This window comes from Pan paniscus, chromosome 10, assembly GCF_029289425.2.
Source record: "Pan paniscus chromosome 10, NHGRI_mPanPan1-v2.0_pri, whole genome shotgun sequence".
In the NCBI taxonomy this organism is placed as follows: Eukaryota; Metazoa; Chordata; class Mammalia; order Primates; family Hominidae; genus Pan; species Pan paniscus.
In genome coordinates, this window is record NC_073259.2 from 141366883 (window position 1) to 141438020 (window position 71138).

At 48.6% G+C, this 71138-nt stretch overlaps 1 protein-coding gene, 1 long non-coding RNA gene and 3 pseudogenes across 2 annotated transcripts; 3 read left to right on the forward strand and 2 right to left on the reverse strand.

Annotated features, from left to right (window-relative positions):
* Positions 1–4915: 4915 nt before the first annotated feature.
* Positions 4916–9419, forward strand: LOC117978125 (putative uncharacterized protein FLJ46235; annotated as a pseudogene).
* On the forward strand, positions 9251–10580 carry LOC117978452 (putative uncharacterized protein FLJ44672). Its single transcript, XM_034951241.3, has one exon. The coding sequence runs from the start codon at positions 9452–9454 to the stop codon at positions 10301–10303; it is 852 nt and encodes a 283-aa protein (XP_034807132.2). The 5' UTR covers positions 9251–9451; the 3' UTR covers positions 10304–10580.
* Positions 10581–10720: 140 nt separating this feature from the next.
* On the reverse strand, positions 10721–14635 carry LOC117978126 (protein capicua homolog; annotated as a pseudogene).
* A 2306-nt stretch (positions 14636–16941) lies between these two features.
* On the forward strand, positions 16942–26782 carry LOC117978451 (uncharacterized; annotated as a pseudogene).
* Positions 26783–30352: 3570 nt separating this feature from the next.
* On the reverse strand, positions 30353–32380 carry LOC117977870 (uncharacterized). The gene is made up of 3 exons (XR_008620567.2): positions 32262–32380; positions 31423–31469; positions 30353–30698 (listed from the first exon to the last, which is right to left on the reverse strand). It is a non-coding gene; the product is annotated as an uncharacterized LOC117977870 (long non-coding RNA).
* Positions 32381–71138: the final 38758 nt, after the last annotated feature.

Consider the following 71138-nt stretch of genomic DNA (forward strand, 5'->3'; position numbering starts at 1 on the left):
TACGTGGATTCCAGAGGGGTGACAGCGAACCGTGAGTAAGCATGGATTTTGGTATATGCAGAGATGGGGTGCTGGAACTAATTCTGTATACGGAGGGACGACGACTGTATATGTTTTTACAATTACGCTGTAGGATATATTCTGTTGCATAGCCTTGAAAATAATAATTTTTAATTGAGTGGAATAATAATAATAATATTGCTAAAAGTAGCAGCTGGCCAGGTGTGGTGGGTCACACTGGTAATCACAACACTTTGGGAGGCTGAGGCAGGAGGATGGCTTGAGGCCAAGAGTTTGCGATAGGCCTTGGAAACGCAGGGGGAGTCACCATCCGTACAGAAAAACACATGAATTAGCCTAGTGTGGTGGCATGTTCCTGTAGTCCCAGCTACTTGGGAGGCTGAGGTGGGAGGATCACTTGAGCCCAGGGAGGCTGAGACTGCAGTGAGTCATGATCAGGCCTCTGCACTCCAGCCTGGGTGACCGAGTGAGACCCTGTCTCAAAACAACAAAAAAGTAGCCACTAACATTAACTGAACTTTTATACCAGGTGCCTATTGATACCATAGTTTAATTTCTTAGAACTGTTTCTTATTTCACTTACCAACTCTGTCTTCAGTTACTCCCAGATTTTTACTGTGTGTGTCCAGATGACCTTTTGTTTAGATTGAATTGTCTCCCCAGAAGTAAGATTACTGTGAGTCATGGTGAATGGACATTCTCATTACCCTTGATGTAAGTTGACAGGGTTTTGAGTGCCTCCCAGCTATAATCTTAGCACTTTGGGAGGCCAAGAGAGGAGGATTGCTTGAGGCCAAGAGTTGGAGGAGGCAGTATGGCAGTATGGTGAGACCCTGTCTCCACTATTTTAAAAAATTGACAGGCTTTACCCTGGAAGGCTTATACACAATTTAAACACCCCTCATAGTATAAGAAAGTGCCCATTTCACTGCACCTTTGCCAGCACAGGGTATTATAATTTAGTAAGTCATTTTTTGTTGGATTATTTTAAAAGACCTCATGTTACTTTACTTGTCACATTTCAACATCTTTCCTTAGCTTATTAGCTCTATCTCTTTTCTGTCTGTAAATGGTTGTTGTTGTTGTTTTGTTCTTTGAGACAGGGTCTTGCTCTGTCACCAGGCTGGACTGTAGCGGCATAATCATGCCTCGCTGCAGCCTTGACCTCCCAGGCTCAAACTTCAGCATTCCGAGTAGCTGGGACTACAAGTGTGCACCACCACTCCCAGCTAACTTTTTTCTTTTTTTTTTGGATAGAGACAGGGTCTCACTGTGTTGTCCAGACCGGTCTCTAGCTCCTGGCCTTAAGCAATCTTCCTGCATTAGGTTCTCAAATGGCTGGAATTTCAGGCACGAGCTACCATGCCTGGCCTGGGCTAGTCCCATATTCTCTAGAGTTCTCTTTACTTTGTGCTAGCCAATCTCTCATTGTGCTGTTCACCTGTTATAATGAATAATTCTCTGTATTAAATTTTGCCACTTTAAACTTTTGAGTGGTTTATGCTTCCTGATTGGACTCTGACTAATATGTTAGGAAGGGTCCCAGGAGGTAAACCCACACAGATGGGATTTGGGCATAGGTTTGGTTTCCCAGGGGGCAGTGCTGAGCTCTTTGCCAGTGGGAAATGGGATGCTGGTGATTTCCTGTAGGTGACCTCACAGTGACTCAAGCTACCACTTACTGTTGATTGTGACGAAATGCCAGCTGAGGCACATGCCTTGGGAGCTAAGTGGTTGCTGCCCTTGACCACTGTGAAGACTGTTTTGGGAAGGGTCGCTTTGGATGCACTTGAGCAGGGGTCCCCAACCCCTGAGCCATGGAGCCGTAGGGAGCCACACAGCAGGAGGTGAGTGGTGTCGAGTGAGGGAGTGAGGGAAGCTTCGTCTGTATTTACAGCCACTCCCCTTTGCTCACATTCCCGCCTGAGCTCCGCCTTCTCAGATGAGCAGCAGCATTAGATTCTCATAGGAGAACGCACCCTGTTGTGAACTGTGCATGTGAGGGATCTAGGTTGCGCTGTCCTTATGAGAATCTAATACCTATTGATCTGTCACTTTCTCCCATCACGCTCAGGTGGGACCATCCAGTTTCAGGAAAACAAGCTTAACACGCCCACTGATTTGACATTATGGTGAGTTCTATAATTATTTTATTATATATTACAGTGTAATAATGGAAATAAAGTGCCTAATAAATGTAAATGTGCTTACATCTTTTGGCCCAGCTCCTACCTCCCAGCAGCCTCTCCAGGCCCAGAACTTTCTCCAGTCAGTCTCTACAGACCAAGCTCATGACTCACAATGGCCTATTTAGGCCCATACCCTACATCAGGGCAGTCTCCGCAGATGAGGCTACTGCCTCACAACAGCCTCCACAGGCACAGCTCCATCGTTACAATGGCCTCTTTAGACCCAGCTCCTGCCTCCCAGCCTTCTCTCCAGGCCCTGAACTTTCTCCGTAAGTTGAGGTAGCTGGGACTGTAGGTATACATGACGATACTTGGGTAATTTTTAAATTGTTTTGTAGACATGGGGTCTCACTTTGTTGGCCAGGCTGGTTTCAAACTAATGGCCTCAAGTGACCCTTCCACCCCTGCCTCCCATCCTCGAGGTATTTGCCACCACAGGGAGCACTTGTTCAATTTTCTAAAAAAGAAATATCTAAAGTAAGGCTGTGGGATGATGGCAAGAAGATAAAAGAAAAACAGAAGAATAAGTTAAAATGACTTATTCACACATATTCTTTTGACAGCAAGAAGAACTTTTAGTATATACATTCCTTACAAACAAACAAAAGGCAGGTAAACAATGTTGTATAGGAACTTCAACACACACTGTACAGTATTCCCACTTTGCTGACATAAGTTATGGAAATTTCGTAGTTTACTTGAGTGTCGCTACCAGTATTTTGCTTCTCTGATGATTTTTATCAACTTCCTCATCTGTTAACTTCTCTCCAAGGTATGTCATGTCACGACATACTGCCGCTGCACGAACATGGCCAGTGTCTTCCTATTCAACATGTAGAATGCTTTCCTAATTTCTCTTTTTACTCTCTGTCTTTGTGTTCTGCATTTTCCTTAATTTTATTGTCAGAAACTCCAGAAAGTCAATCGTACTAATTTATCACGATTTGCTTTATTAATTTATACTTTGCTTATATGGAATTTTGCCCAGCAGACCTCATTACAGTTTCTAACCTGTTTTATTTATTTATTTTTTTTCTGAGACAGGGTCTCCCTCTGTTGTCCAAGGCTGGAGTGTAGTAGCGCTATCGCAGCTGACTGCAGCCTCAACCTTCCAGGCTGAAGCGATCCTCCTACCTCAACCTCCCACGTGGCTGAGACTACAGGTGCTTGCCACTATGCCCAACTAATATTTGGAATTTTCGTATACGTGGATTCCAGAGGGGTGACAGCGAAACGTGAGTAAGCATGGATTTTGGTATATGCAGAGATGGGGGGCTGGAACTGATTCTGTATACTGAGGGACGACGACTGTATATGTTTTTACAATTACGCTGTAGGATACATACTGTTGCATAGCCTTGAAAATAATTTTTAATTGAGTGGAATAATAATAATATTGCTAAAAGTAGCAGCTGGCCAGGTGTGGCTCACACTGGTAATCGCAACACTTTGGGAGGCTGAGGCAGGAGGATGGCTTGAGGCCAAGAGTTTGCGATAGGCCTTGGAAACGCAGGGGGAGTCACCATCCCTACAGAAAAACACATGAATTAGCCTAGTGTGGTGGCATGTTCCTGTAGTCCCAGCTACTTGGGAGGCTGAGGTGGGAGGATCGCTTGAGCCCAGGGAGGCTGAGACTGCAGTGAGTCATGATCAGGCCTCTGCACTCCAGCCTGGGTGACAGAGTGAGACCCTGTCTCAAAACAACAGAAAAGTAGCAGCTAACATCAACTGACCTTTTACCAGGTGCCTACTGATACCATAGTTTAATTTCTTAGAACTGTTTCTTATTTCACTTACCAACTCTGTCTTCAGTTACTCCCAGATTTTTACTGTGTGTGTACAGATGATCTTTTGTTTGGATTGAATTGTCTCCCCAGAAGTAAGATTACTGTGAGTCATGGTGAATGGACATTCTTATTACCCTTGATGTAAGTCGACAGGGTTTTGGGTGCCTCCCAGCTATAATCTTAGCACTTTGGGAGGCTAAGAGAGGAGGATTGCTTGAGGCCAAGAGTTGGAGGAGGCAGTATGGCAGTATGGTGAGACCCTGTCTCCATTATTTTAAAAAATTGACAGGCTTTACCCTGGAAGGCTTATACACAATTTAAACACCCCTCATAGTATAAGAAAGTGCCCATTTCACTGCACCTTTGCCAGCACAGGGTATTATAATTTAGTAAGTCATTTTTTGTTTGATTATTTTAAATAGACAAAAGACCTCATGTTACTCTACTTGTCACATTTCAACATCTTTCCTCAGCTTATTAGCTCTATTTCTTTTCTGTCTGTAAATGGTTGTTGTTGTTTTGTTCTTTGAGACAGGGTCTTGCTCTGTCACCAGGCTGGACTGTAGTGGCATAATCATGCCTCACTGCAGCCTTGACCTCCCAGGCTCAAACTTCAGCATTCCGAGTAGCTGGGACTACAAGTGTGCACCACCACTCCCAGCTAACTTTTCTTTTTTTTTTGGATAGAGACAGGGTCTCACTGTGTTGTCCAGACCGGTCTGTAGCTCCTGGCCTTAAGCAATCTTCCTGCATTAGCTTCTCAAATTGCTGGAATTTCAGGCATGAGCCACCATGCCTGGCCTGGGCTAGTCCCATATTCTCTAGAGTTCTCTTTACTTTGTGCTAGCCAATCTCTCATTGTGCTGTTCACCAGTTATAATGAATAATTCTCTGTATTAAATTTTGCCACTTTAAACTTTTGAGTGGTTTATGCTTCCTGATTGGACTCTGACTAATATGTTAGGAAGGGTCCCAGGAGGTAAACCCACACAGATGGGATTTGGGCATAGGTTTGGTTTCCCAGGGGGCAGTGCTGAGCTCTTTGCCAGTGGGAAATGGGATGCTGGTGATTTCCAGTAGGTGACCTCACAGTGACTCAAGCTACCTCTTACTGTTGATTGTGATGAAATGCCAGCTGAGGCACATGCCTTGGGAGCTAAGTGGTTGCTGCCCTTGACCACTGTGAAGACTGTTTTGGGAAGGGTCGCTTTGGATGCACTTGAGCAGGGGTCCCCAACCCCTGAGCCATGGAGCCGTAGGGAGCCACACAGCAGGAGGTGAGTGGTGTCGAGTGAGGGAGTGAGGGAAGCTTCGTCTGTATTTACAGCCACTCCCCTTTGCTCACATTCCCGCCTGAGCTCCGCCTTCTCAGATGAGCAGCAGCATTAGATTCTCATAGGAGAACGCACCCTGTTGTGAACTGTGCATGTGAGGGATCTAGGTTGCGCTGTCCTTATGAGAATCTAATACCTATTGATCTGTCACTTTCTCCCATCACGCTCAGGTGGGACCATCCAGTTTCAGGAAAACAAGCTTAACACGCCCACTGATTTGACATTATGGTGAGTTCTATAATTATTTTGTTATATATTGGATATATAATAAATATATATATTTATTATATATATTAACATGTTAAATATATTAATATATTAAATATATTATTATATATTGTAATAATGGAAATAAAGTCCCTAATAAATGTAAATGTGCTAAAATATTTTGGCCCAGCTCCTACCTCCCAGCAGCCTCTCCAGGCCCAGAACTTTCTCCAGTCAGCCTCTACAGACCAAGATCATGACTCACAATGGCCTATTTAGGCCCATACCCTACGTCACGGCAGTCTCCGCAGATGAGGCTACTGCCTCACAACAGCCTCCACAGGCACAGCTCCATCGGATATTGGATATATCCAATATCCACAGCCCACAGCTTCCTCAAGCCAAGCTCCCCAGGCCCAGGTCAGGCCTCACGGTGGCCTCTCCAGGATGAGCTCCTGCCCTCCGATGGCACCTGCAGGCCCCAAATGGTCTCCGGTCCGTGGGCTCCTCCACACCAAGCTTGGGCCTCCCGGCGACCTCTGCAGGCCCAAGTTGTCCTGAAGTTGGCATCTCCTGGCCGCGCCTCCCAGCAAGTAAGCAAGCTCTTTTGGCTCAACTCCTGCCCAGCTCCCAACCGCCTTTGTGGGCCCCGAACTTTCTCCAGCCAAGTTCTTCGGGCCTAATTCCTGCCGCCCGGTGGCCTGTACGGGCCCAGCAATGGTTGGAGAACAGCCTATGCAGGTCCCCGCTCTTGCCTCCCAGGGGCCTCTCCAGGCCCAGCTCTTGACCCCACGGCGGCCTCTCAGGGCCAAGTCCCTGCCTGCCTCCCAGCAGCCCGCGTGCGGCCCAGCTCCTCCCTCACGGTGGCCTGTTGATGCCCATGCCTCTGGCACCCTGCCCAGAGGCATGATCCCCTGCCTCACACCGGCCCCTCCCACGCTGAGAGAGGTCAGCGTGAGCCCTTGCCTCACACCGGCCCCTCCCACACTGAGAGAGGTCAGAGTGAGCCCCATGCCTCACACCGGCCCCTCCCACGCTGAGAGAAGTCAGAGTGAGCCCTTGCCTCACACCGGCCCCTCCCACGCTGAGAGAGGTCAGCATGAGCCCTTGCCTCACACTGGCCCCTCCCACGCTGAGAGAGGTCAGAGTGAGCCCCATGCCTCACACCGGCCCCTCCCACGCTGAGAGAGGTCAGAGTGAGCCCTTGCCTCACACCGGCCCCTCCCACGCTGAGAGAGGTCAGCGTGAGCCCCTTGCCTCACACCGGCCCCTCCCATGCTGAGAGAGGTCGTGAGCCCTTGCCTCACACCGGCCCCTCCCATGCTGAGAGAGGTCAGAGTGAGCCCCTTGCCTCACACCGGCCCCTCCCACGCTGAGAGAGGTCAGCGTGAGCCCTTGCCTCACACCGGCCCCTCTCACGCTGAGAGAGGTCAGAGTGAGCCCCATGCCTCACACCGGCCCCTCCCACGCTGAGAGAGGTCAGCGTGAGCCCCTTGCCTCACACCGGCCCCTCCCACGCTGAGAGAGGTCAGCGTGAGCCCCTTGCCTCACACCGGCCCCTCCCACGCTGAGAGAGGTCAGCGTGAGCCCTTGCCTCACACCGGCCCCTCTCACGCTGAGAGAGGTCAGAGTGAGCCCCATGCCTCACACCGGCCCCTCCCACGCTGAGAGAGGTCAGCGTGAGCCCTTGCCTCACACCGGCCCCTCCCACGCTGAGAGAGGTCAGAGTGAGCCCCATGCCTCACACCGGCCCCTCCCACGCTGAGAGAGGTCAGCGTGAGCCCTTGCCTCACACCGGCCCCTCCCTCGCTGACAGAGGTCAGCCTGAGCCCCTTGCCTCACACCGGCCCCTCCCACGCTGAGAGAGGTCAGCGTGAGCCCTTGCCTCACACCGGCCCCTCCCACGCTGAGAGAGGTCAGCGTGAGCCCCTTGCCTCACACCGGCCCCTCCCACGCTGAGAGAGGTCAGCGTGAGCCCTTGCCTCACACCGGCCCCTCCCACGCTGAGAGAGGTCAGAGTGAGCCCTTGCCTCACACCGGCCCCTCCCACGCTGAGAGAGGTCAGCGTGAGCCCTTGCCTCACACCGGCCCCTCCCACGCTGAGAGAGGTCAGAGTGAGCCCCATGCCTCACACCGGCCCCTCCCACGCTGAGAGAGGTCAGCGTGAGCCCTTGCCTCACACCGGCCCCTCCCATGCTGAGAGAGGTCAGCGTGAGCCCTTGCCTCACACCGGCCCCTCCCACGCTGAGAGAGGTCAGCGTGAGCCCCTTGCCTCACACCGGCCCCTCCCACGCTGAGAGAGGTCAGCGTGAGCCCCTTGTCTCACACCGGCCCCTCCCACGCTGAGAGAGGTCAGCGTGAGCCCTTGCCTCACACCGGCCCCTCCCACGCTGAGAGAGGTCAGCGTGAGCCCTTGCCTCACACCGGCCCCTCCCACGCTGAGAGAGGTCAGAGTGAGCCCCATGCCTCACACCGGCCCCTCCCACGCTGAGAGAGGTCAGAGTGAGCCCCATGCCTCACACCGCCCCCTCCCACGGTGAGAGAGTTCAGCGTGAGCCCTTGCCTCACACCGGCCCCTCCCACGCTGAGAGAGGTCAGAGTGAGCCCCATGCCTCACACCAGCCCCTCCCACGCTGAGAGAGGTCAGTGTGAGCCCTTGCCTCACACCGGCCCCTCCCACGCTGAGAGAGGTCAGCATGAGCCCTTGCCTCACACTGGCCCCTCCCACACTGACAGAGGTCAGCCTGAGCCCCTTGCCTCACACCGGCCCCTCCCTCGCTGACAGAGGTCAGCCTGAGCCCCTTGCGTCACACCGGCCCCTCCCACGCTGAGAGAGGTCAGTGTGAGCCCTTGCCTCACACCGGCCCCTCCCACGCTGAGAGAGGTCAGCTTGAGCCCCATGCCTCACACCGGCCCCTCCCACGCTGAGAAAGGTCAGCTTGAGCCCCTTGCCTCACACCGGCCCCTCCCACGCTGAGAGAGGTCAGCGTGAGCCCTTGCCTCACACCGGCCCCTCCCACCCTGAGAGAGGTCAGCGTGAGTCCCTTGCCTCACACCGGCCCCTCCCACGCTGAGAGAGGTCAACGTGAGCCCTTGCCTCACACCGGCCCCTCCCACGCTGAGAGAGGTCAGCGTGAGCCCCTTGCCTCACACCGGCCCCTCCCACGCTGAGAGAGGTCAGCGTGAGCCCCTTGCCTCACACCGGCCCCTCCCATGCTGAGAGAGGTCAGCGTGAGCCCTTGCCTCACACCGGCCCCTCCCACCCTGAGAGAGGTCAGCGTGAGTCCCTTGCCTCACACCGGCCCCTCCCACGCTGAGAGAGGTCAACGTGAGCCCTTGCCTCACACCGGCCCCTCCCACGCTGAGAGAGGTCAGCGTGAGCCCCTTGCCTCACACCGGCCCCTCCCACGCTGAGAGAGGTCAGCGTGAGCCCCTTGCCTCACACCGGCCCCTCCCATGCTGAGAGAGGTCAGCGTGAGCCCTTGCCTCACACCGGCCCCTCCCACGCTGAGAGAGGTCAGCGTGAGCCCCTTGCCTCACACCGGCCCCTCCCACGCTGAGAGAGGTCAGTGTGAGCCCTTGCCTCACACCGGCCCCTCCCACGCTGAGAGAGGTCAGCGTGAGCCCCTGCCTCAACAGGCCACCGTGAGGGAGGAGCAGGGTCGCACGTGGGCTGCTGGGAGGCAGGCAGGGACTTGGTCCTGGGAGGTCGCGGTGGGGCGAGAGCTGGGCCTGGAAACACCCCTCTGAGGCAACAGTGGGGCCTACAGACTCTGTTCTCCAGCCGGAGCTGGGACTGTTCAGGTACTGGGAGGCGGGATGTGGGTCTGAAGAGCTTGGTTGCCGAAACTTCGGTGTCTACAAACGCAGGTGGGAGCTGAGCCAAAAAAGCTTGTTTCCTGGGAGGCGGGAGATGCAGCCAAGAGAAACAGCTGTGCCTGCAGAGGCCGCCATGTGGGAGGCTGAGGCCGGGCCTCCTCAAATCGGCCTCTCCAGATGCACTTGCAGCCTCCCGGCGTCCTCTCCGGGCCCAGCTCTTCCTCCCGGCTGTGTCTCCAGGCCTGACTCTGGCCTCCCAACAACGTCTTTGGACTCAGCTCCTGCCCAGCTCCCAGCGGCCCTGGTAGGCCCACCACTTCCCGAAGCCAACCTCCCCAGGCCCAGCTCAGGCCTCACGGTGGCCTCTCCAGGCTCAGCTCCTGCCCTCCGATGGCAAGGTCGGTGGGCTCCTCTAGGCCCAGCTTGGGCCTCCCGGCGGCCTCTGCAGGCCCAAATCGTCCTGAAGTCGGCCTCTCCAGGCCCAGCTCCGGCCTCCCGGCGGCCTCTGCAGGCCCAAGTCGTCGTCAGGTCGGCCTGGAATTGGGCCTGGAAGAGCAGCAAGTCGGCCTTCCCGGGCCCAGCTCCGTCCTCTCGGCGGCCTCTCCAGGTGCAAAACTTCCTCGAGTCAGCCTCTCCAGGCCCAGCTCCTCCTGCCTCCCAGTGGCCTCTTTCAGCCCAGACCAGCTCATGGCTCTTGGCGGCCTTCCCAGGCCCCGCTTTTGACTTTTGGTGGCCTCTTCAGGCCCAGAACTTGACCTCCAGTGGGCCTTTGCAGGCCCGGCCTCCTGCCTCTCGAAGGCCTGCATGGGCCTGGACTCACAGCGGACTCACAGCGGACTCTCCATGCCCAGCTAGCCCTTGCGTCATTGCGGCCTCCCGAGTCCAAAGCTCCTGCCTCTCGGCCGCTTCGGCAGGCCCAGCTCCCGCCTGCCAGCGGCCTCTTTAGGCCCAGCTCATTCCTCACAACGGCCTTCCCAGGCCCCGTTTTTCCCTTCCGGCAGCCTCTTGGCCTCTAATTTGTTTATCTTTTGTGTATAAATCCCAAAATATTGAATTTTGGAATATTTCCACCATTATGTAAATATTTTGGTAGGTGATTTATTTGGGGTGAGTTTCTGCACCAAGCCCGAATTTTTTATTTTATTTTACTGATTATTTGGTGTTAAACAGGTTTAATGACGGTCATGGCAACTTTTTGGCACAATGAAAAATATCGCCCATGATCAACGTGTTCTGTTCTGGGGAAGGGGGCAAAGGCAGGGTGAATCACTTTCTTAAAAAGTATAGCTCAAGTTGGGAGTGCAGAGGGAATGGGGAGAAAACCCTCCCGCTGCCTGTGTCGAAGTGCAGGAGCCCCCACCCCCATACTCACCTGAGTCCAGCCCCCCTCTGCCCCCCGGGTGGCTCAGCCCAGCTCCTGCCTAGGAAAGCCTTAGTGTTGGGAGGGACCCTGATGACTGAGGAGCCTGGTAGCTCCAGGTCGCCCACACTTTCAGGTCTCTTGCCCCAGAAGGTGGCAGGATCCATTGGGAGGAAACAGGTCGCCTTGGAAGGCGTCCGTGGGTCCCCATCCCCAGGGGTAGGGGCCATAGGGGGCCCGCTCTGCTGCCTTGACCATACTCCTGGGCTTTGAAGGATCCTGGGCCCAGTAAGAAGGAGGTGGGTGCCAAGGTTGAGGAGGAAGCATCCGAGTATGTGTAGGGGGAGGACAGGGTGGGACCATAGACTTTGCCAAAAGCTGCAGGTGGATCGGGGGACCCTGGGGGCTCAGGATCCAGCAAGGGGCGGCAGGAGTAAAGGAGGAAGGAATGACAGGTGCAAGTACCTTCCCACCAAAGCCCTTGTTGCCCTCTGGCTCCTCCCCAGAGTTGTCCCCACTCTCAAGTCAGTCACCCACTCCTTGAACTTGAGATCAGTGTCAGTGGTGCTAAAGCCATCATCAGCAATGACATCATCACCCCTCCTCCTCATGGATGACCGTGTGCTCCTCGTCACTCGCTATGTCCTCACTGGCCATGTGCTGGGAATGAGCATCTCAAGTGGGCAGCAGCAGGGCTGCCCACTGGTCACCTCCCTCACCAGGGGCTGCAAAGTGGCCTGGAGCTTCATACTGAGTAGAAGGCTTTGGGCCAGAGTATGATGCAGTGCCAGACACCACCTGTGTCAGTTCCCGTAGTGCCTGACGGTCTATTTCCCTGCCGTCCAGGCTGTGTACCCCCCTGTGGGAGAAGGCTTGGGCCAGGCTGAGCCAGGTTCCCTGACTGTGTGCAGCTGTTCTGCCCCACAGAAGCTGCTCCTTGGTATCCGAGCTCTGGAGTGTTTAGGCTGCAACTGACAGGAGTTCAGAGGACACCCCAGGGGCAGTGGCAGTGCCCGTCTCTGATATGCTCCGCTCCCACGAGCCCTTGTTATACTCCTGCTAGCCCCTGGCTTGTGGGCTTGGCCTCTGAGCTGGACTTCTTTCGGTCCTTGTTGCAAGTGGGCCACCTTCACCTGGAAGGCCAGGTTGTGGTATTTCTGCATCTCATTGGGCCCCAGGGTGTACCACTGCTCGCTCAGCATCTGGCTGACGGTCCGGATATCCTGGTTGGAGTGACCCTGGTGCGCCCTGCCAGGGCCTGGTGCCGCTTGCTGAAGATCATGACCGCCACTCATGGGCCACCGGATGTGGTCCTTGTCCCATTTGTTGGGGCTGCGTCCATCCTTCTCAGAAGATGAGTCCTGTTCCTTGCGCAGGGCACTGAGGGACTGGGCCTGACATCATCTGAGTGGTAGAGGCAACTGGGTGTCAGGAGACATGATGGAGAGGAAAGCATCATCATGGTCATTCTCTGTCTCACTGTCCAGCAGGGACTCCCCTGAGGGGCCCAGGGCTCCTCCTCCATGGTGGGAGGTGAGCTTTTACCAGGTTCCACCACCCCCAAAGTGTGTGGGGTTGCGGGCCCTGGGCTTTCAGGGCAGGTGGCTCCAGGGGGCCGCCCAGGGTCAACACTCCCTGTCCCACCTGGTGGATACTCATGAGCAACAGCTGCCAACTTGGCAGGTTGTTTTCTCTGGTTGGAGGCCACTGAGTGACTGGCAGGTTGCTGGGCCTCGTGTGGCTGCAGGGAGGGGTGAGGAAGGGGATGGAGTACCAGGGGAACATGGCCACAGAGTGACCTTCCACATTCCTCCACACGAACATGCTGACGCCACGGGAGGCCTCACTGAACGCAGGCCTGGGGGCCGAGTACTTGGTCCGGGTGGGGGGTTCCTGGCAGGGGCTCACACCTCGCCCCCTCCTCAGCCAAGGTGGCTTGGGCCCAGAGAAGGGGGGGTTGGAGAGGAGCAGAAGGCCAGGCCTCAAGTTTTGTTTTTTTTGTTTGTTTTTTTGTTTTTGAAATGTAGTCTGACTCTTGTCACCCAGGCTGGAGTGCAGTGGCACGATCTCAGTGGCCTTCATACCTGGCTAATTTTTTGTATTTTTACTGGAGGTGGGGTTTTGCCATGTTGGCCAGGCTGGTCTTGACCTCCCGACCTCAGGTGATCCACCCACCTCAGCCTCCCAAAATGGGATTACAGGCATGAGCCACTGCTCCCAACTTCATTCATGTTTACTTGAAAAACTCCGTTAAGCATTTTTTTAAGGTAGACCTAGTGGTCCTGAATGCCCTCAGCTTTGTTTGTCGAGGAAGCACGTTATTTCTTTTTTCTTTCTGAAGGACAGCTTTGTCAGACATAGTATTAGTTGCTGGCAGTTTTTTTCTTTCAGCACTTTGAATGTATTACTCGATTCTGTCCTGACCTGCAAAGTTTCTTTAACTTTTGACTATTTGATTGTATTGTGACTTGGTGAGTATCTATTTGGTTTGAACCTCTTTAGGAATCTTTAAGCTTCATGGATTTAGATGTCTAAATCTTTCCCATGATTTAGGCAGTTTTCAGTCATTCTTTAAATAAGCTTTCTTCTCCTTTCTCTACTTTCCTTCCCAAACTCCCATAACCTGACAATGGTTTGCCTAATGGTGTCTTGTTGGCTTTCTTTTCTCTGTCTTTTTTTCTTTTTCTTTTTTCTTTTTTTTTTTGAGACAGAGTCATGCTCTGTCACCCAGGCTGGAGTGCAATGTGTGGTCTCGGCTCACATTGCACTCCAACCTCCACCTCCTGGGTTCAAGCGATTCTCCTGCCTGAGCCTCCCAAGTAGCTGGGACTACAGGTGTGTGCCACCACACCCAGCTAATTTTTGTATTTTTAGTAGAGATGGGGCTTTGTCATGTTGGACAGGCTGGTCTTGAACTCCTGACCTCTTAATCTGCCTGCCTCGGCCTCCCAAAGTGTTGGGATTACAGGCTTGAGCCACCACACCCAGCCTTCTTTTCTCTTTTTTATTCTTTTTTCTTTGTCCTCTGACTGGATAATTTCAGAAGATCTATTTTCAAGTTTACAGATTCTCTCTCCTGTTGAAGTTTACTATTGTGTTATATCACCCAGTCTGGTCTTGAACTCCTGGGCTCAAGAGATCCTCCCACCTTGGCCTCCCAAAGTGCTGAGTTTACAAGCATGAACCACTGTATCCAGTCAGTCCCAGCACTTTGGGAAGCTGAGGTGGGAGGATCACTTGAGCTCAGGAGTTAGAGACCAGCCTGGGCAACGTACTGAGAACTTGTCTCTATATAAAAAAAAAAAAAAGTCCTTGGGAGGCCAAAGCAGGAGGATCACCTGAGGTCAGGAGTTCAAGACCAGCCTGGCCAACATGGCAAAACCCCATCTCTACTAAAAATACAAAAATTAGCCAGGTGTGGTGGCACACGCCTGTAGTGGTGGTGCATGCCTGTAGTCCCAGCTACTCAAGAGGCTGAGGCAGGAGAATTACTTGAACTGGGAGATGGAGGTTGCAGTGAGCTGAGATCGCACCAGTGCACTCCAGCCTGGGCAACAGAGTGAGACTCCATCTTATAAAAGGAAAAAAGAAAGAAAAGGAAAATTCCATATCTGAGTGTTTACTCCTGAGTTTTTGAGATTGTTATTAAGATCGTGCTGTACTGTGATGATTTGGGTTTGTTTGATAATCAGAAAAAAGCATATTCTTTTAGGTGTTCAGCCACACTGCTTTGGTGTCACAACTGCACATTGGTTTCACAGCTGCAGGACAAGTTCGAGCATCTTGAAATGATTCAACAGGAGGAGATAAGGAAGCTTGAGGAAGAGAAAAAACAACTGGAAGGAGAAATCATAGATTTTTATAAAATGAAAGCTGCCTCTGAGGCACTGCAGACTCAGCTGAGCACTGATACAAAGAAAGACAAATATCGTAAGAAGCAATAGTTTCTCCTACTATTCTGAGAGCCTTATCATTCTACATCCCATCTTCCTGTGAGTTTGTCTTTGTAGCACTTAACTCTAATTGCGGTTCTCATTTTAAAAACTGGCTTGCTTATTGTATATTTTCCCCAACTAAAGCGTGAACTCCTAGCAGGGCATGGTGGCTCATGCCTGTAATCTCAGCACTGTGGGAGGCCGAGGTGGGTCGACTACCTGAGGTTAGGAGTTCGAGACCAGCTTGACCAACATGATGAAACGCTGTCTCTACTAAAAATACAAAAATTAGCTAGGCGTGGTGGCTGGGACCTGTAATCCCAGCTACTTCGGAGGCTGAGGCAGGAGAATCACTTGAACCCTGGAGGTGGAGGTTGCAGTGAGCACAGATCTCACCATTACACTCCAGCCTGGGTTAGGGTTAGGGTGAGGGTGAGGGTTAGGGTTAGGGTGAGGGTGAGGGTGAGGGTTAGGGTTAGGGTGAGGGTGAGGGTGAGGGTGACGGTGAGGGTTAGGGTGAGGGTTAGGGTGAGGGGGTGAGGGTTAGGGTGAGGGTGAGGGTTAGGGTTAGGGTTAGGGGTTAGGGTTAGGGTACTGTAAATAATTTCACATTATTAGTAATAATAAATTATTATTTGTATTACACTATTACATAATGTAAAGGCTATTAAGACATGTTTGTCTTCAAAGAATGGCCTTGGTTTCTGTGGGCAGTGCCTCCTCATGGAAGGGTAATGCATTCCTGCTAAATCATGGACAAAACGGGCTTCCAGGAGCTACAGGCTGCAGCAGCAGCTTCTCCTCTACGTCCTTCACTGCCTCAAACTGTTGTTGACTTTGAAAGCTTCTTTCAGTCTAGTTTTATCAACAGAGCTAGTATTTCATGAGGTTCTACTACATACCAGGTTCCAGAAAGCTAAATGCCTTTTGTTTGCTATTATTCACTAAATACAAATCACAACTCTCTCCTCATTACTCACACAACAAAATTTAGCTGAGGGAGATTGAGTGACTTTCCCAGGGTCACATAGCTACTAAGAGCAGAGTCATGTTTAGATTCATGTGGGAATATTGAACACAGAAATGAACCAGTGGAAACATCCTATGTTCCAAAAGCCTACTCAAGCCATTTGTTCTTATTTTAAGGAAAATCTTTATGTTAATTTTAAACTCCAAATACTTATGAATGGCAGAGATCTACAGATTTGATTCTGATGTAAGAAATGATGGTCACCAGCTGGTTACTGCTACCACCCCACAACCCCGAGCATACTGGACGAATGTATAAGCCTTGTGGTTAGTGGGGACAATGCTGGTGGAGTCTGAAGTTGTCATGCAGTGACTCATGCAAGCTTAGGCAGATTTGGTGATATATGACACAGAGATGCAAAGAAATGTTGTAGCTGACACACACAGGCTGGCTCTGGGAGATGCAGAAGGAGCACGTCACCCAAAATAGAGCCAGAGAGACATCCTTAAGGAAGGAGCAAAGGGGCTGCATCTTAAAGAATGTAGAAAGGATTTGTCATGAGAGATGGGGCAGGAAGTTCTTGAGAGGCAGAGGGAGAGCATGAGAATGTTGGGAAGGGAGGAGAGATTCTCGCACATCTGGGAAGCTGACAATCCATCAGCATGGCCAGAAGGAAAATAAGGAGGAGGAGCAGAAATAGATGAGGCTGGATATAGAAGCAGGGCTGAAGCTGTGTCGATTGTGGTAAAGAGTTGTGATTCTATCCAGAACGCAATAGGTAGCATTCTAAACAGAGATCTTTTAAAACAAGAGTCAGCAAGTATTTTCTGCAGGGGGCTAAATGTTAAATATTTTAAGTTTTCCAAGCCATATGGTCTCTCTCTCAATGACTCAGCTCTTCCATTATACCATGAAAGTAGCCAGAGACATTATGTAACACATGTACTGGCTGTGTCCCATTACAACTTTACTTACAAACGCAGACTGTGTCAGACATGGTCCATGCATGGTAGTTTGCCACACCCTGTTTTAGAAAGCTCAGGTTTATGATGTGATGGAGAATGCCTACAAGAGCTCTTGTTTTAAATGGTAGAGTGAACATACACTGGAATTCTATCCTGCTTGACCCAAGCTCTTGATAGCGAAAGGTAGAAAAGATAGATGGTAAATAGATAGATAGATAGATAGATGGTAAATAGATAGATAGATAGATAGATAGATGGTAAATAGATAGATAGATAGATGGTAAATAGATGATAGATAAAGAAAATACATAGCTGTTCCAGAAAACAGAAATGGATAACTTCATGAATCAAAAGCAGAGTAATATACTTTAGAAAGGAAGCAGGCCGGAAAACCCACAGTTGCAAAACAAATAGAATTTCCAACTGCCTCTTGTAGCCCCTTCCTGGAAGTAGTCACAGCCCAGGGTGTTCGACTTCTTCCTCTATTTTTTGTTTGTTTGTTGTTTGCTTTTCTGTGGGGTTTTTGTTGTTGTTGTTGTTTGCTTTTTTAAAAAAAAATTCCCTTTCCCTGCTTTTTGGTCACAGCAGCCTTTGTCACTTCAAACACCGCAAGTGTTCTTTAAAAAAAATTATATCAACCTTTCAATTAAAATGCAACATGTCTGAAACTTGGTATCTGGAGAGGTGAGTTGGACAAAGGAGCCCTTGTTACTGCACGTTTTCATTCTTCAAATTTCACCTTGCACGCAGTAACAGACAGTGCACAAAGCCACTTCCTTATGGACGGAAATTCTGAAATCCTTTTATGCCTGGCCTTTCCATCCTTCAACTTCCCCTCTCCCATGCTGTGAATGATTGTATTGGACATTTTTGTTTTAATGTCAGTGACAGGGGAACACAGGTAGCTCTAATATAGCTGTGACCCAGATGCTTCTGTTTCTAGCATGTATTTATTTTGCAGCAAACATTTACATCCATGATGTTTCACTGTCTTTTGAAAATAATTAGGCAATATCTCATCTGAGGTAGGATGTTTCTAGGGGTTGTGTTCTGAGGGAGGAAAACTAATCTGTTCTCTTTCCACTGCATTCTAGGAACAGTAAGAGGACCTTGTGCATGAATAATTTGTTTCCACACTACAGAGTGGGTAATAAGCAGATTAGTAAAAACAATTCTGCTTCACTTCAATAACAGCCTCCTCCAACTCATTTTTTCTCAACAAACTTATTTTTCCAGCAGAAGAATCCCAGACTTCTTAGAGAGCCCAGTGACTTTTTGCACCTTAAATCTGTGAAATCCTCATGTTTTCTTCTGCCGTATCCATAGTTCAAACAAAGATGAGGCAAAGCTAGACGCATTCCTGAAGGAACCCAAGAAATTCCTCTCTTTCTTTCTCTGGAATGAAATGAATTCTCTAGACCACCAGTTCTAACCTTCAAAAACCAAACCTGTTTGTGAGATCTCCTTCAAATACTACTGTAGACCCCAGTGTTTATTCATTAAATTTTTTAAATATTTGTTTTATTTGGAATCCATGTATTTGTAATTTTAGTGTTTGCATTAATATCAGGGAGAAATGTTTAAATCTGTCTATGCCATATGTGCCTCTGGCTTATTGCCCAATTAATTGTAGTCTCAGGCTAAACTTTGGTTTCTGTCTTTAATTTTTGTCAGAAGAAATATAACTGATCTCAAAACATCTGCTTTTATTGTAGGGGCTCGTGCTGCCATCTCCATTCCTCTCTCTTTTCTTGCAATCTGGGTGGAAGTTCTTTAATATGAACATTTCAACCACCTTCATTCTACCATGTCCACTATCAGCACATTCAAACTGATCCAGCCAAGGCTGTCATCTTAGGCCAGGGATTTTTTAGGAATCTATTTTGCTGTGATGCGGCTGGCACCCCTTTGACTCACTGTATCACCCCAGGGTTCTTTCCATTTCAGAAGCCCAAGAGGGCAGAAAAAGAAGTAGGTGAGCAATTAAACACTCTGAGTCAGGAGCGTCTCCCCTTGCGTTAAGCAATGTTGTAGAACATCGATGTTCTACATCGATGTTGGCGACCTTGGTACCATTTTGTCCACTTGATTGGAAAAGCCAGTCAATAATTTCAGGTCACTGTTGGCCTTAGAAGAAGAGCCCAAAGGCAACAAGCAAAGGCGCTGGTGTCCAGTCGCCTTCTAGAAGCATTTTCACTTTCCCTTAAGGTTTCCCTTGATAAACATAGAAGTACTGTATGTAGAATTGACCCAGTGCTGCCCTGGCAACTTTGTATATTAGGCCAAATTTACATTTCTTACCTTTATGAGAGGCACCCTGGTAGGCTAGTGGAGTTACACACAAAGTCTGATCTCAGCTGTACTGTCCAGAAATGCAACACGGTGCAATCAAATAACATTCTCTGAGCCTGTTTCTTTAGCTGTGAAAGAAGAATACCATACCCATCTAAAAAGGCAGCTTATTGTATTTGATTGGTCTTTTATTTTCTATGAAACTGTGTTTAACACAGTAATTATTTTCATTTGTGTACTACATTTGTGTTGTGTTTTTGGTTTTAGTTTTGTTTTTGAAATGGAGTCTTTTTTTTAGTGGTTTTTTGTTTTGTTTTGTTTTGTTTTTGAGATGGAGTCTTTCTATTGTCACCCAGGCTAGAGTGCAGTGGCGTGATCTCCACTCACTGCAACCTCCACCTCCCAGGTTCAAGTGGTTCTCCTGCCTCAGCCTCCTGAGAAGCTGGGATTACAGGTGCCCACCACCATGCCCAGCTAATTTTTTAAATATATTTTTAGTAGAGATGGGGTTACAACATGTTGCCCAGGCTGGTCTCAAACTACTGACATCAAATGATCCACCCGCCTTGGCTTCCCAAAGTGCTGGGATTATAGGCATGAGCCACCGCGCCTGGCTTGTTTTAAAATAAGGGTTTCTTGGCTAGGCATGGTGGCTCACACCTGTAATCCCAGCACTTTGGGAGGCCAAGGTCAGTGGATCACCTGAGGTCAGGAGTTCGAGACCAGCCTGACCAATATGGAGAAACCCTGTCTCAACTGAAAATACAAAATTAGCCAGGTGTGGTGGTGCATTCCTGTAATCCCAGCTACTCAGGAGGCTGAGGAAGGAGAATTGCTTGAACCCAGGGGGCAGAGATTGCAGTGAGCTGAGATAGCACCATTGCACTCCAGCATGGGCAACGAGCAAAACTCTGTCTCAAAATAAAAAAAAGATTTCTTAAAATGATATTTTCAGTATTTTATAGATGATGTGTAAGCAGCAATCTTAATAGGATGTTACCCGACACTTTGCGAGACTGGCAGCTGATTTGATCCAGATGTCTCTAATTCTTTTTTCTTTTTCTTTTTCTGTTTTTTTTTTGTTTTTTTTTTTTTTTTTTTTTTTTGTTTTTTGACAGAGCCTTGCTCTGTCCCCCATGCTGGAGTGCAGTGGCACGATCTCGGCTCACTGCAACCTCCACCTCCCGGGTTCAAGCGATTCTCCTGCCTCAGGCTCCCGAGTACCTGGGATTACAGGTGCGCGCCACCATGCCCAGCTAATTTTTTGTATTTTTGGTAGAGACAGCATTTCACCATGTTGGCCAGGCTGGTCTCGAACTCCTGACCTTAGGTGATCTGCCTGCCTCGGCTTCCCAAAGTGTTAGGATTACAGGCGTCAGCCACTGTGCCTGGCCCAGATGTCTCTAATTCTAACATGAGATGTATTGCAGGATCATAGCAGAGTGAGTTGCTGATGTATCCAGAAGGAAACGAGCATGGAACTCTCACGACAGCTGTCCTGAGAAGTGTGTGTGTGCTGTGCTTGAATATCTCACTGCTCATTCATACACAGGCTTTCTGCTGACTGAGTTAACAGTATCTGTTTCATAAATAATGTAGCCCTCTTTCTTTCTTTCTCCCTCTCTCTCTTATTTTTATTTTTATTTTTTTTTTGAGACAGGGTCTTGCTCTGCTACCCAGGCTGGAGTGCAATGGTGCAGTCTCAGCTCACCGCAACTTCAGCCTCCTGGGTTCAAGCGATTCTCCTGCCTCAGCCTCCCGAGTAGCTGGGATTACAGGCATGTGCCACCACGCCTGGCTAATTTTTTCTTTCTTTTTTTTTTTTTTGAGACAGTTTCGCTGTTTTTGCCCAGGCTGGAGTGCAATGGCACAATCTCGGCTCACCACAATCTTTGCCTTTTGGGTTCAAGGGATTCTCCTGCCTCAGCCTCCCGAGTAGCTGGGATTATAGGCATGTGCCACCACACCCAGCTAATGTTGTAGTTTTAGTAGAGATGGGGTTTCCCTATGTTGGTTAGGCTGGTCTCAAACTCCTGACCTCAGGTGATCTACCCGCCTCGGCCTCTCAAAGTGCTGGGATCACAGGCATGAGCCATCACTCCTGGCCTAATTTTTGTATTTTTAGTAGAGAGAGGGTTTCACTCTGTTGGCCAGGCTGGTCTCGAATTCCTGACCTCAAGTTATCTGCCTGCCTCGGCCTCCCAAACTGTTGGAATTACAGGCGTGAACCACCATGCCTGGCCAGCTCTATTTCTTTAAGCCTACATGTTTTGCACTTGTTAAAAGTATTTGAACATACAATTACTCAGCTTCCCTTGTTTACGCATGAATTTTGTATAATCTTAAATATTTTTTCCAATCTAAGCTTTATTTTATCCCGTTTCTTCTATATTTGTATAACTTTAGGAGGCTATCTTCATTGAAAGTTTTTTCTCAAAAGCCTTAAGATAGAACATAGTTCTTGGCAGCAATTTGAAAGTTATTTGAGGAGAAGGGGAGACTTACAATGATGATTCAAATGAAGGAAACTAAAAAGTAATGAAGCAAGGCAGAGGAAAAAGCAGTACTCACTTGAGCACATCCCAAAAGAATAACATTTCAAATGTAACTAGAAAAAAGTATGCTGAAGTTCGCAATACAGAAATAATTATTAATAAGATAGCTTTAAAGCCCTGCTCAGCTTTTGAATGTTGGGAATTGACCCAGAGGTGGCTGTAACCTAAGATGGTTCCTTCAGTAATGACCATTTTTTCTTTTTCAAGATGATGATTATTCCCCACCTTCTAAGAGACAAAGACCAACGAGCCACCACAGCCACCAGTCCCAGAACCCGCCAATGCTGGGGAACGGAAAATGAGGGAGTTCAACTCTGGTAAGTTCTCAGCGAAATCCATGACCTTTTCCTTTATCTTCTGGACTCTCAATGTGACTGATGAAAGTTACCACATGCTCTGCAGGGGGAAATGGTTTAGCATGTGTTACTACATCTTAATCACATCTTTGTAAAGCCAGGAGCATTTTACAAGTCACGTTACAGACATTGTTTAAACATAGTCTGTATTTACCAAAGTATGGGACATTGTATCATCTCATATTAATTAGTTAGTTGGCTCAAAATTAGTGCTAATGACTTAGTAATTCAGTGATTTCTGTTAGCTTTAAATCCTTTATTTCAGAACTATTTCACCTCTTGGTTTTCATTTTTGCTGTGTGTCACTGCCTGCCAGCTGCTAATTAACTCCCAGTGAATCATGTGTCCTGTGAAGGGACTGAATATTAGTGGCAATTTATGTTGATGATTTGTATTTTGAATAAATAGTTTGAATACATAGAACATTAAGCTTGTATACATTTTGAAAATAGTATTTTAATATTCTACTCTGTCATAGTTACAATGATTGGATATATATTGAATTTATATGTACTTTAAGTTGTTATATGTTTATGGTCTTTAGCATTCTAACGTGCAATTGTATATCTGTTAAGTCTTTTTATTTTTCAAGATTAGACTGATTTATTGAGGCATCTGTTTGATGCCACATTAAGTGGCCCAGGCTTTGTGTAGGGGTTGAGGTTAAAGCAGGAAGAAGGGTGGTGAGAGGCGGGGTACCAGGATTAGGTTGGAATACCTGGGGGTACTCTGAGGCTCCCCAAGTTTCCCTGGTCTTGGCCAGCTGTGCTGATGGGCCTGCAAGGGTGGTCCAGGGGCTAGGGCAGGGACTTTGGAGTCACGCCGTTGGCTTTGAATCCAGACTCCTACACTTGGTAGCTGTGAACTCTCCATGCCTCAGGGACCTGCAGAACTGAGCTGTCTGAGCCAGGTTCCATCCAGGCACTGCGCATCCATCCAGAGGGGCACTGCTTCAGGCTGCTCGCTATTCACTGCCTTCTCAAGCAGACCCTTGTCTCCTTCTAGGCCCTCACAATCCAGTGGAGGAGACGAAACTCATCTGCCTCTGTCCCTCTGGGCACGCCTCATGCCAGGTGCATCTGTGGACAGGGGCCATGCTCCTGGGCTTCCAAAGTTGGAGAAAGCTGCCAGGCTCAGGTGGGTACATCACAGCAGCTGCTGCCCTCTGAACACAGTGACAAAAGAACACTGTGTGCCTGGAGCCCTGGTCTGGGGCATTGGGCAAGGCTGTTGCACTTCTCTGATCCCATTTCCCCATCTGGAAAGTGCGCTGATTGTATCTCCCTGTGGGCACTGAGGGCTCAGTGTTAGTTTGAGAGCCAGCATCTGGGGTTTGGGCTGTAATTCCCCATCAGCCCCATAGCTGCGGGGAACCAGGGACTTTGTTGGGATTACCCTAGGCATCAGTTTAGCTTCCTGCCCCTGGCTTGGGCTCAGCACCTGAAGTAGTCTAGGGGGTAGGTGGTCCTGGTGGGGGCTGGGGCTTTTACCCAGACTGATGTCACACCCAGAGCCAGAAGTCTTGGTGCCTGCTCTGGGCAAAGGTGCCAGCCTGTGCGACAAGAGCGAAACTCCATCTCCAAAACAAAAACAAAAAAGCTTGCATCATTTCAAGGGGCTCACACCTCCCTAAGGGCCTGGTAATTGGCTGGCTCTGGCCTGCATCTGGCCCCAAGGGTGTAGGTAACACCCCACCTTACCTGGTTTCTTCCTGCCAGGGCCAATCTTCAGACCTCAGGACTTTACAGCCTATCCCACCTCCCCTCTGGCGAGCCTTGAGCCCTTGTGGGTCCAGCACTTTTTCCAGGCTGTCTCCTGGTTGTCCTTCTGCCTCGAGGCCTGGCTCATGCTGCTCCCCCTCCCACTCTCCAAGACCCACAAGGACCACTCCACACCCAGCTCAGCCCCATCCCCTCAGATAGTCCTTTCTCTTTCCTCAGGTGGCCACGTGTATATCTTGGTGTGAGGACCTTCGCTGTATCTGGGAATGCCTACTGGTTACCTCGGTAACAGAGAACAAGGCATTTACTTGATATGAGTGTCTTGGTTCACTGTCTACATGGCTAGGGAGGGAATCAATAATAGGCTTTTCACTTGCTGCAAGGGCCAGTTCTCCTGGCCCCATGGCTCTAGGGATGGAGGACGCTGCAGGAGATGCACCGCTCACTTCCCAGCTGAGGACTGTGGGTCATCTCAGGGCGATTTCACAGTCCCCACATGCCCCACCCCCTCAGCTCTGCAAATACCAAGCAGTGCAGCCTGCCTAGGGGATGATGGGCTTGAGAGTGCCCAGGTAGTGCCCAGAGTGCCCTTGGCAGGCCCCTCACCTGGCTGCTTCCACAGCTCTGTAGCAAGAGTTCTAACTTTTTTGACCGCGAAGCCTGCTGAGAATAAGAGCTGTGGACTGTTTTCCCAGAAAGGCATGTACATGCTCTCCACACAAAACCTTTCATTGTGGCCAAGCACAGTGGCTCATGTAATCCCCGAACTTTGGGAGGCGGAGCCAGTCGGATCACCTGAGGTCAGGAGTTCAAGACCAGCCTGCCCAACATGGCGAAACCCTGTCTCTACTAAAAATACAAAAAATTAGCCAGGCGTGGTGGCAGCCACCTGTAATCCCAGCTACTCCAGAGGCTGAGGCAGGAGAATCACTTGAATCTGGGAGGCGCAGGTTGTAGTGTGGTGAGATCACGCCACTGCACTCCAGCCTGGGCGACAGGAGCGAAACTCTGTCTCAAAAAACAAAACAAAACAAAACAAAACCTTGCATCCTTTCAGGGGGCTCACACCTCCCTAAGGGCCCAGTAATTAAACCCTTTGGGCCTGAGGGTGAGAAACTTTGTCTCAGTTCTTCCCCAAGTGATCAGCCCAGGGGTCAGGAAGGAGAAGCCAGAAAGCAGGACCCATGAGAAGGGCCCCCTCCTGGAGTTTGAGGCCCACTCCCTCCTGCCCTGCCTCTCCTCTGTCCAGGACTCCTCCCTGCTCTGCCCCACTCCTGGGGCCATAACCATGGGGAGCTGTGGTTTTCTACAGGCCCCTGGGCACAAAGTGGGCAGGCTCACCTGGAGGTGATCAGAGTAACATGGCAGGAAGTGAGGGGGAAAGCCGCCCTGGAACTGCGCCTCTCTGCCCCCTGACGTCACTGGCATGCACTCCTCCCTCCCCTCACTCAGGCAGTGGCATGAGTTCCATGTGAGCGCTGTCCTGCTCCCTCTGCTGCCTCTTTTTTTTTCTTGGGGCTGCCATAACACTTTCCCTTCCCCAGCCCTGCCAACCTGGTGGGACATTGGGCTTCCCTCTCACAGGGTCCTGGGGACAGGCCCATCTTTTATCATACCCACAGAGAGACCGTTTTTTTCTTCAGGACCTGGGGAGCAGCCAGGTTCCATGAGTTAAATGCAGATCTGAACCAAGCTGGGATTGGGGTACACACTCTCCTCTACTGAAAAGTAGCTAGGGATTCCAACTAGGTGAGGAGAGTGGGGCAGAGTCAGACCAGACAAGGACTGATCACCTGGAAAAAGCCTGCCATCAAAGGTCTTGGCAAATGCTGGGTGCAGTGGCTCACTCCTGTAATACCAGCACTTTGCGGGGCTGAGACAGGTGGACTACTTGAGGCAAGGAGTTCGAGTCCAGCCTGGGCAACATGGCAAAACCGCATCTCTACTAGAAATACAAAAATTAGCTAGGCATGCTACACTCCTGTAATCCCAGCTACTCAGGAGACTGAGGCAGGAGAATCACTTGAACTGGGGAGGCAGAGGTTGAAGTGAGCCGAGATTGTGCCCCTGCACTCCAGTCTGGGAGACAGAGTGAAACTGGCCTCAAACAAAAAAGAATATGGCCTTAGCAGAGAGGGGCCAGCCCAGCAGTGCCTTCCCTTGGGTTTCTCCTGGTTAGGCCTCTGCCATGAGAAGGTGCTTCCTTCTGCCTGTCCATGGCCCACAGCAATGGAATGTCTGCTTCTGGGGGTTGGGTGGGAGACTGCTGGCAGAACTGGAAACCTTCAGGTGGGGTTTTTTTGTTTTGTTTTGTTTTCGAGATGGAGCGTCGCTCTGTCACCCAGGCTGGAGTGCAGTGGTGGAATCTCAGTTCACTGCAACCTCCGCCCCCCTGGGTTCAAACAATTCTCCTGTCTCAGCCTCCTGAGTAGCTGAGATTACAGGCATGTGCCACCATGCCCGGCTAGTTTTTGTATTTTTTGTATAGATGGCATTTCACCATGTTGGCTGAGCTGGTCTCGAACTCCTGACCTCAAGTGATCCACCCACCTCGGCCTCCCAAAGTGCTGGGATTACAGGCATGAGCCACTGAGCCCAGCCCCTTCAGGGGGGTTTTGAGGCTTCACTACAATACTAGTTTCCTGTGGCTGCTGCAACAAATTACCACACTTAGTGACTTAAAACAACCAAAATGTATTCCCTTACAGGTCTGAAGGCCAGAATTCTACAGTAAGTCCTACTGAGTCAAGGTGGGAGCAGGGTCGGTGGCTTCCGAGGCTCTGCGGGAGAATCCATTTCCTGGCCGTAGAGGTGGCCTGCACTCCTCAGCTTGTGCTGCCCGTCTCGAATGACTGGAGTTTCCTGCTTCTGTTACTACACCTCCCACCCTCTCCATCACCTGCTCTGCTCTTACAGCAGAGCTCTGCCCCTCATTCCCCGGCCTCACTCACAAATAGCCTTCACCCAGACAGCCTTCGCCCTGTGCACCGCGGCTGGGGCTGGAGGGGAGGCAATGGCCGTCTCCCGTGTGTGCACTGAACGCCCGGAATCTCAACAGCACTCACAATGGAACTTGAAGGTGCCCCGGGGAAACCCACGGAAGCACAGTGGTGCCTCTGGCTGCCTGGAGCCTACCCCAGTTCCTCCCTGGCAGTGAGAGAAAGCTGCAATCACCCATCAGCAGGCTTTATTACAGAAAAGGAAATGCAAATTGGGCCTCCCCTCCTGCTGGGAAGCATGGGAACATAAGGTCGAGGAAGATGGAAGGGGGAACAAAGAGAAACACTGCAGACCGGCTGCAGCCAGAGGCTGCAGCTGCAGGGCTGAAACTGAATCATCGCCATGCCAGCAGGAGTGGCCTGCCTGGAGTAACCCACCCTTCCAGGGAGCACAGGCTGGGTGCCCTCCCCAGGGCCCCGGCAGGCCCCTCCTCTGGGTCTTGGGGCCCCCGTAAGAGCAGGAGTTGGAGAGGGTGGGCTCCTCGCCTCCACTTTCTCTGTCCTGTTAGAATTCTAAAGGGTGGGGCATTTTCTGTGTTAGGGAATGCTCCAGAAGACTTATGTGACCTCAACTTCAGCTAAATTTCTAATAGGAAAAGTTGGTAAGCTAAACAAAACCCTAAGCCCCCTAAACAACTGAAAGGGGCCCCAGAGAAACCTGAAAAGCTGAGTTCCCAGCCTCGATGGGAAGGGAGGTCCGCCACGCTTCATTACGCTCCTTCCCTTTTGCAGCTTAGATGCAACCACGGACCAGCATTAGAGGTCATGGAGATCTTAAGACTGACAGACAGACTCTTTGTGGCAATAAGATACCAAGTTATAAACAGGACCCATGCAGGCAAGGGTAAAGTCACACCTGCAAGTCATCATCTTGCTACACAGCTTCCAAGTTTTAGACAGATCCTTCCTCCTCCAACCAAATGCAAATTAAAGAATCTCTGAATCCACCGATGTCCTGTAATCCCCAGCTTTGAGATGTCCCTCCCTTTCAGCTCAAACCAATGCCGACCTTCTGTGCACGGCTGTATGCCTTTGCCTGTAACTCCTGCCTCCCTGCAATGTTAAAACCAAAGTGCGGCTGGGCGCGGTGACTCACGCCTCTCATCCCAGCACTTTGGGAGGCCGAGGCAGGTGGATCACCAGGTCAAGAGATCGAGACCATCCTGGCCAACACGGTGAAACCCTGTCTCTACTAAAAATACAAAAATTAGCCGGGCGTGGTGGCAGGCGCCTGTAGTCCCAGCTACTCAGGAGACTGAGGCAGGAGAATCTCTTGAACCCGGGAGGCGGAGGTTGCAGTGAGCCGAGATTGCACCACTGCACTCCAGCCTGGTGACACAGCGAGAATCCATCTCAAAAAATTAAAAAAAAACTGCAACCCGACCTCAGGTCCTTTCTCAGGACTCCTTGGAGCCTGTCTCCCAGGCTGTGGTTACCCTTGTTGGCTCAGAAATAACCTCTTTAAAATATTCTACGGAGTCTGGTTTTTCCATCAGCAAGTTTTACTCTAAAGTGGACATTGTTTTCCTTTCACAAAGGGCTGGGGCTTCCCAGATGATAATGAAAAAATTAAATTTAAATGTTATTTAAAATACATTTCTTCTTTCATTATGAAAGTAACAAATGGAAGAACATGTTTCCAAAGCCATCATGGTTAGTTAATTTTTAAAACCGATGAAGATAGGTTAAAAAAGTGAGCAAACATATTTTACATATATTTTTAACTTGAAAACTTATACATATTTACTCATTAATTTCTATAGTAAACTTATTGAGGTATAATTTTCATACAATTGAGAAAAGGAAAGAAATTGTGCTGAGGGATGATGCAAGTCCTTTTAAACGATCAGGCCCAGAGAGGCAGTCAAGTGAGGCGGCAGTGACTTCCCACTCCCCGCCTTGGAGCTGTGTATTCGTCTCTTGAAATGCTGGCTGTTGCCTCAGGTTAACCTAGTGCAGCAGCAGACACTGCAACTCACACCCTACGGCTTAACAATATAGAGCCAAGCAATAGATTATGTTACCTTAACATAAATCCTTGGTCAACAACTTGGAACAGCCTCTTCTTTCCCTTGAAAAACCCACCTGTAACAGCTGCTAATAGGAGGTGTATTCAGGGCAACTTGAATCTACGCTTCCGGGCAGCAGTCCTCAAGCTTCGCCCAAACTCCCTCCTTACATGAATTTTGCCTCAGGTCTTGCCTTTGAGTCCAATTCAATGTGATGTTCAGTTTTCAGTCATACAAGTTGACAAGTTGTGACCAATGTAAGCCATGCATCCACCGTCCTGGTCAAGATGCATGAGGCTTCTGTGACTCCAGAGAGGCCCTCCCACCCCTTCCTAGCCAACGCCCCAGTCCCATGCCTCCAACCCTCCCTCTGGTCGTCATCACCATCTGGCCACTTCTCCATTCATGAATATTCCCACCCCTTCCTAGCCAACGCCCCAGTCCCAGGCCTCCAACCCTCCCTCTGGTCATCATCACCATCTGGCCACTTCTCCATTCATGAATATTCCCACCCCTTCCTAGCCAAAGCCCCAGTCCCAGGCCTCCAACCCTCCCTCTTGTCGTCTTCACCATCTGGCCACTTCTCCATTCATGAATATTCCCACCCCTTCCTAGCCAACGCCCCAGTCCCAGGCCTCCAATCCTCCCTCTGGTCGTCATCACCATCTGGCCACTTCTCCATTCATGAATATTCCCACCCCTTCCTAGCCAAAGCCCCAGTCCCAGGCCTCCAACCCTCCCTCTAGTCGACATCACCATCTGGCCACTTCTGGCTCCATTCATGAATCTATATATTTCCATATAGGGACAAGCTTGTATTTAGCATTGGTCTGCTGATTGAAGTTCTTCTTCTTCTTTAGTATAAACCCCAGGCTTAACTCTCCTTCCTAGCTACCCAATTTCATATTTTTTAAAGTGGACCAAGAAGTTGGGCACATTTTAAGACAATCTAAGACCAGAATTTCTCCAAACGTTCACCACTTAGTTTTCATTTTTAAGAGTCATCTTGTCTAACCCTAACCCTAACCCAAACCCTAACCCTAACCCACACCCTAATCTTGTCTATACCTCATTTCATCCAGCCCCTATTCAAGATGGAGTCGCTCTGGTTCAAATGCCTCTGACACTAGTAAGGATCACAGGTGGCATCAACAGGTTTGGAGCAAACCTGAGTGTCTCCCGGTTGGTCATATCTCAACTGACGAAATCCACAACCAGCAGAGAGCAACCTCCTTGCCCCCTGTGCTCACTGAGTCATCCAGCCCATTTTGACCAAGATTATGTGAGTTGCTGGAGCAGAGGTTGGTTGAGGGAGCTCCCACTGTATGTAATCACAGTGTCTTGCACAAAATAAATAGAAAACACAAGAATACACTCTTATGCATGATCCTACAGCCCAGAGGCATCCACTTCCTACATTTTGCATATCGTTTTCCAGTGTCTAACAAATACTTTAATGTACTTACAGTCAACATCATTGCAGGGCTAGAGGGAACCGTAATCTACAAAACTGTCCTCAATTCTGCACCAGTTACAAGGGTAGGGGTCTCCAAGACCACCCTCAGGTTTGATAATTCGATAGAAAAACTCACTGAAAGCTGATATACTCATGGTCATGACTTAGCACAAGGGTAGGACACAGATGACTATCAACCCAGGGATAGGCGCTCAGGCCGGAGTCCAGGAAGTTCCCACCTGCAGAGGGTCCTTCCCCACAGAGCTGTGGGCAGTGTCACTTGGGGCATCCAGGTGAGATCCCCCAAGTTTAGTGTCCCAGAGCCTTTGCTGGGGCCCCATGGTTGACTGCCCATGCAGATGGAGGTCTCCAGCTCACTCGAGGGTGAGCTCATCGCAACCCCTACCTGAATCACACTTTAGGCCTCCTGGTGTGGTCCAAAGGCCCAGGCAAACCAAGACCGTCCCATGTGGCTTAGAGACCACCTCTCAGAAGCTGGGGGAAGAGGCCAGGTCTCTCTGGGCAAGGTTCAATTCTTTATTACACCGTCATACATAAAGGATTTATTTTTCTTTCCAAAAGTTGGATTGCACTACACGCTTTGCTTTGCAATCTGCTCTCAGGCTCGTGGCATGACCGTGTGCCACACGCCGCTTTGTTCACTGAGGCGGACTCAGAATTCCTGTCATCGTCCTCTGCGGCTCACCTGGCCATCCTCGGCACCTGGGTGGGAATGGAATTTGAACACTGGCGTGATTGTGGGTTGGTATCTCAGTCTGGGGTTCTAGAAGCAGACCCCAAGACGAGGATTTGTGTGGAAGCAGTGTAAATGATGTGTTCCCTGGAAAACCCCATTGTGGGAATGGGGGGTGGTACTGGGTGGGGAGGAGGCCGCACGCTGTGGGGGTCACTCCAGCTCCATCTCATGGAGGAACTGGGAGGCTGCTTGTCACTGCTCACAGGTGTGCCCTTTGGTTTGGGGGGTGCTCAGGTGCTCTATGTCTTATCTGTCATTCACTGTCTGAGGGTTATAAATTCCCAGACAGCGTAGCCCTCCAGGAGCTCAGCGAACCCCAGGGAAGAGGTTCCTGTGGCCAGAGGGCAGCCCCTGCAAGATTCAGAAGCTGGATGCTGGGACTGAGAGACCTGGGGCTCGGGGGCCTGCAAGATTCAGAAACCGGATGCTGGGACTGAGAGACCTGGGGCTTGGGGGCCTGCAAGATTCAGAAGCCGGATGCTGGGACTGAGAGACCTGGGGCTCGGGGGCATAAAAATGGTCAGTGGATACAGAGAAATGTGGGCAGAGTCCTCACGGCATCTGCTACGAATAAAGTCTGAAGGCGCCACAGCACTCAGAAGGGCCGGGTGTGATTCTCTCCTGGGTAAGTGTGTGCTCTCGGTGGGGTCAGCTGACGGAGACCGGGACAGAAGCTTAGTGGCCGCTCACCACGGTTTCGTCCCAGCCGCGTTCACCTGGGTGTCAGCTCCAGCAACCTGGGCAAGGATGGGGGAAGAGCATTCTGTCCCGTGGGTGCCGCATATGCTCAGGCCATCAGCTCTACCCCAGTGGGTGCAGGCTCCCTCCTCTGCACTGAGCACCTCGCCCCGTCGTCCTGAGCCCTCCATCGTCTCCACTTTGGGCAAAGGCCAGGGGCTGCTTGGCAGGGTCTTGAGCAATGGAAAGGGACCAGCAGGCTGATCGCTTTCCCTCCTCCCTACCTTAGACCAACTCAAGGTGCAGGGGCCCCCACGGCCTCCCTGAGACACCCTCATGAGCCATCATTGGCTGTTTTCTTTGTGATCTGTGGTAGCTCAAAATAAATGCATAAATAAATAACACATAAACAGAGCATCACTCTGAATTTGTCCCGTTTCTTCCCTATCTCCGTGCCTAACCCCACTCCTGCTTCCCTGGGCTTGCGGGCCACCCCCCATCCCCACCCTCACCCTCACCCCCACCCCTAACCCCCGACCCCCACCCCCACCACCACCCTCACCCCCACCCCTAGCCCCCGACCCCCACCCCCACCACCACCCTCACCCCCACCCCTAGCCCCCGACCCCAACCCCCACCCTCACCCTCACCCCCACCCCTAACCCCCGACCCCCACCCCCACCACCACCCTCACCCCCACCCCTAGCCCCCGACCCCCACCCCCACCACCACCCTCACCCCCACCCCTAGCCCCCGACCCCCACCCCCACCACCACCCTCACCCCCACCCCTAGCCCCCGACCCCCACCCCCACCACCACCCTCACCCCCACCCCAACCCCCGAGCCCCACCCGTTGTGCAGATCTGGCTTCTGGACTTCCTTCTGCTGTCCAGCCCACCACTGCCCAGCTCCTCAAGAAAAAGGGCTCCAGGTCTGAATCCTTCCCTCGGGGGCGGGATGTGTGGCTGGACCTGAGGTCAGAAGCGCGGCTGAGGCTCAGACGTGTGCACAGAGTAAATGTGTTGAAATACTTTACTGCACGTGTTCCCTTTATACTCTCTTTTCACACTAATTTCAGGCCTGCAGTCTTTGTGCATCTTTGCTTACAGGATTTTGCCGTATTGTAAATCAGAATTACCCTGAAGTTTACAGCTAAGCCAGACTCTTATGGAAGAAGAAGCTAGGTGTCAGAGATGGTGGGGGTGGGGGATGCAGGGAGAGGGCTTTTGGGAAGCGCTGGTCTGAAAATCTTTCCAGACACAACCATTTCTTACCTCCACCATCAGCACTCTGATGGAGCCACTGTCACCTGTGACTTCTGTACCTGTTTTGTATGGCTGCCATGCCCCTACCACCCACCTCCAGTCTACAGACAGAAAGGCACATGGATAGATAGAAGGATAGATAGATAGACAGAGACACATAGATAGATGATAAATAGATAGATGATAGATGATAGATAGATAGATAGATAAATAGAGATGATAGATGATAGAGACAGATAGATGATAGATAAATAGATGGATGATAGATAGATGATAGAGGATAGGTGATAGATGATAGAGACAGATAGATGACAGATAGATAGATAGATGATAGATGATAGATAGATAGGTGATAGATGATAGATAGGTGATAGATAGATAGCGACAGATAGATAGATGATAGATAGATGATAGAGACAGATAGAGACAGATAGATGATAGATAGAGACAGATAGATGATAGATAGATGATAGACAGATGATAGAGACAGAGACAGATAGATGATAGATAGATAGATGATAGGTAGATAGGTTAGATAGATAGATAGGTGATAGATGATAGGTAGATAGATAGATAGATAGATGATAGATGATAGATAGATGATAGATGGATAGATAGACAGAAAGATGATGATATAGGTCTCCTTCTCCCGCTTTCTGTTCTGAGGTAGCAGGCCACACTCAGGAATGCTGGAATGTGGGTGTCTGGTGAAAGTGCTCTGTGAATGAACAATATACATGAGCTGTATCTATATCCAGTCTAGTCTCAACACAGCAGCCAGAGGTTTCTTCCAAAAATACATGTCAGCTCAGACCCCTCTCAGCTCCCATCTCTCCAGCAGGTCCCCATCCAGCTAGGTCAGGAAAAGCCACCTTCATGATGGCTATGGAGGCCCCCAGGGATGTCCCGCACTCACCCCCAGAAGCTTGAGTGTGATGAGAGGCCGCCCTGAGGCACATTGTTCTCTGGACAGTTGGCCTTAAACGAGGGAGGTTATCCTGGGTTCTGGGGGAGCCCTGACAGCAGAGAGCATCCTCTGGATGCAGGCGGAAGAGGGTGGCAGAGAGGACTCGGCGTGAGGAGGACTCAGGGTGCCCTTGCTGGCTTTGAGAAGGTGGAAGCAGCCAGCCTTGAGCTGACAGCCCACAGGGGAGTGGGGCCTCTGTCCCTCAGCCACAGGGAGAAGTCCTCTAGCCCCCAGTGAGCCTGAAGCATGTTCTTTCCTTGAGCCCCAGACAAGAGCACGGCCCACTGGCACCTTGACTTTGGCCTATGAGAGCAGAGTACCCCGCTGAGCCAACCCTCTCTGACTGTGATAATACATGGGTGTTGTTCAAGCTGCCACATTGTCCGGGGGCTGTAAGAAATGAATACTGTGGTCTGCAAGTCCCCCTGACAGTCTCCCACCCTCCTCCCTGGTCCCTCAGACACCCTTGTTCCTCCCGTCAGAACCACAGGCCTCATACTCCCTCTGCCAGAGGCCCTTCCCCAAAACAGAGGAGTGAGTGGAGCAGACAGCTGCCAGCTGGGTGTGTTCCAAGCCTCGGCGGATGCTTCAGAATAGAAGCGCCCACGCCGCTTTGCAAAGTGTAAGTGACCGCGTGGCTCACAAACAAGCCTGTTTTCTGTGAGTCCTGGCCCTTCCTGGAAATGGTGGGGAGGGTGGCTTGGTGAGCTGCCCACATGGTGTGTGCAGGAGGTGAGCTGATTACTGGGCCACAGGTGGCTGACGGGGGGCAGCCATTGAGTGGGACAGGAGTAGGTGACCAGCAACTGCAATAGTCAGGAGTGTTTGGCGAGGGCCTTCCTTTGGCTGAGAAAGGAGGCAGATGCTGAGTGTTCAGCAGTTTGGGAGCAAGGAGAGTCCCTTCTCCTCCTCCCCTCCCCTCCCTTTCCCTCCTGGGCCATGCAGTAGGACTGTGAACAGCATAGGAAATGCACACAGAGGAGCTCAGGATGCCCAGGAGGACCTCGAGGGGTACCCAAGCAGAGGAAGCTTGCACCCTGAGTCTGCAGTCGGCTGGGGTGGGGCCCCTGCACTGGAAGGAAGGCTGGGCCCCCGACCCAGTGGTGGCTTCAGGGCCTGGTGAGGGTCACTTTCAGGCTGGTTAGACCTGCAGCCTCCCCAGGTGGTGTGCTCAGGCAGTGCCTCTGGGCCGGCACAAACGGGAAGGTGCTGAGGCCGCGTCTACCTGTGGCTTTAAACACTGGCTTCCACCTGCTGGCCTCCGCGTCCCTCCAGCCGGCCACCTGGAGCTCATTTTGTGAAGCTGGTTGTGTGTGAATTAGGTGATTCCCACTGTGAACAGTGGAACTCTTGCACATTCCTTGTGTAATTTTGTCCTTAGCATTGTGTTCACCTCGTGCGCCAGCTGCAGACCCTCTCAGGACCGCCCCAGAAATGCTGGCAGCTGGTGAGCGAGCATCTTCAGGCAGCTGTGAGCTGTGTGAGATGATTTTACCAATGGCAGCCTCATATCCATGCTCTGAGCATGTCTGAGGTGAGAGGGCTCAGCTATGATGCCCGGAAGATGAGGTGCATTAAATGCATTTTGACCTGGGGTATTTTTTTTCTATTATTATACTTTTAAGTTCTAGGGTACATGTGCACAATGTGCAGGTTTGTTACATATGTATACATGTGCCATGTTGGTGTGCTGCACCCATTAACTCATCATTTACATTAGGTATATCTCCTAATGCTATCCCTCCCCTCTCCCCACCCCACAACAGGCCCTGGTGTATGATGTTCCCCTTCCTGTGTCCAAGTGTTCTCATTGTTCAGTTCCCACCTATGAGTGAGAACATGCAGTGTTTGGTTTTCTGTCCTTGCGATAGTTTGCTCAGAATGATGGTTTCCAGCTTCATCCACGTCCCTGGGGTATATTAAACTTACGATGGGTTGTCAGGATGTGGCCCCACCAGTCCAGGAGCATCTGGGCTATGATTATTTATTTTGTTCCTAGAATTTCTCCAGCTTGGGCATTGGAAGCTCTTGCAGACCCCGTCGACATTCACTCCCTGAAGCCTCCAAAGCCACCGCCCTTCCCTGACATCTTGTGCAAGGCAGGAGGTGTGCGGCCAGTTTCCACAAGGAACAGGGTCTCCTCCAGGCTGTTGGTCCCTGGAGAAGTAACTTTTGCAACTTTTGTAACTTTTCTGTAAGCCTAAAATTATCTCAAAATACACAGTTAAAAAATGAGTCAAGCGATTTCACCCTGGAATCTGCAGACGAACACTAATGATAGCAGCAACAATAATAACAGTGGCCTTTGTTGAGTGTGGCAGGCAGTGTGCTAGCACCTCCTGTGCGTTTTCTCATCAAATCCTCCTTAGGAACCCAGGGTCTTCCCATCAGCATCCTGACCTTGTGCATGAGGCAGCGGAGCCTGGGAGTGCGGCGGGGCAGCTGGGAAGCGAAGGCGTTCCAGGGACGCCCATCTCCGCCGCTGGCTGGCAGCCTTCGCTCTGTTAGCTCAATGTTTGCCTTAATGCACCCTTTAGAATCGCACTCCATCCTTGGAGCCTTCAGCAGCTGATAAAAAAAGAACCCTTCTGTGTACACATTGGCAACTCTACCACCCTATTCCCAGTGGAGCTCCGGGAGCTGAAAATAATCACGTGCTTTCTGTTTCATGCAGAAAAGAGGACGTGTGCACTTTATTTTGTAACACTTGCCATTTTTGAAACTCTGATTTTTCCCACATGTATTTTTAAAATGTCCTTGGAGGAAAAGACACACTGCGGATTTTGCCAGCTTCCTCTTTTTTTGTAATCCAGCCCAGGTCTATGGGCAGGTCCAGATCTTCAGGGAAGAACTCCTGGCCACCAGATGTGAAGAACGACGGGAAAGAAAGCCTTGAGCCAACACAGATGGCCATGGGGTGGACTTGCCAAGAAGTGCCAGGAGACAGCTCCCTGGGGGTCTGAGGCCGAGGGCCATAGGAGGAATGCCACCCTCAAGGGCCCCCTGTCCCTTGCAACCCAGGCCAGGGAGGAGCAGTGGCCTGCCAGGGTCTCTGCATGGCCTGTTTCCTGTGCAAGGAAAGGCCACTGGCTAAGACAATCCAGGGCTCTGTGTCCTGAGACAGGAGCAAGGGTGGTCATCCAGGGCTCTGCCTTCCCTGAGCTTTCAGCACTGTCCTCACCCCGGCCAAGCACGGCCAACGGAGGGAGGTGTTTGTGTCAGCCTTCCATCTGCGTGAAGCTCACTTGCTCCCTTTTAACTGAGTGAGCCCCACAGAGATGCATTTTGGGGAATTTCCAGTGAGCACAGAGCAGGTGGGTCATGGGAGGGTCAGGGCTGAGCACGGCATCAGAGGACGACCCTGCCCTCCGAGGAACACCCTCCTCCGAGGCCACCGGCAGGTTTTCTGGGTCAGCTCTCTCCTGAGGCTGCCAGGCCGTACCCTTTCCCATCTTGCTGCACTCACCCTGGACCAAGGATCCCAGACTTACCACCGGGCTGATGCTTGGCTGTGAGTGAAATTCCTAGGATTCAGGGCCAGGCTAGAAGGGCAGTGGGAGTGGTGTCTGTGGCTGGAAAAGACCCATGCCTGCCTCCCACAAGGCCACACAGACAGGAGGTTAGGCAGAGAGGTGGGACATGCCCTTCAACCCCAGTGAATCTGCGCAGTGCTGGAAATACGGCTTGGACTGCACAAACGTACACAGTCGGTCAGCCCTAGTCCTCCCAACTGGGACTGAGGGGAGACCCTCCCAACACCTGCTGTTACATCGAGGGGAGCCTCTTGCCTTGTGCAGTCACTAGGGCTAGGCTGGTCTCATCTCCTTCAGTGATGCACCCAGCGGGTCGCACTGCAATACGACAGGAAAAGGAAATACACGGTAAAAACAATGACAACATAAATGCATAAAGTGAACACATTTCCTCTAGAAAGTCAGTAACAAATTAGAAAATGTAATACAGACAAACTTAGTTCTGTTCTCAATACTAACAACCCACACATGAACTTAGCTGGGAACTGTATTAAGAACAGTATTAAAGCAGAGGCTTCATGTGGGGAAAGGTCCCAGGCTTGCTGAGGTTAAGACAATTTACCTGTGTAGAGACATGTCATCACCCTGGAGACAAAGGCTGATGAGCAAATAGACCCATCCTCCCCTGACTTAAGAACTTATAAAGTCGAAACAAAATTATATTTGGCCCTCTTAAAACACGCTAATGGGATTCAAAAGCTTATCTGGAAAGCAACTGAGCTTGAAGAAGCACGAGCCATTTTAAGAGAAGAATATTAGGAGGGGCATTCCCTGTCAGAAATTAAACCACGGTGTGAAGCTATGATCACTGAAAACATGTGGCACAACTGCAATCATCAATTATATCAGGGAAAACATAGATTACTCTTGAAAGAATTGGAATTTATGAAATAATTGTATGTGTTTGCAACAGGGGTTAATGGTATCACATATCTCTAGAGAAAGATGTATTCAACCAGTGATCTGTGATAAAAATAAAATATGTACAATAAATTAGATCTTCTCATATCATCTTAAAATATGACAAACTCCGGAGGTGCCCAGAAAACAACTCCAATGAATGGTCTCCCCCAGCCCCAGATGAAGGCAGTGCCCTTGGGTGGCCCCAGGGAAGAGCTCTCTGCCCAGGGCCACTCTGTGTGGGTCGTGTGAGGGACTCTGGGTCTGGAGCTGTGTCACCAACTACCCTTTGGACTGGCCACTTTCTAAAGGATCAACATCCACAGATTCAGCAGGGCTGGGTGAGGAGACCCAGGCGCCCACCCAGACGGACGACCTGCAGCGGCACACACCCAGGTGCCCACTCCTCTTGGGGGGAGTCCCCATCACTGGATCTTGTCAGCTCTGTGCCACAGAGAGGCTGTGCTGCTATTGTGCATTTTGGCAGCAGAGGGTGGACACGTCCAGGGAGGGTGGATTAGCTGAGGAGCAGAGCTGGGGCCGGTGCCTCGGCAGTTCACCCACTCCCAGTCTAGAGCAAGAACAGGGTGGACCCTGCGATCCTCGAAATGAGAGTGTTTCCCTTCCTCAGACACATGAGCCAGGCAGTGGAGTTGGGATGTGTCCCTGGATGGTGGCAGGTTAGAGGGGTCCCCAGGCTCCCACAGGAGCCCAGGATCGGGGAGGAACCCTCTGCCCCTGGCAGAATGGGCACCTGCATCTTTTTTAGTGGGAGCTGGGCCCAGGGAGGGACACACTTCCTTGTCAGGTCTAAGACCCAGTTTCTGGGGGGACAGGGGTCTCCAGGCACCCAGGGAAGCTCTCCCAGGCAGAGCCGGGCCCAGAGCTTGCACTCAGGGATACAGAAGGGATACAGGTAAGGACGTAACTGGATGGAAATTTGTGACTTCAATGCAAAAATTAGAATGTCAGAAAACCTAATAATTAGTAAGCTAAGCATTTGCTGTGAATCAGGTAATAACTAGGAAAATTAATATAATGCACAATGAACGGAATGACTACAGGTAGAAGATTGAGAATAGCAGGTGGTGGCAGAGATGTGGATCAACCAAAACTGCTTCTGTTGGTCAGAGTGGATGTGAACTGTGAGGCTGTAGAATGATTTGGGAAAATTGTCTCTTCATATCTGTTAAAGCTAAATGTACGCCTAGCCTATGACTCAACAATTCTGCTCCTAGGTATATAACCAAGAAAAATCCACAAACAAGTTCACCAAAAGGCATGTGCAATACGCAGAGTGACACTATTCATGACAGTCTCCAAACTGGAAACAACCCACATGTCTACCAATGGATAAACCGTGGTCTGGTCACACCATCAAATACAACAATGGGAGTAAATGAGAAGAATGAATGAATCTCACAAACACAATGTTGAGTGAAAGAAATCAGACGCCAAAGAATGCACACCAAGTGATGCCATTAAAAACAGATCATGGAGGCCGGGCACGGTGGCTCATGCCTGTAATCCCAGCACTTTGGGAGGCCGAGATGGGCGGATCACGAGGTCAGGAGATCAAGACCATCCTGGCTAACACAGTGAAACCCCATCTCTACTAAAAATACAAAAAAATCAGCCGGGCACGGTGGCGGGCGCCTGTAGTCCCAGCTACTCGGCAGGCTGAGGCAGGAGAATGGCGTGAATCTGGGAGGCGGAGCTTGCAGTGAGCCGAGATCGTGCCACTGCACTCCAGCCTGGGTGACAGAGCCAGATTCTGTCTCAAAAAAAAAAAAAAAAAAAAAAAAAAAGATGTTATAATGTCATAATGCCAAAGCTCTGATCTCAGAGGTTATGGTGCCAGAAGCCATGATGCCTCAAGACCTGATGTCAGAAGTCATGATGTCAGAAGTTATGATGTCGTGATGTCAGAAGTTATGATGTAGGAAGTTACGATGTCGTGATGTAGGAAGTTATGATGTCGTGATGTAGGAAGTTACAATGTCATGAGGTCAAGAGCCATGATGCCAGAGCCCTGATGTCAGAATTGATGATGTCATGTTCTCAGAAGTGGGGACAGTGGTTATTCTTTGGGGAATGGTGATGAGAAGAGGCACTTGAGGGACTTCCAGGGGCCTGTAGCTTTTTATTTCTTGATCTGAGTATGGCTTACACCAGTGTTTTCAGTTTATGAATCTCTACATTTATAATATCTGTGTTTTATAATCCCTGGGTATGCCACACACTTTAATTTAAAAGTATGTTTAGAGAAAAGGGTTGCAGTCCTGGCCCTGTGTGAGGCTCCTCATGTGATCTTTGACAGCCCCCTTCTCCCTCTGGGCCTCAGTTTTCACATCTGCAAAGTGACGATCTGCGTGCAGCTGAAGGAGCACGGAGACTTTACGTCTCGTCCTGATGTCCAGGAGGGTGGAGGCCCTCTTTCCACCGTGTCTCTTTAAGAGGGGTTACCAATGCACTCTGCCAGGAGCCTGGAGGGGAGCAGGGTCTCTTCGAAGCCCACCCCTGGGACAGTGGCCCACACATGCAGGATGCAGACCTTGGCGGATGCCAGCACAGGGTGGAGGGGCCAGGGAGGCAGAGTCAGAGAGGCCACGGGGCCCACCGCCAGTATTAATATTAAAGGCGGTTCTGCACAAATGATCGCATCAGGCCTGGAAAACAGAGCAGCCAGCTTACATGGGAATGTTCTCACCACAGTCAGCCGTGCAGAACTCTCGTCTAATCAGTACTATTGAAACCTTTAATTTCCCTTATTTTGTGCAAGGCGAGAACTGGATATCAGAGGGATTTCTCCCAGAATCACATCCGCTCTTGCCAGTGTCTCCCCTGGGAGGCCTGATGGCCCCGGTGTGTGAGTGGGAACAGCAGCCCTATCCTCAGCGTTTATTTCCCCTGTGGCCAGTAAGAAAGGATCACCAGCAAGCCTGAGCCCAACCGTCTGCAGGCTGACCTTGACTTTGACCTTGGACCTCAAGGGGCAGGCATGGGAAGCTCATATTCCAGGCATGGGGCTAAGAGCGGAGGCCTGCTGAGCCCCAGAGCTGAGGCCCCTGTCTTTACTGGACCAGCCCGCACTGCCCAGAGGCTCTCTTGGTGCCAACAGTGAGAAGCTGGGTGCCAAAGGCTGCACCACTGCTGCCCTGGGAAAAAGCAGCTCATTTAGCTGAAGGACACCCTGGCCCCTCTTTTCCCACGCTGCTGAGCCCACTCTCTCGCAAGCTGCCTCCTCCGGGCATCACCAGTGATCCCCATCTCCTGAGGCCTCCTCCCAGCCTCAGGGGGGCGGCTGCCCCAAGTCATATTATAAACTAGCACAAAGCCTGTGTAGGACCCAGGAAGCAGGTCCCTGAGCCAGGAGTCCCCATCCCTGCACAGCATGGCCCTGCTGAACCCCAGCTAGCAGGGACTGTTCCCGCCTGTGCCTGCCCCTTCCCACCGGAGGATACACCTGACAGTGGGACCTGAGCTGCGGTTTCCTGGCGCCCGCCAGGTGGGGCTCTTCATGCGTGTGCACCTGCCCTCAGGCCACGAAGGAGTTACCATCACTGTGTCCATTTCACAGTGGAGGAGACTGAGGCTCAGAGATGGGAAAAGGATCAGGCCAGGAGGTGGGGGAGAAGGATCCTGTGACTTGAGGCCCGCCCGACACTAGAGTCTGCCTGAAATCATCAGCTGTAAGATTTCGCCTCTCATAACAGTAATAATGATAACAATAGTAACTCATTGAAAATAACTTTATGGTCCTTTTCCATGTATAGAAATACAGATGCTCAATGAAAAAAAAAAATCCAGTCTTCCCAACTCTGCAATGTGCGTTTTCTAGTCTAAAATCTAAGCCTCCATTTATTGCTTCTAAAATGCTCCTCAGGAGAGTTTTGCCGTTTCCTTCAACAACTCTGCCTTTCTCACTGAATTCCCCACCATCAGGATTTTATGTCTTTCTGCTATTGTGAATGAGATTTTTCCCCCTTTATTTTCCTGTTTTCTAAGTGGATATCGGTGACTATTGACTAGTGTTCATTTTGTTATGCTAAGTGCTCCTGTTTCTTACAGCCTTGCAGTTGATCCTCTGTGTTTTCCAGATCAATCTCAAACCATCTGCAAAATATGGGAATTTTGCCTCTTTCCCATCTTTGTAGCTCTTATTTCATGATTTTTTGGTCTTCTGTGGAAAGGAACAGGCTCAGGTAAACAGCCAGGCTGGGGCACCCTCAGGGCAGCTGCGGATCACCCTATGCCATCCCTCCACCCCTGGTACCCACCCCTCTGGGAGTGAAGGCTGCCAGCCGAGATGCACGGTTGCTGGGAAGTGCATGGATGAGGCCCACCCAGGTCTGAGGCATCTCACCCTCCAAGGAGCGGATACTGCCCGCCCCCAGCAGGGGAATGCTGGCTGCTGCCATGGTGGCTGTGGGTGTGTGGTGACCGTCCAGGCCTCCCTGGGCGCTGCTGGGATGGGTGGGCCTGGTTTCAGGTTTATTTCTGGGGTTCCGGGGTCCCCCAGGGGCAGAAGTGTGATGGCACATGGTTCCGTCATGGCTGGCTGCTCTGTGGCTCACGCTGTCTGCCTTTCCTGCCCTGGTGAAGTGGTTGTTTTGTGATGTATTATTTCATTGAATTATATTGGTAGATTTCCTAATATTGAGCTTGTTTTAAAGTGCTTGGAAACCTCAACTGAAACCGAGAGGTGGTCGTTACACGTGTGAGTCTTTAATCTGCCACATGAAGTAATGTGTGAGGACGTTATTACCGTAGCTGGTATGTTTCGTTTCATGTGTATGGGCAACTTTTCAATGTTTTGGTGCAAATATTATGCTGGAATCCTAAGAAGAACACAGGGTTTTCTTTCTTTATGCTCATGAATAGGAAATTTTAATCATATTGTAAAGATTGGTGCACCAGCATTTTGAATTAGTGAATTTGTGATTTATCTGGGCATAGAATTTCGGAGGTGAGTGGGCTGGGTTTTAATAGATTTCTCAATTTCTTCTGCAGTTAATAATAGTCTGCTTACTTTTCTATTTCCTTTTGGTCAGTTGGGGCAATTCATATTTGCCTGGGATAATCACCCATATTATTTAGAATTTAAAGTATTTGCATGGAATCTGTAAATTATGCACTTGTGTGTGCTTCTGTCGTAACTGTTTCCCATGTTGTTAGACTCGTGTGCATGTGTGTGTCCGTGCCGTCCCCATGGTTCCTGAATTAGGGTAGACACAGGCTCATTCACTGGTGAATTTCAAAGGCCCACCACACGAGCAAGATTTGAGTCTCCTGCTTCAAATCACACACTTTTACCATCTTATTTTCTTCTTCTTGGTTCTTACATTTATCCTGTTCTTTTTATTTTCTTGAGTCTAATTTTGTCAGTTGAATGAATAATTTACTTGTTTGTATTTGGTTGTTGCTAACGTAATTGTTATCGCTGTGAATTTTTCTCTGAGACAGTTTTAGTCACATTGTTCGGGTTCTGATAGATCATATTCCATAATTGTTATTTGTGGTGGTTCTGAAATTTGGACTCTGTTGTCCCACTTGACCCAAGAATTGTTCAAGAGGCATTTTGTTTGCTTACTTGTTATTCAGGATGTTAGGGTTTCTGCTTCTACAATTGCTGTTATTTTGTTCCTTTTGTGGATTTTGGCTGGAGAATATGGTCTAAGTGTTCTTGGGATTTGACATAAGTTCAAGTTAAAGAAGAGGTTTCACGGCTTCTTGAAGAGAGAGGCATTTCCCACTCCAGGTGTGATGTACCTGTCAGGATCCACTCCTGGGTCTCCCAATGCGTGTTTGGGACCCTGGGTTCACAGAGGGCCGCTGAGGTCCCCACTGCTGCAGGCCGCCTGGTCATCTTCAAATGATGCTGGAATCTCCACTCACGTACTTACCTCCATTCCTAAAATAGTATCGTGTTTTTCCTCTTTATTGTTTGTGCTATTGGGGAGGAGCCTATTATCAGAGGAAATGGATGCACATCGGACACCCCGGTCTGGCTTTATCAGGTTCGCAGGCCCATCGGACACCCCGGTCTGGCTTTATCAGGTTCGCAGGCCCTTTCTTATCACCCCCTTTCCCTGCCCTTCCCCTGCCCCTCTCCACCCCTTTCCCTCCCTCCTTCTCCTTTTCTCCTCCCTTTTACTCCGTCCTCTCTCCTTCCCTACTCCTTCTCCTTCCTTCCTTCCTTTCCTCCCCCCTCCTTCCCTCCTGCCTCTCCTTCCCTCCTCCCTGTCTTTTCCACCCTCTTCCCTCCCTCGGTTTCTCTCCTTCCCTCCTCCCTCCTCCCTTCCTCTCCCCCTCCCACTCCCTCCCTACTCCTCCCTCCCTCTTTCCCATCTTCCCTCCTCTGCTCCCCCAGCCCTTAGCTTCAGAGATCTGAGGTCCTGTTCCTTAGCACCTGGGAAAGCTGGCCCCACAGACCCTCAGGTTCTCTCCACTCACCGACTGGTCCCCTTTCCTGCCAGTGCCTCTCTTGGTTCCCACCCTTCTCCATGGGCAGCCAATTTGCTGTGTTTGACATCTTTTAGTTTGTATGTTTTCTTGAAGAATCGGCCTGACTGTTACGGGTACGGGAGTCACCGTGCTGGAGAGGACCCTCTGTGTGGCCGCGTGCTTGTCCAGGGCGGGGCCTGCCCCACTGCGGAGCCCAGCCTTGAAGCTGCCATCTTTCCACGCTCACACCGAGGGCATTCAGGTTGCCTCCCAGTAATGCTTGGTCCAAGGAGTCCCGGACCGAACAGGAAACTTTAATGCTGATTATACCACATTCATCTTTTTAAAACTTGGTTCTCACTTGCCTCTGATTTGTGCTGTTGACATGTTGTTTAAAAAGCCTTGCCTCGCTCCTTGGCCATGGTTATATTCCCTTATATGAGGTTAAATTTGTAGCTTCACCTGTAGGTGACGGCCATGCCTGGTGTGGCTGGCTGTTGAGGTGCAGGGCGCCACCGTCCAGCAGAGGCCAGTCCAGGAGCAGAGTCCAGAGGCAGCCTGCAGCCCCTGTCCAGAGGCCCTGAGGGGTCCGGGCCAGGGAGGTGGCCTGGCTGCAAGCCCAGCAGAGCAGCCACGTGGGCAGGACCTGGCCACAGTCTCACGGGGTGGGCCCCTCCTTCTTCCCCGACGCTCCCCGCTCCCTCCCCACACAGGTGTGCGGGGCTGAGCCCCCGGTGAGTGTAGTGTTTCCAGCCTATGTGCCGGAGTCACCTAGGAACAAGCTCCTGAACTTGCAGCAGAATGTAGCTGCGGACGTTTTGAACACACCGGGGAACAAGCTCATGAATTCACAGCGGAATGTCGCTGCGGACATTTTGAACACACCGTGCAATGTTCTCTTTCTTCATTCATCCTTTTGCCAATTTACTTAACAAATATTGAATTTCCACCATGACTCAGGCACTCCAGAGTGAACCAGGCCAGACCCTGTGCCCAGGTGCCTATGCCAGAAATAATTGGGCTCTCCTGGGCCTCTAGGTCAGTTTAAAGTTAAGGGTCCGTGCATCATTGCTGTTAGAAAATTCCTAGAAAAAGTATTTGCATGTCTTTGGGGAAGAGAACCGGAGGAAAGGAATGGGTTTTCTCCCTGGACAGTGAGTGCCCTTCCCTGCGAGTGACCAGGACCAATGTGATGTGGCTGGGGCAGTGGGGCTGGAAGAGGAGTGGCAGCTGTGTTTGTCACAGGCCTGGCTGAGGAATTCTCTGAGGCTCTGAGCCCTCGCTCCTGCTCCTCAGGAGCTCCTGGCCCCTCTCATGCTCAAAGCTTGCTCCCCCAGAGGGTCCAGGCAGCGAGATCTGGGTGTGGGCCGGCCTTCCCTGCCCTGCCAATGATGGCTGGGTGGTGGCAGAACCCCCTAAGGCCCAAGGAGTTCTGCTCAGTGCAAGACTCATCATCTGGCCACACTGCAGGTCCGCAGGGGACAAGGCTCCAGGCACAGGAAGACCCAGCTCCCATGGCCTGGCCCCCGAAGGCTCGACCCCGGGGACAGACTCTGGGAAACTCTCTCAGCTGGAGGCTTTCCATGCAGCTGGAGTTTAAACAGCCCAAGGCTCCGGGCTGTCATCTCTGCCCAGGATTAGCTGCTGCTGGAGACTTCCTCTCGTGGGCCCTGTGCTGAGGCTGTACAGCTTCCTACCTCACGCCATCTCTGTGGTCACAGGACGCTGAGTGGAGAAAATAAAACCCACGCAGGGACAGCAACCATCGTGGGGATACATGGGGCTGCGCTCAGGTCTGCAGAGGCCGAGGCCGGACGGGGTGGGCCCTGCTTCCTCGTCAGCAGCGGGAGCCCCGTGACCCCCAGCACGCGGTTCAGAGTGGAGAAACTGCCAGGTGACCACGCTGAGCTTCCCCTTCCTTCCCCTTGTCCAGGCTCAGCAGGGGCTCTGGGCTGATCCTACTCTTCCCACTGGAGGGAGCCGTGGGTGCTGGGGGCTCTGGGGGCCTCCTGGCCTCTGGGTGGTGGTGGGCTGCTGGCTTAGGGTGAGGGCACCCAATGGCCCTTCGAGCTGCCCTCCTGGCCTCCGTGGGGCCACCAGGATCCGGGCTCAGGGACGTCTGTGCCCGCCGTTCCCACTTCCCTTCGACCTCCCCCACCTGATTTCTTCTCTGCCCTCCCCTCCCTGCCGCTAAGGAGTCTTTGGCCTCTGCTGATCTTCTTTAAACTCCCTGCTGCAGCGGTTCATGGAAACTTCCCAATTACCACATGATGACACTGGCAATGGCTTCTCACATTCTCTGTGGCCAGACTGTGCTCAACACTCCAACCATTATCTCGTTTACCTCCGAAACGTCCCTAAGCTGGGGCCAGGGGCAGTGTCGTGGTGACCGTTCCTCCCTTTTCCAGGCGACTAACCTGGGGTTCCAGAGGTCGGCCCTTCTTTGTCCTGGTGGACGGCCTGAGGCCGAGGTGTGCGACCCAGGACCGAGTGTCCCTGTCACAGGAGACTGGCTGACACCTGCATGCAGTTTATTCCAACCAAGACAGCCACGCCAAAGGACCATGCTGACGGGAGGAGAGGTGGGTTGAGGTGTGCCAGTCAGGTGAGACTCAGGTGGCAACTCCACAAAATGCTGGAGTTAACAGCATGACTCACAGATCCAGAGAGAAGAGGGCAGCCCCCTTGCAGGGCTGGTGGTGGGAACGGGGCGCTGTCTTGGACGCACACAGCCAGAGGGACAGGGGCTGTGGTCAAAGCCTTCACTGGGGTCCAGGGTATTGCCCAAGCAGGTTCCCACAGGAAGCTCTGGTGGGTGCACTCAGCCAGTGGGCCACAGCCCCACGAGGTCACACTGGAACTGGGAGGGGTCTGCTGTGGGACAGCTACACAGTCCTTGCAGGGTGTGGGGTCTGGGCGAGTCCTGTGGGCTGTCCCATAGCGGGGTGGTCACAAGGAGACATCTGAGTAAGGCAGGTGTCTGGAGGGACCACCCTGAGATACTGGGGGGAGGCAGAGAACTGGAAACTGTGTCAAGGGTGACTGAGCCCCGATTCTGGGAGGACAAAGCCCCAAATGGGTGTTGAGGGAACACGACATCGTAAGAATTCCGCACAGACGCTTCAGTGCTGCTGATGAGAGAGGGCGTCAGGCTGTGAGCGTGTCAGAGTCTGGGGGGTGTAAAATTATTGCACGTAAATAATCAGGAAACAGCTGCCTAGAATAACCTTTATATTGGAAAGTGTGCTTTGAGGTCATTATGCCGGATTTTATGGCCATTTCTTGGCTGAGCCCTGGGATGGCTTATGTCTTTGCAGAAAGGCATCATCACATTTTATGAATGACAGATGGCTTTTATCACACCTTTGCATGATCACTTATGGTAATAGGACTGCGGTGCCCTGAGACGTGGGGATCTGCGTGAGTGCCCCCGGCAAAGTCTGCTCTTCCGGCCTCGAATCTGGATCCCAGGTGAGGCCTGAGGATTTTATTTCTTCCTCTGATCTCCCTGCTGGCGGGGCCACTGTGGCAGGACAATTCGGGGCCCCGCCCCCCAGATGTGCAGGTGCAGGCCAGTCTCGGGGGGATCGGCGGCTGCCGGGGGGCTGTGGGATGGTGCCCCGTCCCAGGGCTCCCGCACGGGAGTGCTTTGCACGTCCACCCCTCCTTTCCTTGACCAAACCCGGTTCTTATCCAGTCTTGTCTTTTCCTTTCTTTTTTTCTAAGCCCCCATGACCCAAGTCCGGGCTCTAGGGTGAGGGCTGCGTGTTCTGCTCCATGCAGCTGTCTGGACACTGCTGGACGAGGGTCTGTCTCCTGTGGGCTCCCACCCATTGTGGCGCAGGTTTACCCAGCCCTGCTTCACCAAAACATGACTTTATAAAGAAGAGTTATTTCTCAAACTGGGAGAAATCACTGCATTTGGTCAAACAATTATATATATATATATATATATATATATATATATTTTTTTTTTTTTTTTTTTTTTTTTTTAAGACAGAGTCTTGCTCTGTGGCCCAGGCTGGAGTACAATGGCGTGATCTCAGCTCACTGCAACCTCCGCCTCCTGGATTCAAGTGATTCTCCTGCCTCAGCCTCCTGAGTAGCTGGGATTATAGGCGCGCGCCACCACGCCTGGCTAATTTTTGTATTTTTAGTAGAGACAGTGTTTCACCATGTTGGTCAGGCTGGTCTCGAACTCCTGACCTCATGATCCACCCATCTCGGCCTCCGGAAGTGCTGGGATTACAGGGGTGAGCCAGCACGCCCGGCCGATTTATATTTGTAAAATCAGCTCTGCTCTGCTAAACAAATAATTAAAGAAAAGGTGAACACAAGACAGTGTAGACTGTTTAGGTGGCACCAAGAGAACCAGGGCCAGGGGTTGAGCCAGGATGAACACCAGGGGTCAAGGCCACAGCCAGGAGGGCCAAGGTGGGTGCCAGCTGTTGTGGGTGAGGCCAAACTGGAGTGGGATCAGGGGTGACACTAATCCCTGGAGGAGAGACAAAGAGGGGGATGGGGGCTCAGGGAGTTGGGCCTTGAGGGACTTGCTATCTGATGAAAGGACGGACACGACCCACCAGATGAGGTGGACGGGCCTGGTAAGTGTCTGTCAAGGGTGGTGTGGAACAGAGAGGGGGCTCCTATCTCACAGTGGGCAGCAGCCCAGCATCTTTGAGGCGGCGTGGAGATGGGCCTAGATCCTAGATGCTGAGAGGAGGTGTCCACATGGCTGAGGCAGGCCAGGCAGAGGCCATAGTGTGGGTGAAGGCCAGAGAATGGGCGAGCTCAGGGAACTGGGGGCCTCTGGGCAGAGCCCGGAGCAGAATGATGGGTGTGGGTGCAGGTGGGGCACAGGCTGGAGGTCTTGGGAAGAAGCCTGCGAGGCTGGTGCTGAGTGCCTGGCCAGCACCGAGTTCACCCGAGGAGCTCCTGAGTGTGGAGGGGAGATGGGGCTGGACTGGGACACTGGTGAGTCCATTCCTGGATGGGCAGAACTCAGCCACAGAGACCAGCCAGCAGGTTATGGGAAAGAGCCCCTGTGGAGGGCAAGGAGGGTGAGGGAGGGAAAAGGGTCTGCTTCGCTTTTTCCCGAGGATGTTGAAGGAAGGGAGAGGGCTTATGGAGAAGAGCAGGCCTCCATGTCCAGAGCAGGAATCCGAAAGTGGAATGCGTTTGCCAGATGTTCTCTCTCCTCTGTCTCTCCCACTTCTCTCTGCCTGTATCTCTGTCTCCTCTTTGTCTCTCCCTCTCCCTCTCTGTCTCCTCTTTGTCTCTCCCTCTCCCTCTCTGTCTCCTCTTTGTCTCTCCCTCTCCCTCTCTGTCTCCTCTTTGTCTCTCCCTCTCCCTCTCTGTCTCCTCTTTGTCTCTCCCTCTCCCTCTCTGTCCCTCTTTGTCTCTCCCTCTCCCTCTCTGTCTCTGTTCTCGCTGCAGGAGCCCGTCCATATCCCGCATCCAGCAAACTCCATGGCCATGCAGGGCTCCTCAGGACACTGCAGTTGTGCCCTGTTTAAAACAATAACTGTTTCTCAAGTTTCTTGGAGTGAAGCCACCATGACCTTTGCAACAGACAAAGCCTACACTTTTTCCAAGTGTGACTCAAAGGACAAAAGGTTCATGCACAAGGCAGTTCTAAAAGTGGATGGGTAATTGCTGGTTCTGCTTCCTGTAAGGATTTTGTAAGATCACACCAAACCCACTCCCTTACAGAAAACAGCTTCAAAATCTGTACACAATGCAAACAGGATGCTTGTGGGTGTTGGAGAGTGAACAGCAAGATGGACCTGGGGTGTACACGGGGGATAAAGGAGTTGCAGGAAGCACATTCTCTTTGACCGTGGCTGTTAGCCTGGGCACTATGTAGTTAGGGCATGAGGACCTGGGGATCCTCAGGGAAGACCACAGTCTTCATGGCCTGGAACAGGAGCAGAACGAAATTGGGGAAGCTGTGGCCAGTGGAAGGGGGGAGCGTCCAGAAGGGGAAACTTGGCAGACTCTACTCATGTTTCCAACTGGCCCTGAACTGCACACACCCAAAGCAGATAAAAGAAGCCCAGCTAAAGGCTGGTACAAAATGACCTTCTTTATAATGCTGGTTGTGTTCATTGTTCAATATTAATATAGCTGTTCCCCCCCCTTTTTTTTTTGACTAGTGTTAGTACAGTGTATCTTTTAAAATCCCATTAGTTTTCATGTATTTGTGAATTTATATTTAAAGTGGGTTTTGGGTAGGCAGCAATTAGTTGGGTCTTGCTTTATTATTAAGTCTGACGAACTGCCACTGAATTAGACCAATGGTTATAGATCATTTTCATCTACCATCACTGTTGATAATGGTTGGACTTAAACCACCATCTTGCTATTTGCGTTTTATTTATCCTGTCTACTTTTTGTTTCCTGTTCCTCTTAGCCAACCTTCTTCTGGACTGGGTATTTTTTAATCATCCCATTTAATCACTTCTGTTGACTTATTCCCCATAACTCTGTTTGTACATATGTATGTGTGTGTGTGTGTGTATACATTTTCGGGTTTATAGTGTGCACCTTCAACTTATCATAATCTATCTTCAAATAATATTACACTACATCATGATGGTTTAATAACCTTACAGCAGCACACTTCCATTCCCTGCCCTCCTTCATGTCCTTGTGGGCACATATTTTATTTCTCTACATGTTCTATACCCAGCAAAACATGCTTTTCCTTCCTGTGCTTCTATCGGGTCTCCTATAATGTCATTTTCCTCTTGTCCAAAGGACTTTCTTTAATATCTCTTAGTGCTTATCTGCTGGTATGATTAATATTTTATCTTTTATATGTCTGAAAAACTTGATATCTCACCCTGTTTCTACCTTTGTTGCCAGGTACAGAATCACAAATCAACAGGCTTTTCCCAGCAGTACTTTGCAGAGCTTGTTCCACTGTCCTCTAGCTCGCCTCATTTTCAAGGAGAAACCTGTCGTCATCCTTGTCTTTGTTCCTCTGTACCCAGCACGTCTCTTTTCTTCTGCCTGCTGTTTAGATTGTCTCGTTCTTACCCAGTTTAAGCAGTTTGGTTAAGATGTGCCTTCTTCGTACTTCATACTTTTTGGACTGGGATATGTAGCTTTTAAAAAGCAAATTTCAAAAGATTTCAGTCATTATGTCTTCCTTTTTTTTCTGTTTTTTTTTTCTTTGTTTTCTTTCTGGGACTCTAAATGTATGAATTTTAGGCCAATTGAAGTTGCCCCCCAATTAGCTTTCTGCTCCTTTTGAAGGGGTCTATTTTCTGTCTGTGTTTCACTTTGGATGGTTTCTATTATATACCTTTAAGTTCATTAATCTTTCCTTTTGTAGTGTCTGTCTAATCTCATCATCTCATCCAGTGAATTTTCTTTATCTCAGAAATGGTTTCATCTCTAAAAGTTAGAATTCGGACTTTTTAATGTCTTTCATATCTCTACTTAACGTTATCATGTGGAATAGAGTGATAATAACTACAGTTCATCTGTGTCTAGGAATGCCCTCATCTGTGCCATTTGTGAATTAGTTTCAATTTGTTGATATTCCTCATGACATGATGTGTTTTCCTGCCTCTTTGCATACTTGGTGATTTTTTACTGTATGCTAGACATCATGTACTTTTCCTTGTTAGATCCTGGATAGTTTTGCACTCCTAAAATTATTTTAAAACTTTTCAGAGATGAAGTTACTTTACTTGGAAACAATTTGATATATTTGAGGCTTGATTTTAAGCTTTTTTGGGTGGGGCCTAAATTAGTCTAGGACTGATTATGCTCTACTACTGAGGTGATACCATGCTGAAAAAGCTTAATAAGGAGAAAAATCAATCAATAAATATTCACGTATATTCACAAAATATAATGAGGAGAAAAATCAATCACTAAATATTCACATAACCCTAAAAAAAAGTTAAGAAATGAGAAACAAAGGGGAAACTGGAGGATATGTATAGAGAGCGAGGCATAAAATTACAGACCCAAACATAACCATGTCAATACTTATTTAAATACGAGTGGACCAAAGATTTCAGGTAAAATGCAGAGGTTGTCAGAATAGATATGAAAACAAGACCCACACACATGCTGTCTTCCAAAATTGCACTTGAAGAACAGAGACACAGGTAGCTTTAAATGACATTAAAGTTAAAGCATAAACATTGGAAAAGGAGAAGAAGAACTGCCTCTTTATGCAGATATCATGAATCATGTATGAGGAAGTATCTTAAGAAACTTACAAACAACTAGCATAGGCACTGAGAAAGTGTGGTCTACTCATCAACCACAAACAGGAATGAAGCCCTAACATGCCACAATATGGATGAACCTTGAAATTGAAACCATGATGAGTGAAAGAAGACGGACACAAAGGGCCGCATGTTATGTGATTCCAGTTATACGAAATGGGCAGATCTAAAGAGGCAGAACGCGGATTAGTGGTGCCAGGAGCTGGGGGAAGGGAGGAACAGAGAGTGACACCTTGATTGATGTGGTGTCTCCTTTCGTGGTGATGCGAATGTCCTGGAGCCGACAACGTGGTGAACGCACTGGATGCCACTGAATTGTGCACTTCAAAATTGTGAAAATAGTGAATTTTATAATATGTGAATTTTACCACCATAAAAACCAAACTATTAGTACAAATAAAATTAGTTTAGCCAAGTTGCAGCATTTAACTTTCATAGAAAAATCGATTGTATGTCTTTGCTCATCAATATACTACTGTGCCACTTATGGTCCTTTTGAAGAAATGAGACAGCTGATGCTAAGATTTACATGGAAAGACAAAAGGGTTAAAATATCCAGAAACAACTTTGAAAAATAAGAACAAGGTTGTGGGGCCCACGCTACTTGATTTCAAAAATTACTATACAGGTATGGTAATCACGACAGTGTGGTTTTGGCATCAGGAAAGACACAGAGGCCAATTGAGCTGAAGGGGAAGTCAGAAAGACCCACATTTATATAGTCCTTTGATTGCTGGTAAAGGTAAAAATTTAGTTCTTTCAGAACTAGCTGTTTCAATAAATGGTGCCAGAATAAGTTGATATCTATATGGAAAAACAAAATAACCTTCAAGCCTTACCTCCCACCACATGCAAAATTATCTTGAGATGGATCATGGACTGAAAATTATTAGAACTTTTAAAGTTCTAGAAGAAAACATACAGAAGAATTTTTATGACTTGGGCTAGAATAAACATTTTTTAGAAACAAGATGTGAAAGCACAGATGATAAAAAATGATAAAACAAATTCAGCAAAATTGAAAAGGTTGCTCAAAATTAAACAGAGTTAAGGGAATGCAAAAGCAGACTACAAACTGGCAGAATAATTTTACAAAATTCACATCTGACAATGGGCTTGTACTCAGAATATATGAAGATATCTTATAAATCAATAATTTGAAAACTGCAGTTAAAAATTGAAAAGGACTTGGACAAATACATGACAAAAAAGATATATGACCCATAGGCACATGAAAAAATGATCAACATCACTTGCTATCAGAGGAGTACACATTAAAAGCAGTCTAAAGTTAAAAAGATTGACAATACTAAGTGTTGACAAGGATATAGAACAATGGGAATTTACATACAATTTAAATTGGAATGCATGAAATTTGGTTGGAATTTTAAATGGAAATACTTTGGAAAATGGACTGACACTGTCTAAGAGGTAAAACATTCACTTACCACATGACCCAGCAATTCCAATCCTAAATATTTACCCCAGGAAAATGAAAACATATGTCCACACAAAGACGTGGACACAAGTGCTCACACCAATGTTATTTGTAATACATCCAAACTGCAAACAGCCCAAATGCCCATCAACAGGCAAGTTGGTAACCTACGGTACATGCATATTATGAGATACTACCCATTAATAAAAAATGAACAAAATATTAAGCCTACACGACATGGATGAGTCTTGAAATCATCAAGTTAAGTGGAAGAGATAGAGTACTGTTCCATGTCTATGAGCTTCCAGGAAAGGCAAAGTTACAGGGACAGGAATCAGATCACTGTCTGCCTGGGGCTGGGAGCTGGAGGAGGGAATCTAAAGGGGCAGGAGAACACTTTTTAGGAGAGTGAAATGTTCCACATCTTGACTGTGGTAGATGTTACATGACTGTATACAATTGTCACATGAATGGGCTTTACTGTTTGTGAATGAAACCTAAACAAGCTAGGGAAAGAAACAGAAGGAGCATGGGCCGGCTGAAGCCGTGTCTGCAGGTGGGTGCTGGAGGCCCTGGAGCCGCGTGGCACAAGCCACAAACCTCAGGTGTCTCCCGTGGGTGGCTGGGGAAGATTAAGGCAACCCTCAAGAAGCCCACCAAGGCGCCACTGGGGGGCTCCTGTCTTGGGGCTGTGTGGGGCCAGCCTGGGGAGGCGGGAGCCTCATAAGAGTCCCCTGAAAGCTACTTCATTTCCAAGTAGAGAAGGGGGTGGGGGTGGGGGGTGCAACACAGAAGGGTCTTGATGGAGAGGGTGTCTGCACAGCACAGTGATTACAGCCCAATCAGGGGTCAGACTTCCTTCGTGGACAGCCTGGTTCTCACCTGCATTCGCTGTGTGACCTTCAGAAAGTGACCTACCGTCTCTGTGCCTAGTCTGCTCTTTAGTAAAAGATGGCTAATGAAGTGGCTACCTTACTGGGCCCTAGAGAGAATGAGGTGAGAGAATACAGGTACAGCACTGAGAGCAGCACTGGGATATAGTAGGTGTTCATAAATGGCATCTGCTATCATTATTGGTGATCTAGGAATAGGACCTTAGCTTAAACCCCACTGTGGGAAAAAGGGAAAAGCAAGGAGGAGAGGCTTGTCCAAGGCAGCAATCCCATCTTCCAGACACCAGGCCAAGAGTTCTGGAGCCCGAACACAGGCGTGGCAGAGAGCCTTTGCTGCCCTTTCCCTGCCCACGGGGTGGAGGGGAGATCTTGGGCCCCACAGCTCCTGAGCAGGGCTCAGGGGTCACCCTCAGTGCTGGCAGGGAGTGCGGAGTTGCTTTGACTCACTCAGGAGTAGGTTTGAGCCCTGGTTCCTTTCCTTATCACTCAGAGGCCGATGGCACAGTAGCTGCCTGAGGAACACACAGCCTTTGCAAGTCTTTGGGAAACAGGAGAACTGTCTTCCTTTGTCCGAGAAGCACTCAAGCTGACGGACAGTGGTGCTGCTACTTGCTGCTATTTCTCTCCAAACTTCGGGACTGCGGCCACAGCGGCGGCCACAGCTGTTATTCCTTGTGTCTGCCAAGGGTCTGAGAGTGGCCTGGCGATTCAGCTGTTCCCTGCCCACAGCCCACCCTACGGGATGGGGCCAGTGATGTCGGATCCCTGGTGGTCCTGGTTCTGGCTATCGCTGGAGGGGACACAGACTCCACCTGCGTTGAGCGTGCTGCTCCCTGTGTTCTCCATCTCCATGTTCCCATCTCTTCCTGCTCTTTTCCCCGTGCTTTCAGCTACCTAAGGGTCGCCACTTACCGTCCCTGCAGAGTGCAGAGATTTCTCTTTGAAGAAAAGGTTCTGGAGCAATCAGAGGGGTGAGTGTGGATGCAGCCAGCCCCAGCCCTATGCTGCTCCTCAGACTAATGGTGCTGAAGGCTAAGAGAACGAATAAATGGTAGTGAGCGTTTTTCTCATTAGGGTTTTAAAATCCTCCAAGTAATAGATCATTTTGTAGCATCTTACATGTCCTGCTTATCCTAATAATGTGTTATTACTGAATCTCAATAATTTTAATGGGGAAATTCTTTATCTTAAAAAATGTGAAGTGGCTATCCATTTAAAAAGTGTTAACGAGGTAACTCCAAGGGTTTCAATGAACCAGGAGGCCCATAGCTGTAGTGACCCAGTGCCCTCATGTTTTAGACACTAGCTGAGATCTGCACACTGGAGCCATGGCCGTGGAGGGAGCAGTGACCAGGACCTGCCTCCCGCAGTGGGGGGCCTTTGGTGCTCAGCCCAGGCTTCTGTGCTGGGATGCAGGGCCAGTCTGTTCACACAGACCAGGATAGGCCCTGGACACGTGCACAGACAAACCCCCACAGGGGTTCATTTTATCTGGGGTGTGGCAGGAAATCATGAGCTGAACAGAGATGCTGGATGCTGAAAACAGCCTCTGTCCCTGCCTCTCTCTGCCAGGGCTTGCTGTTTGCCTGGAAACAATCCCTCTCCTTCCTTGGCTGCAGTTTTCTCACCCATGAAGACGTGTTCGATGCAGACGTACCGAGTTTCCTCTGGGTCTTCCTGGTTGCCTGGTGTCTCCAAGTGCTCATTTCTCTTCCTTGCCTTGCCCACCCCACGGGCCCTTCCCCCGTGAGCGAGCTTCACAGACACACACAGACACTAGTGGTTTGGGGTCCTTAGTTGAGGCCATCTTAACTGGCTTCCCTCACCTCCCGAGTGGCAGGCTAGGAGGAAGCGGTGGTTTATTACAGGGACAGATCACACTGTGCCAGGGAATGCCAGGAAAATATATTCCCATTTTACTTCCTCTAATAATCTCCTATTTTCATCAGTGGGTGAGTGAACATGGCTTGTTCTTCCCAATGATGGTGCAAATGTATAATTTCTCCCAATGAAATCTGATTTTAATGAGAGACTAAATCAGAGGAAAGAGTAATTATTTAGATAGTATATGCACATGTCAGGTTAATTTAAAATCAGCTTTTAGGTCAATCTATCTTAATTATTCTATTAACCGTTTTTGACTAGCAATTCCGATAATTGTGTTTGCGTAATACTTGGCAGTGTAATTGCTTTTTGGATTCTCTTCATTGTTTTGTCAGAGTCTGTTCCTGGGCCTCTGTCCCTGGTGAGCTGTGCTTGGGTTGAGTATGTATGCATGGGTGTGCCTGTGTGCACGTGCTTGGGTTGAGTGTGTGCTTGGGTTGTGTGTGCACATTCGTGCAACTACACATGTGCTTGGGTTGAGTGTGTGTGTACAAGTGTGCGTGTGTGCACATGCTTGGGTTGAGTGTGCAGATGGACGTGCATGTATACCTGGGTTGAGTGTGTGTGCACATGTATGTATCTGCTTACGTGCTCGAGTTGAGCATGCATGGGTGTCTATGTGCACATGTGCTTGGATGGAGTGCATGTGTACATGCACATATGTGCAGAAGTGCTTGCATAGTGTCTGTGCATGGGTATCATGTGCATGTGTGCTTGGGTTGAGTGTGTGTGCACATGTGTGCATGGGTGCATGTGTTCAGGTTGAGTATGTGCATGTGCACACGTGTTTGGGTTGACTGCATGGGCATGGGCATGCAATGCATATGTGTTTGCATCATGTGTGTGCACAGAAGTGCATGTGCTTGCATTGTGTGTGCATGGGTATGCATGTGTGCACGTGCTTGTGTTGAGCATGTGTGCATGTGCTCAGGTTGGGTGTGTCATGGGTGTAAGGTGCACACGTGTTTGGGTTGACCGTGGGCACAGATGCACACATGCATGCATGCTTGGGTTGAGTGTGTGTGCACAGGTGTGCATGTGCACATGTGCTTGGGTTGAGTGTGTGCCTGGGTGTCATGTGCACGTGTGCTTGAGTGTGTGCATGGGTGTCATATGCACATGTGCTGGGGGAGGTGCTTCCCTGATTATTAATGAATGTATTTTCATGGGGTTTATTGATATCAAGGACCCCTGTCTTTATTTTTTATTTTTAAAATAAACTTCATTTTAGAACATTGTTAGATATAAAGAAAAATTGTGATGATAGCACAGAGTTCCTGTATACTCCACACCCAGGTTTCCCTACTCTTACCCTGTCACATTATACTGTACCTTTGTCACAGTGAATTAGCCCATGTCGATACAGTAGTAGGAACTAAAGTCCATACTTTATTCACATTCCCTCAGTTTTCCCTTAATATCCATTTTCTACCTCAGAATCCAAAGTATGATGTTACAGTCGGCCCTCATGTCTCCTTAGGGCCCTCGCAGCTGTGACAGATTCTCAGACTTTCCTTATTTTTAGTGATCCTGACAGTTTTGAGGAGGACTGGTTGGGTATTTTGTAGAATGTCCCTCATTTGGGACTTGTCTGATCTTTTTCCTGTTATTAGTTTGGGGTCACGGGTTGTGGGGAGGATGGAAAGTGACCTTCCCACAGCATCACACCAAGGTCCTTGCTGTCTGCGTGACTTGTCACCGGTGATGTCAACCTCGGCGATGTGGCTGAGGCAGAGGTTTCCAGTTTTCTCCACTGTAAAGTTGCTCTTTTTCCCTTTTCATACTGTATTATTTGGCAGGAAGACACTCTGCAATGCTTATACCTTTAATTGTTTATTGATGCATAACATTTTACATATTTATGGGGCGCATGAGATGTTTGGATACGCGCATGCCATGTGTAATGATGGAATTGGGGTATTTAGGACGTTCATCACCTTGAACGTCTATCCTTTCTTCATGTTGGGAACATTTCAAATCTTTTCTTCTCGCTATTTCAAAATATACAGTATGTTGTTGTTAACTATAATCCCCTCACTGTGCTATCAACACTAGAACTCACCCCTCCTACCAAACTGTTTATTCGTACCCATTAACCACCTTCTCTTCATTCCCTCCACCCGCCCCCCACTATTTTTTAAACAGCTTTACTGGGTTATAATTCACATACCATGCAATTCACCCATTTAAAGTGTACAATGGTTTTCAGTATATTCACAGAGTTCTACAGCCATTACTACAGTCAATTTTAGAAAATGTTCACCACCTCAAAAAGAAACTCCACACCCTTTAGCTACTCTCAGCCACCAGCCCTGCCCCCATCCCCAGCCCTAAAGAACCACAAATCCACTTTCTGTATCTGTGGGTTCTGCACGTTTCTCAAAATGTAAACATATAGTGCGTGGTCTTTTGCGACTGGCTTCTTTCACTTCGCATAATGTTTTCAGGCTCATCCCCCTTGTAGCCTGTGTCAGCACTTCATTTCTTTTTTCTTTTTCTTTTTCTTTTTTTTTTTATAAGTACTTCATTCTTTTTCATGGCCAAATAACATCCTGTTGTACGGATACACCACATCTTCTGTAGCCATTCGCCAGTCACGTGTATCGGGGCTGTTTCCATTGTTTGGCTTTATGAGTGGTGCTGCTACAAACGTTTGTGTTCAAGTTTTTATTTGGATGTACTTTTTTGTTGTTTGGTTGTTTGTTTTGAGACAGTCTCGCTCTGTCGCCCAGGCTGGAATGCAGTGGTGCGATTTCGGCTCACTGCAACCCCTGCCTCCCGGGTTCAAGCGATTCTTCTGCCTCAGCCTCCTGAGTAGCTGGGACTGCAGGCATGTGCCATCACGCCCAGATAATTTTGTATTTTTAGTAGAGATGGGGTTTCTTCATGTTGGTCAGGCTGGTCTCGAACTCCTGACCTCGTGATCTGCCTGCCTCGGCCTCCAAAAGTGCTGGGATTACAGGCATGAGCCCCTTAGCCTGGCTGGATGTATGGTTTTAATTATCTGGGACGCACACCTAGGAGGGGATTGCTGGGCCATGTGGTCACTCTATGTTGAACTCATTTTCAGCGCCTTTTCATTGTTTTTTTCTGCACTATTTTCTTTCCCAAAGAAGGTTCCTATTTCTTAAGTCCTTGTCAAGACTATTTTCTGTCTTTTTGAGAATCACCCTCCTAGTGTATGAGGTAGCATCGCCCTGTGGTCTTGATTTGCGTCTTCCTAATAACTAATGATGTTGAGCATCTTTTCTTGCACTTACTGGCCATTCGTACATCTTGTTTTGAGAAGTGCCTATTCAAATCCTTTGCCCATTTTAAAATGGGGTTAATAACCCTTATTTTATTTGAGTTTTAAGTGTTCCTTACATATTCTGGATATGAGTCCCTTATCAGATACAGCAGGTCCCATTTACCTGGTGTCTTGGTTTCCACAGTTTCAGTTACCTGTGGTCAGCCATGGCTTGCAAATACGACATGGAACTGTGCATTGTTCTGAGTAGCACAGTGAGACCTTGCGCCAGCCCAAGCTATCCCTCCCAGCTGTGAACCATCCCTTTGTCCAGTGTATCCACACTGTATAGACTGCTCCTTCCTTAGTCGTTACACTGTCTGCTCCTGACATCCAGCCATTGCTCACCATGGCTTGGTGATCCTCCTTCCGATCATTCATCGGAAGGTCAACAGCATCCTAAGACAATGTCACAATGCCTGCGTGATTCACCTCACCTCACCTCCTCCCGGAGGCAATTCCGTCATCTCACATGATCACAACAAAGAGGGGTGAGAACAGTACAATAAGGTATTTAGAGGGGTGAGTACAGTACAATAAGGTATTGAGAAAGAGAGATAGAGAGAGGTCACATTCACATAAGTCTTATTACGGCATATTTTTATCATTGTTCAATTTTATTATAGTTATCCTTGATAATCTCTTCCTGTGCCTAATTTATAAATTAAACTTTATCACAGGTATATATATATGGGAAAAAACAGTATATACAGTGTTTGGTAATCTCTGTGGTCTCAGCCATCTACTGGGGGCCTTGAGATGTATTGCCTGCAGATAAGAGGGGATTACTCTAGAGGATTTGCTAATATTTTCTCCTTTTATGTGGGTTATCTTTGCACTTTCTTAATGGCATTGGTTGTAGCACAGAAGTTTTTAATTTTAGTGAAGTGTCATTTATCTCTTTTTTCTTTTATCACTTGTGCTTTTGGTGCCATATTGAAGAAATCATTGCCAAACTCAGGCCATAAGGATTTCCTCCTATGTTTTCTTCTAAGAGTGGTTTTGTATGAATCCATTAATATTCTGTATTACATTGATTGGCTTTTGGATATCAAATCAACCTTGTGTTCCTGGGATAAATCTCATCTGGTTTTGCACATAATTCTTTTTATATGTTGCTGGATTTGATTTGCTAGTATTTTGTGGAGGATTTTTGCATTTATATTCTTAAGGATAATGGTCTGTGGTTTTCTTGTAATGTCTTTCATCTCAAAGTATTTTCTACTTTCCGTTGTGATTTCTTCTTTGATCTGTTGGTTATATAACAGTGTGTTGTTTATTTTACACATTTTGGTGAATTTCTCAAATTTCCTTCTGTTATTGATTTCTAACTTAATTCCATTGTGGTTATGGAGCCCACTTTGTATGATTTCAGTCCTTTGAAATTTATTGAGACTTTCTCTGTGGCCCAACATGTGGTTCTTCCTGGAGCAAGCTCCAGCACACTTGAGAAGTGTGTGTGCTCTGCGGTTGCTGGGTGAAGTGCTCTGCAGATGCCGTTGCTGGGTGGAGTGCTCTGCGGATACGGTTGCTGGGTGGAGTGCTCTGCGGATGCGGTTGCTGGGTGGAGTGCTCTGCGGTTGCTGGGTGGAGTGCTCTGCAGATGCCGTTGCTGGGTGGAGTGCTCTGCGGATACGGTTGCTGGGTGGAGTGCTCTGCGGATGCGGTTGCTGGGTGGAGTGCTCTGCGGTTGCTGGGTGGAGTGCTCTGCAGATGCCGTTGCTGGGTGGAGTGCTCTACGGATGTGGTTGCTGGATGGCGTGCTCTGCGGTTGCTGGTGGCGTGCTCTCATGCTCTGCAGATGCCGGCCAACTGATCCAATCTCACATTTCTTTGTTGATCTTTTGCCTACTTGTTCTACTCATAACGAAAGTGTGTTATTGAAGTCCCCAGTTTGTGGCTGAACTGTAGTCTTGCCTTTTTCCTCAGACTTAGAATCTGTGTCGAAACTTCTTGATGGGAAACATGTGATTGGCTCTCAGGTCTCAGCCTCTGCTCTCTCCATTACATGCCTGGAACATCCTGAGGGAGCTCAGAGCAGACAAGGCCCCGGCTTCACGCTTCAGATATGCTTCCATTACTCCCACCTTATAAATGAGGAACTGAAGGGCAGAGGGGTCCAGAGCACTGCTGAGGACAGCTGGCTGGCTCAGAGCTGGACTCGAACCTAAGGCAGCTCAGTCTCAAATTTATGCCCAGCTCCATGTTGGTGCATGCCCTCCTGGGGTAGCCAGAGAGTGTCATGATTACACCAGAGATGAAGTAGTCGGAATATGGACCCACTCCTAAGCTGCTGTGTGGGGAGTTCCAGAAGCGCACTCACCAATGGAAAAATTAAATGTGGATTTTTATGGTATCCCATCTGGCTTCTGCCACCTCCCAGGCGTGGATCTGCTCACAGCCAAGTGACCTCCCATCTGCAGGCTTCTCCCAACGCGGCTCAGTGGTGCCTCATCTGGACCACGAGTCCTCTCCACCCCAGGTGCCCTTCCATGGATGCCCTTGGACTCTCCTGCCTGGTCTTCCCACCGCTCACCCTGGCCTCTCTCCAAAATCCCCCATGGCTGCCTTTCTCTATCATCTGGCCTCAAAACCTCAGTCATTCATTCAAAGCCCTTTGTAATCCAGACCTGACATGGGTCACAAATCAGCAAGTGTATCCATGACACCAGTGACCCTCAGGCCCCACTCTGCGACTTTGGTGAGTGACAGATGACTGTTGAGTGACTAAGCAATGGTGCAATTGGAATTCCAGGGAATGAGACCCATTTGGAATTTCCTGAAGAAACAAACCCCCAGGCACAGGAAAGAGGCATCCGTGCATGTTTGGCTCCCTTTTGCCTTGAAATCCACGGAGCTCCGAGGCTCTTTCCGGCATGCTGGCTGTACACAGGGCCTTTCAAGGGCAAGGAGTCCTCAGCTTTCTGGGCCTGCTTAATGAGCCTGAGGCCTGCTGCCTCCAAGTGCGGCCGCTCTGTGCTTTTGCTGGCTGTTTGTGAAGTCAGCCCTGCCTTTAATAGGCCTGCTTGCAATTAACATGGAATATAACACTGAAGAAAATGCTGTAAAGCACTTGGCCTCTCAGGAGCATAGCACTAAATGTTGATGCGCAAAGGCACTAAACAACCTGCATAATTAGGCAAATAACTCTCCCCTAGTTTCCAATGCAGAGAAAGGAGGGAAGTTAAGGAGGGTGTGTGTTCAAGCCTGTTGGATCAGTGATGCTTGGGAGAGGCCTGGAGCTGGCTTCCTAGGGCCCAGGGTCCCGTGAATGACTGGGGTGAAGCAGCCTTGCCATGTGCCTTTGGAACACCCTCAGGGAAGGGTCACAGGGAAAGGGCACACCTCAGTTCCTCAGGCAGGTGCAGCTTACAGCTTTCTAGGCTGATCTCTATCCCTGGTCAGAAGGGAACGGCAGACCCAGAGAGGGAACAGACCTGCCCAGGCCCGCGGAGATGGAAGAGACTCGATTCTCCTGCAGATGAGGCTTGAATCTGTTGGGTCCTTTGGGAAAGTAGCTCTGGAGAACTTCAGGGTGCAAACAGGACACAACCATGCAGAGTTACAGTTTTTCTCATAACAGGGTGTTGAATTTTCTCAAGTCCTTTTTCTCTATCAATTGAGACAGTCCTGTAGTTTTTGTCCTTCATTATGACAGCGTGGCAGATTATCTTGATTGATGTTCATATTTTGAGCCATCCTTCCATTCCAGGAGTAAATCCCACTTGGTCAGTGAGTGTAATCCTTTAATGTGCTACGGAATATGGTTTGCTAGTATTTTGTTGGGGATTTGGCATCAACAGTTATCGGGGAAATCGGTCTGTAGTTTTCTTTTCCTGTAGCTTTCTTGTCTGGGCGTGGTATCAGGATAATGCTGGCCTTATACATTGAGGTTGGAAGTGTTCCTCTTGTTTAGCTTTTCAGAAGAATGTGAGGAGGATTGCTGTTAATTATTGAAATCCTTGGTAGAATTCTCCGGTAAAGCCATCTGGTCCTGGGCTTTTCTTTTTTGGGAGATTTTTGATGACTAATTCAATCTCTTACTAGTTATAGGTCTTTTCAGATAATTGTTTGTTCATGATTCAATCTTGGTAGGTCGTATATTTCTAGGAATTTTTCCATTTCTTCCAGATTACCCAATTTGTTGGTGTATAGCCGTTGTTCATGACATTCTCTTATAATATTTTTTATTTATGTGGCATCAGTTGTGAGGGGCCTCTTTCATTTCTGATTTAATTGAGTCTTCTCTCTTTTTTTCTTAGCTAATCTAGCTAAGAGTTTCTGTTAATTTTGTTGATCTTTTCAAAAATCCAGCTCTTCAGTTTGTTGATTTTTCTATTGTTTTCTATTCTCTATTGTGTTTATCTCTGTTCTAATCATTACCATTTCCTTCTTTCTGCTAATTCGTGTTTAACTTGTTCTTCTTTTTCTAGTTCCTTGTGATGTAAAGTTACGTTGTTTATTTGAGATCCATCTTCTTTTTAAATGTAAGTTTTCACCGCTATGAATTTCCCTCTTAATACTGCTCTCATTGCATCCTATAAGTTTTGGTATGTTGCGTTTTTGTTTTCATTTGTCTTGAGATATTCTCTATTTTTCCCTGTGGTATCTTCCTTGATCCTTTGGTTTCTTAAGAGTCTGTTTTTAAATATTCACTAATTGTGAAGTTTCCAGTTTTCCTTCTGCTGTTGATTTCTAGTTTCATTTCTTTGTGATCAGAACATATATTTTCTATAATTTCAAACTCTTACATTTGTTAAGACTTGTTTCATGGCCGATCATATGGTCTCTCTTGGAAGATATTCCACGTGCCCTTGGGAAGAATGTATTATATATTCTGCTGTTGTTGTGTAGAGTGTTCTATATACGTCCGTTAGGTCCAATTGGTCTATAGTGCTGTTCAAGTCCTTTGTTTCCTTACTGGTCTTCTATCTGTTTCTTCTATCCATTGTTGAAAGGCGAGTATCGAGGTCTCTTACCATTGTTGCGTTCCTGTTTATTTCTTGTAGACAGCATATAGTTGGATCTTGTTTTTTTTTTCTTTTCATTTTTAATCAACTCAATCTGTCTTTTGATTAGGGAGTTTAATTAATTTACATTTAAAGAAATTACTGGTAAGGAAGACTTACTACTGCCAATTTGTTAATTGTTCTCTGTATGTTTTATAGCTATTTTGTCTCCCTTTTTCCTCCTTACTCCTTTCCTTTGTACTTTCAAAATTTTTTATAGGCCAGGTGTGGTGGCTCACACCTGTAATCCCAGCACTTTGGGAGGCTGAGGCAGGCAGATCACGAGGTCAGGAGTTTGAGACCAGCCTGACCAACATGGTGAAAACCCATCTCTACTAAAAATACAAAAATTAGCCAGGCATGCTGGTGCACACCTGTAATCCCAGCTACTCAGGAGGCTGAGGCAGGAGAATCACTTGAACCTGGGAAGCAGAGGTTGCAGTGAGCCGAGATTGCACCACTGTGCTCCAGCCTGGGTGACAGAGCAAGACTCTGTCTCAAAAAAAAAAAAATTATAGTGACATGCTTTGATTTCTTATTTCCTTTTGTATATCTTCTATAAATATTTTCTTTATATTCACCATGGGATTACATAAAATATCTTAAAGTTATAATGATCCATTTTAAACTGATAGCAGTTTAACCTCAATTGCACTCAAAAACTGTACTCTTTTACATCTTCATTCCCCTACACTTGGCTATTGATGTCGCAGATTATCTCTTTTATATTGTGTAACCATTGACAGAGTTCTATGATTATTTTAAAATGTTTTCATCTTTTAAATTCTATACAAGAGTTAAAAGTGATTTATATACTAACATTATGATAGTACAGGATTCTACATTTGTCTATATATTTACCTTTTCTAGAGAGTTTTATATTTTCATGTAGTTTGGGATTGCTCTCTAGTGTCCTTTTATTTCAACTCAAAGAACTCCTTTTAGCATTTCTTGTAGGAAATATCTCGTGGTGTTGAATTCTCTCAGCTTTTGTTTATTTGGGATGATTTTTGAAGGATAATTTTGCTGGATATAGTGTTCTTGGCTGACAGTTTTTACTCTGGTAGCACTTTGAATATATCATTCTACTCCCTTCTGGCCTACAAAGTTTCTGCTCAGAAACACACTTATAATCTTATGGGAGCTCCCTTGTACTGATGAGTTGCTTTTCTCTTGCTGTTTTCAAGATTCTTATTTTGTCTTTGACTTCTGACAGTTTGATGATAATGGGTCTCTTTGGATTTATTCTAGTTGAATTTCTTGAACGCTTATGTCCATTCTTTTGCTCAAATTTGGGAAGTTTTCAGCCATGATTTCTTCAAATAGGCCTTCACCTCTTTCTCTCTCTATTCTGGAACTCCCATAATGTGTGCACAGGCATATCTTTTATTATTGTGCTTTGCTTTATTGCACTTCACAGACATTGTGGGTTTTTTTGTTTGTTTGTTTTTTTGAGATGAGGTCTTGCTCTGTCTCCCAGGCTGGTGTGCAGTGGCGTGATCTTGGCTCACTGTAACCTCCACCTACCAGGCTCAGGAAATCCTCCCACCTCAGCCTCCCAAGTAGCTGGGACTGCAGGTGTGCACCACCACGCTTGGCTGATTTTTTTTTTATTTTTTGTAGAGACAGTGTTTTGCCATGTTGCCCAGGCCGGTCTCAAACTCCTGGACTCCCACAATCTGCCTGCCTCGGCCTCCCAAAGTGCTGGGATTACAGGCATGAGCCACCGTGCACAACTGACATTGTGTTTTTGTTTTGCAGATGGAAAGTCTGTGGCAACTCTGCATCCAGCAAGTCCACCAGTGCCATTTTTCCAACAGCATGTGCTCACTTCTTGTCTCTGTGTCACATTTTAGTACAATTTATAATAATAATTTTAATTTTCATTATTGTTATATATGTTATAGTGACCTGTGATTGGTGATCTTTAATGTTACTATTACAATTGTTTTGGAGTGCCATGCGCCTTGCCCATACCATATCAGATGGTGAACTGAATCGATAAATGTTATGTATGTTCTGACTGCTCCACCAGCTGGCCATTCCTTCACCTTTCTCCCTCTCCTTGAGCCTCCCTATTACCTGAGACACAATAATATTGAAATTAGGTTAATAGCCCTACAATGACCTAAGTGTTCAAGTGAAAGCAAGAGTCACACATCTCTCACCTTAGGTCAAAAGCTGGAAGTGACCTTAGTGAGCTTAGTGAGGAAGGTGTGTCAATAACCAAGATAGGCTGAAAGCTAGGCCTCTTGCTCCAAGTAGTTAGCCATGTTATAAATGCAAAGGAAAAGTTATTTAAGAAAATTAAAAGTGCTCTTCTAGTGGACACATAAATAAGAAAGTAAAACAGCCTTGTAGCTGATATGAAGATAGTTGTAGTGGTCTGTGTAGAAGATCTAATCAACCACAATATTCCATTAAGCCAAAGCCCAATCCGGAGCAAGGTCTTAACGCTCTTCAATTCTGTGAAGGCTGAGAGAGGTAAGGAAACCACAGGAGAAAAGTTTGAAGTTAGCTGTTCATGATGCTTAAGAAAAGAAGCCATTTCCATAACATAAAAGCACAAGGTGAAGCAGCAAATGCTAATGTAGAGGCTTCAGCAAGTTCTCCGGAAGATCTAGCTGAGCTGCTTGATGAAGGCGGCTACACTAAACAACAGATTTGCAATGTAGATGAAACAGCATTCTATTGAAATAAGATGCCATCTCGAACTTTTAGAGCTGAAGAGGAGACGTTAATACCTGGCATCAATTTTGCAAAGGACAGACTGACTGTCTTGTTAATTACTAATGCAGTTGGTGATTTTAAGTCGAAGCCAATGCTTATTTACCATATTGAACATTCTAAGGCCCTTAAGAATTATGCCACATCTACTCTGTTTGCACTCTATAAATGGCACATAAAGCTTTGATGACAGCACATTTGTTATAGCACGGTTTACTGAATATTTTAAGCCCCCTGTTGAGAACTATGCACAGGAAAAAAATGTCTTTCAAAATATTACTGGTTATTTATAATGCAGCTGGTCACCCAAGAGCTCTGATGAAGATGTACTAAATTAATATTGTTTTCATGCCTGCTAACACACTATCCATTTGCAGCCCATAGATCAAGGAGTAATTTTTACTTTCAGTTTTATTATTTAAGAAGTACATTTCTGGCTGGGCACAGTGGCTCACGCCTGTAATCCCAGCACTTTGGGAGGCCGAGGCGGGCGGATCACGAGGTCAGGAGATCGAGACCATCCTGGCTCACACGGTGAAACCCCATCTCTACTAAAAATACAAAAAATTAGCTGGGCGTGATGGCGGGTGCCTGTAGTCCCAGCTACTCGGGAGGCCGAGGCAGGAGAATGGCGTGAACCCGGGAGGCAGAGCTTGCAGTGAGTGGAGATTGCTCCACTGCACTCCAGCCTGGGCGGCAGAGCAAGACTCCGTCTCAAAAAAAAAGAAAGAAATACATTTCTTAAGGCTATAGCTGCCGTAGATAGTGATTGCTCTGCTGGATCCGAACAAAGCGAATGGAATGCCTTCTGGAAGTAGTTCACCACTCTACATGCCATTAAGAACATTCCTGTTTCCTGGGAGGAGGCAAAATATCAACATGAACAGGAGTCTGCAGGGATTTAATCCCAACCCTCACAGGTGACTCTGAGTGGTTCAAGACTTTAATGGAGGCAGGAACTGCAGATGGTGGAAACGGTGAGACAACTGGAATGAGAAGAGGAGCCTGACGATGTGGCTGAATTGCTGCAATCTCAGGGTAAAACTTTAATGAATGAGGAGTTTCTCCTTACGAATGAGCAAAGAAGGTTGTTTTTTGAGATGGAATCTACTCCTGGTAGAGACAAACATTCTTGAAGTGACAACAAGGTATTCAGAATATTACATAAAGCAGCAGCAGGGATTGAGAGGACTGGCTCCAAATTTGAAAGAGGTTCTGCTGTGGGTGAAATGCTGTGAAACGACATCACATACCGCAGATAAGTCTTTTGTGAAAGAAAGAGTCCATTGAAGAGCAAAATTCATTGTTGTCTTAAGAAATTGTCACGGTTACCCCAGTCTTCAGCAACTGCCACGCTGATCAGTTAGCAGACATCAACACTGAGGTAAGAGCCCCCATCATGAAAAAATTATGACTTGTTGAAGGCTCAGATGATCATTAGCATTTTTAGCCAAAGAAAGTATTTTCATTAAGGTATATACTTTTTTATACATAATGCTATTGCACAATTAACAGGCTACAGTATAGTATAATCATTACTTTTATATGCGCCGGGAAACCAAAATATTTTGTGACTCACCTTACTGTGGTATTCACATTATGGCAGTGGCCTGGGATCAAACCCACAGCGTCTCTGGGGTAAAAAGCCTCCATTGTTCTGCCTGATGGTTTCCCGTAAGTCTCACAGGCTCTCATTACTTTCTTTATGCTTTTTTTCCCTCCTCTCACTCAATAATTTCAGATAATTTTTCTTCAAATTTGATGGTTCTTTCTCCGTGATCAAGTCTGCTGTTGAACTCCTCTATTTATTTTAAAATTCAGTTATTCTTCAGTTTCCGAATTTCTGTTTTGTTCGGTTTTTATAATTTCTATCTCTGTTGATATCTCATTTTTGTTCATAAGTCGTATTCTGAATTCGTTCAGTTGTCTCTGTTCTTGTTTAGCTCACTGGGCATCTTTAAGATGGTTACCTTGAATGATCAGTTAATTCATCTCTGTGTCTTTACGGTCATTTCCTGAGATATATTTTGTTCCTTTGACTGGGCCTTGGTTTCCTGTTTCTTTGTATGCCTTGTGACCTTGTATTGATATTTGGGCATTTCAAATACATTGTGCTTCCCGCAGTCTTTGTTAACTTGCTTTGTACTTTCACTAATCAGCCCAGGTAGAGATTCTGGAACTTAGCCTTTTCTGGGGATGCATCTTCTTTGAGCTTGCGTAAGTAGTTTCCCAGTTAGAGTTTTGCCCATGTTTTTCAGGAGGCCTCTGTCCTCTGGTGTCTGTGGCTCCGCAGGATCCTTTGTGCTGAGCGAAGGTGCTTGTCTTTGCTCTCAGCAGCCCCTCACCTGACATTCAAGCTCCGCAAGTTCCCCTCAGTGCTCTGAGTCAGGTGAGGCAGATACCAGTCCCATGGGCAGCCCCCTGAAAAGCGAGAATATTGGATGCATGTTCCACTCTTCACTCTCCCTCTCTAGAGAGCAGCCAAGCATTGAGGGCATTGAGGGTTCCTATCATGCCAGGGAGCAGTAGGCACAAGGGCACAAAATGCTGTGACTTTTTTTCTTATCTGCTCAGATGTGGCCCTTCTGGGCTTTGCACTCACAGGGGGTGCTGCAACCTCCTAATTGGATTCTGGGGTTCTCACACCGGCTGTTCTGTCCATAGATTATTGCTAACCAGTGTCTTGGTGGGGGAACGAGGACTCCTTGGGGCTTCCTAGTTCTCCATCTTGCTGGTGTCCCTGTATTTAATTTGTTCTTAGATTATCTATATTGATTTATAAATTCTAGCTCATTCATTTTAATATTCCATTTAATTAGACCGTATACCATGATTTAGGCATCTATTCTGTGGAGGAATCCACATTCATAACGACAGGTTTTCATGTTTGCTGCATTCTGGGTGTGAGATCGTAACATTCACATAACAAGGTGAAGGAACCTCCAGGTCACACTGAGAGAAGGACAGACCAAGATGGGTCCTAGGCAGCTGGATTTCCTACTTTTAAGTGGCTGAGCTGTCAGAAACCTAGGGCCTAGCAGCGGTGTTCCTGCAGGAAAGTGGGAGGAGAAATAGCCGCTGGACTAGGTGAGAACTGAGTCATGTTTGAGAAGCGCTGATTGCTTC

Coding starts and splice junctions, on each gene's coding strand:
- LOC117978452 (XM_034951241.3), top strand. CDS start 9,452: ATGCAGCCAAGAGAAACAGCTGTGCCTGCAGAGGCCGCCATGTGGGAG.